This window comes from Anticarsia gemmatalis, chromosome 8 (genome assembly GCF_050436995.1).
Source record: "Anticarsia gemmatalis isolate Benzon Research Colony breed Stoneville strain chromosome 8, ilAntGemm2 primary, whole genome shotgun sequence".
In the NCBI taxonomy this organism is placed as follows: domain Eukaryota; kingdom Metazoa; phylum Arthropoda; class Insecta; order Lepidoptera; family Erebidae; genus Anticarsia; species Anticarsia gemmatalis.
Window position 1 is genome coordinate 6408787 of NC_134752.1, and position 72089 is coordinate 6480875.

Below are 72089 nucleotides of genomic sequence, written 5' to 3' on the forward strand. Positions count from 1 at the left end.
ATTTTTCCTAGGACCGGTATGACTTGGCCTTTCATCCTGTCTCGGATTATCGTTGAGTTTTGGGACACCCTGTATATGTACCACTTACTAACATCTAATTTACTGAAATATTATATTCCGTATAATACTATCCACGTAATGTTCTGTTGTGTTTATTAATGATTGCTGACAAGGTCTCATTACTGTTTATGTACATCGTCCGTACTCGTACAATCAACGTTCAGGTATTGCCATAATCGCTGCGCTTAGTGTGTGGATTTATGATATTTACGATGCTATCAGTACACAAACGTACCAACGTTGAACCAATCCGGCTGCTATAATCCCCTAGCCATCGCTTAACGTGCTCTAGGGCAGAGAGAGCCACATACATCCGCATATAACGCTACATGACTTACATTCATTACTTAAACAAATGGTAATAAAACAATATCTGAGTAACATGTAGTCCTCATCGTTAATTATAAAAATGATTCTACTAATTTTGTACACCAAAGTTTAACAAAATGTAGAGTCGACAATATGCTTGATATTCTTAGAACGATTATAATATCTCAGATAATCTGCCGATGTTAATATTCAACAATATTAAACGATAATATTAAACCAGTCGTACCTAAATCGAACAATGGAGTGCATATCGTAAACGATTCACGTTTCGTATTAATGTAGCTATTATGCAGCGGCGACGTTCCGATATGATGCTGAAACAATATCAATAAACTGGTGACGTTTCGCGAGCAGCGCCAGATGCTCGGCACACGCTGGGATTTTAATATTGATAAATTATCAACGCTCACGCAGAGGTTGAAATCTCATATTTTTTATAATGCTTTAGATTGTCACGTCGTTTAATATTACGAAGACAAAACGGTGACGCGCGTTTATTATGATGGACTGACTGACAGACGGCTCGCCCCAACTTATGAGGGTCCCGACTTTAGTAGCACCCCCGGCAAAAAACTGTTTCTAGTGGTGCGCTTCTCTAAATTAAGACAAACAGCTTTCACATAAAATACTCTTTTCTATTGCAAATGGTCCGCCTCTGGCTACGGGTGTTACACAGCATTTCCATAATTTTATTTGTTTTATAAGATTTTTCGGTCTCATATAAATAAACCGTAAACAAGTTTTTATTTTTTTTTACTTAGTTACGTCTATCAACGATCTTAGTTAGCCCAAATTGTTTGTCAAACATTTTTAGAAAAGGAGATTGTCGGTTGGTTGCCTGTGATTATTTATCGCCTACAAATTAATTATTAAAGTATATAATTACGTAAAAAAATTAAGTGTTCCATTTTATATTAATAGAGTATAAATAATATCGGTTAGATCTCTGAGTTTAATATTTATTTATAACTTAAAGTCCTTTGTTGAAATCGTAGACCGACCAAGTGTAAATTGCCTTTTTACTGCAGAAATGTCTCAGTTGGCTACACACCGGCATTGGAACTGTGCCCGATAAAATACGTATAAAATATCATTCTTAGATTTCATGCTACAGCAGACTGACTAAATTAGCGACTTATATACCCCTATAGACTTTCTTATTAAGTTTTAATTAATTGTAAATTAAATCTCGTTAATAAATCTTACATTAAACGCGAACCACATTACATTTTAAATGCCCACTGACAGCATAAAGTTGGTTCCTTTGTAATTAACGGTAGTACTTATGTACCTAGATGTGTACAAAAGAGGCTTTGGCCAACGGCTCTCTCAACCCGCATCGGACCCTTTTGGTTTAACTCAGAGAAAGTGAGATATGCTTTTAATATATCTTTTTTGTTGAAAACTTCATGTGTTTATGAAATGCGCAAATAGAAATGTGTGTCTTACGTTTCATCGCAACCGATATTGTAAAAATAATACTAATTCTAAAATTATATATGTTTATTAAAATTGTTAGGAATAAAATAAGTGAATAATAATAATTTATTTGTGTCTTGCGCATCGCCATAAATGTAAACAAAGTACAAAACAGATACAACACGGCAATTTAATTATTTTTGAAGAGAGAAATGAGCTCACGTAGGGCGTCCCAAAACGTCATACGTCAATGTCACCTAGTTGTATTTGTTGGTGTTAGTAAATTAATCTGTGTAAGAGGTCGGTGGGACGTTACGTCGCCGTACCACGTACCGGGGTGTCGGGAATATAGTGGGTCAAACAATGGTCCTCATGCAAAATGCAGACGTGAGCCACCACTTCGCCCCGGAGCGAATAGCTCGCCCGTCGAACGGAACTGCGGCTACCTGCCGCTCTACTAAACAAACGCATACATATCACCACCGCATTTTACTTTTACCTATTTAAAATTTTAAATGCGCCACTGGATTTTTTCCTCCACGCAGGTAATATATTCCCACTCGAGCGCAAAGGAATCGGAGCCTTTTAATATTTTATCTCTCCGTGTTAACATAAGGAAACTCCCATTCGAAAACTTTACGAGCAAAAAATGAGAGAGGCTAATGAGAATCGCCATGTCCTATTATACTTTTGGCGTGAGCACAAAAAAGGGAATGTCAATATTGCGTGCGGCGGAGATAATGCGAGTTCGTGTAATGATAGAGGCTCGGAGCGCGGGTCGGCCCTCGGCCACTGTCGACAGCGCCGACCACGTCTGAGCCGCGACCCGACACAAGGATTTGTTTACTAAATCTCTACACTTAATACCCCAAGGTGAATCTGTCCTCATGTCTTCATCCTTCCGCTTTTGCATAATTACATTTTACATGGAACTTGTTCGTGCTCTTGTCAAACTTCGTCATTTATTAGTAACTTTAAAGTAGTGAGCGAACTATCTTATATCACTCTGTCAAAATTCTATTACATTCAATAAATAAATACAGGCCTAAAGGAATTCGTAATGCAAAGAAAGTGAAGAAGACTACCAGTGTATCAAAATTGTAAATCCGTCTCAAACGGCCGCGTCATCTCATGTCTGTTTATTTACTTATTTAAAACTCTCATGCGTGCGTATAAATTCTTACATGTCAGTGTGTACCTACGCTCGTGGAGTAATTGAAACAAGTATTAAAGCATCTCATTAGTCAAAATTGGTTCAGCTGTTTCGTAATTAAAGGTTCACAGGCGGACTGGAGTAATCAAAAGGGTGTGATGTGCCTAGAACGCATTCAAAATCTACATATGTACACATACATGTAGGCGCATACAAATTTATCTAAAGTTAGTTTGAGTTTTATCATTCGCTTACATTTTTGTGGCAGAAAGCAATGTGGAAAGTTGCACGACCATCATACTCGTTTTATAAAAAGCAACACTGTGGAGCCTAACGTCGTAGTTTTTGGTGTTGGGGTGTTTAAAAACTAGCGATAACGTTTGGATGCAGCTGGTTTGTCAGAAGCGTCGACTCGTAAAGGTATAATGTAGCACGAGAACCAAAATTGTGGGCGGCATGCGGCTATCATGAAATTTGCACCGCTCGTGTGTGCACAGCGCACTGCATTCATTATGTATGCATGTCATGTTGTACGTGTTGTCTAAAATTGTAGACCAGTTGCATATTAATCTGCTAGTCTCAATCTTATAATTTCGATGTATTTCGTCGTCACATTTAAACAGCATAGATTTATTAGCAAATATTTTTATGATAATACAATCATTACAACGGAAATAACGAATGAGCGCATGCTTAAGAGTGCAGCGTCATTACGGTCGTAATCATATTTAATGTCTACAAAAGGCAGCCTTCACATCATTTATTTCGATGAAGTTTCATTTCGAGCTCACAATTTTTACTCAGGATATTGAATTCTGAAGCCATGAGCGCTCGCTCGGTGCAGTGCTAATTGCTACACGTCCAATGAGGCGTTTCATTATAATTAAAAGTTGGTATTTGCCATGCAAGTGTTCCTGTGTGATAAGCGGAGGAAATTAGCCACACGCGCTATTATCGCACCAAACGTATTTTGTTTTCTACAATTCCAACTGGTTTTTGTATTCCAACGTTGGAAATGTTCACCTAATTTTCCGAGTCACTTGACATTTAACGCTTGATTACTTCTAAAAACATTTAACAATTTACAGAGAGATCATACTGAGATTGCCTAGCTTGTTTGCAAAGAAATCTATTGTATATTCAACGAGATACAACCAGACGCCAGTAACCGATTGAAATGTGTTCAGTAATGTAGCTAACAAAACCAATACACGCCAAATTGCTCACAGCTCGGCTCGAAAGCAAAAAGAAAACTGAACGGTATTTTACACGAACAAAATCCGACCGCAAAAGTAATAATTTATGTACGTTGTACATTAGCCACTTAAACTTTAGCTGTGAAGTAAGAAAATAAATATTTTCAGCCTCGAAGTTATGAAAGCTGAACATTAGATAAGTTCGGGATACAATGTTTTTCTTATTAGTCGACAAGTATTGTAACTACTCGATAAGTACGTGACTACTTTCCCGCTCGTGAGCTGGCCGACAATGTCAACTTACTTGTATTTGTCTACACATCTTATGGTGCATATTAGGGTAGTAAATAAAACAAAAATTTTGGTTAATTTTGATAATGATTCCGAGAAATTATTAGTTTGTAGCCATTTGTGAAACCTGTTTTACATTATTACACTCATATTTCGCGAGATAGAAGGCACAGAAAGACATGTCAACATAAGATTTTTTTATAAAATTTTGGATTTAAAAGCACTTTGTTTGTCATGTTGTAATGTCACAATCACCGAGCCGGTTTTAACGAAATTTTGCAGCAAGGAACTGCTGAGCGAGAAAACAGAATACGACAGTTTTTATTCCGAACACTGCACTGCTCCCGGGGAAACGAGCTTTCTGTGACAAGCCGAATTCCACCCGCGCCGAGCCGCGGGCAAAACCTCTGTTTCTGATATTCATTATTATTCACAAGTAATCGTTGTTTATCTTCGTACACGTAACAGAGATAAGTACTTTAATTAGTGTAGTAAGTTGTTATTATGAGGTAAACTCATGTTACTAGTTGGATGGTGTATGGATTTTATACCGCCATTCATATATTTATGCGTAGGCCACATAAATCTATTGTCAGTAAATTTATTTTTGCAGCGCTTCGTATCCCTTGTTCTAAATTTATACGGTGTACGTAATATCATTACGTCATACTTAGGGAGGTATTTTTATAATCATCAATCAGGGTGCACCAGCTGACGTTTGACGTAGAAAATAGAAGCCGCTTTCTATGGCAGAAAATTAGTGTGTATTTTATAAACTATGGTAAGAGAGATAGACTTTCTCTTACTTTACGTAAGAGAAAACGGAAGCTTTTATACACGCTAGTTAAGTCGCAGGCTAATAAATCGATAACATATTACAATTTATTAAGAAATACCAGAAATCGGCCCAGGTTTTTTATGTCATTGTTTCCACTACTAGAATTAATAAAAATGTGTTTGATGTTGTCGATTATTTTACGAATTATTTTATTACATTACCGGCGCTTATTTCAGGGAAGGCTTAACCCCTATTTTAATCCAGCTTCTAATACTGGAAGCTCGACTAATGAAAGTGTTTACAAGTTACCCTTTCAGCGATACAGTTACTTGATTAATGTTGATCAGCAATTTCATTGAATATAAAGTACTTCTCACCAATACTTACCAGTTCCCGATTGACGATCGATAACAATGAATTCCGTCGTACATACGACATATTCCTTGTTTGAGAAAACTTAAGCTTTTATTTCTTCTTAATTCTTCCATTACATTAGAATACCCTATTATTCCCTTTTAAAAGACTACAGATATGTAAATGGAAACATTCAAATTCAATTCAAAATTTTCCATAAACGACATTCTACGTGAGCCGAGTTTAAAACATCCATTAACGTAATAATAATTCGTCCAAAGGGAATTAATTACCTATGCAAAACTTTTTCCATTATAGAGGACCTGCAAGTGTCGACAAAGCAGACTATTCAGAACTTCGTTACTGTCTTGAGTTCAAAAACTTCACGTTATTGAGACTTTTAAACAAACTACTTATTTACATAACGTTAAATAGTGAACATTTTCGTGAACGGCAAGTAAAATGCTGTTAACATTTATCTTAGCTTCTTTGTTAACGTCGGTAAAGAGAAAATTAAATAGGTATCTATGCTATAAAAATAGATTAAACAAACCTCTTTGGTTTTATAAAAGCGCGTGTGGCGTGAGTCATGGTGGCCGCTTACGCATGATACTCAAGCTATCTTACGTGCTTCGAAAAATATATCGCTCAGTTACGCCTCGCAATTTTCATCGTACGTCAGATGCCTACAGAGATGCTCTCATTTTACCCCGTCGAACGAGAGTAAACGGCACCGGAAAATGCACTTCCTGCTTTATTATTAAAACTGATTAGTGAGATAGAATGGGCGCCATTAATAGGTCGCTATATCATCATTACTTAGCGCCTTTCTTTATTATTAAATAAACAGTAATATCAGAAATCCTTATTAGCATTATTGCGATCCATTTATCACAATTGATTGCTAGCAGGTTTCATTAAAACATCTTCGAGGACAAACTCTCCAATTGCGGTAGTTCCCGCACAACTTTCCTGAATTATTAGTTGGCACCGCAGCTATATTTATCGTTGCTCGTAACGTGACTGAAATATCTGTGGTTCCGTATTTATATCTGTATATCTACCTGTAGGGTTTTAGTAAAGTCTTTATACTCATTTTGCTTTGGATACGAAAACATATTTCAAGTCATATTTGACACTTTTAGTGCGAAAAATATTTGAGTTATTGCAATTGGTTGTACCTCGGTTGTAAATAAATACGGGTGGAGGTAGGTTTCCTCAAACTCTCCATGAATCAGATCGACGGCAATATAGGTAATAGCAGCGAGGCGCCCGGCTGACCGATGAGTTACACTCGCAATTTTGCTGAATAATGAATTTTACGAGACCGCGAGCTGCCCCGTCTTTAGCAGGGGAGGCGTTCGCGTCATCCTTATACAAATCTACAACATTTAAAATGAAAATCTACTGATTTATTTCAGGCTTTAAATTGCAGAGCTCTGTAGATCCTAAACAAAGAACGAGGAGGGATTTTGTCAGTGTCGTTTGCACACTTTACAACGAGTGCAAATTATGTTTGCTCCGAGTTTTCTACTTGCGAATTTATATGCGTCTCGTTGGTGTATAATAAAACAATTTGGGTATCTTTAAGAATTTCGTACGATATTCATGTATAAAGACCGCATATATTTTTATTAATTATAACTATTGAGTAATTCAGTTGAGATAGGTATCGTTACGTTATATAAATTTATCGCGAGGAGCCTTTTCATAAAATTAATTGTTTAAAGATCAAAGTCGATGATGTAAAATTAACTTGGAACAAACTTTAGGAAATTCCTAAATCTTTGGAATAAAGCTCGTTTAATAAGTTTCGTCACTCGCTTCAAAACAGATTAGACATTCTTTGTACAACAATATGAACGTTTGGCTGTCGAGGAGAATAACTATCGCTTAGTAGCTACGCAAGTAGAGCAATAGTAATGTAAGTTTGTGATTGAATAAAACGTGGAGCAGTAGCAGTGAGAACAGTGTGAGGTATAAATTGTTGAGTGGGGCTATAATCGTAGCGGCGGTTCCGTCGTTGCAGTAAAGCTGCAGACGTCAAACATAGACGTCTCGTTGTCACACAATGCCGTGCCGCCACTCACAGTGTGACTTCGCACAGGCAGACATATTAATTGGGCTGAATAGCAACTCGCTTCACAGTTATTACTTATTGAATGTATCCACAACTACGCTACGCTTCGAATGTCTGGTATTCCGTCCGTGTACGTGATATTTTAGCGGACACAGGAGAATTGATTGGAAGTGCTACTCGAACAATCGCGCAGATTGTTTGTATGCAAATATTCTACTCCCCTTGCTGGGAGACAACTCTATTATCACAGTTATTTATTATGACCAAGGTAACTAAATGTATCCTTGTAAAAATAAACCCACTAATACATAACATACCGTTATCTAATCTTAATTCAATTCTAACTCAGAAGTTTTAGTGCCATCATTAGAATTGTCTTTGTTGCCACTAGCACAATTAACAGTTCCATGATGGAACTGCTGTATAAATCTCGAAGTGTCCCTGCGTAAACCACTACCAAGCAAAAAGCTCACAATATCTATTTACCGATTGAAATTGGAATTTCAGCGCCACATTTGCTAATTAATGAGAACTAAATTATATTCCTTAAATATAAGATTTTTTATATTTCCTCATTATAATGCGTTATGTGGGTTTGTTAAATGACTAATGACGTTGATGCTGAATTAGACGTTGAAGCTAAGTGATGTCGACACAAAAATATCCAGTAACAGTCTCAGTCAATAAAATGTCGGTCGTTTGCGCGGGATATTTGCATAATTTTGATCCCAGAGCCCAATGTGTTAATGCTACATTTGGTTTCCATTTAGAGTTCTACGAACCCCATAAGGGTAATAAAGCGTAAATGTGAAATTTCCGCTCATATTTTTGGATGATTAGTAGGAAAATGTATATAGCATCCTGCATCAATATTATTTGGCTGAGAAGACAATTAAGACGAGCAGTGAGAGATATGACAGCATATCGTCACATTACATACATACATTATTATATTTAAGGGGTTTACATTAAAAGTGATCGTTATTGTACAAGTCCAAGAAACGCATAGCTTTATCAAAGTGGCTTTGTTTTATTTTCATTGAATTCCTCACCACTCAAAGTATTTAAGCCAAGAATTTTCTGGACACTAATTTCATGTGCTTATACGACGGAAAACTGGCATTGTTCATTTAGCGCATACTCTGAGCGCCAAGCCAAACTGCAAACTATTTTGAATAAAAGCGTTAAATAAGAAGATTCCAGTCCATTACGCCGTGCCATTTTTACCATAAAACCTTTCAGGTCTTTTTTGAGCTCATGCTGGTTTGTGATGCATTAAATATATTTGTAAATACATGAATAAATTATACTTATACGTGGTATCAACGTTTGAAAATATATTAAAGTAGTTAATCGGAAAGTGGAACTGGGAAGTTGCCCCATCGCTAGAAAGGGAGGAGAAATAACACATTAAGACGATAACGTAACAGCTAAGCTTGTTTTTATGGTCGCCTTATGTCGTAAATAGTGTTGCTTTTCACCTGACCGCAGATGGTAAAAATAGGGGGTTACGTACGAATTCCCACACTAGAACTGCTACATTGAAATGGACACAGCGTCTACCCAGTGGAATTTAATGTAAAAGCCAATGGACAGACGGATGTTGGCTGTATCAATTGGGCGGATAGATTTTGGTATTAGACTTTACTTTGTATATAGTGATGATTGGATTCTTTTCAAGAAATATCTAAAACAACTAGTCTCAAATCTCGAGTAGATACTAATTATATTACAAGAAAGGTAATTGAAAAAGTTAGTGATATTCTCTCATAATAGAACGTGTCTAATGTGTCCATGTTGCGCTTGGCTATTTGAGAGGAAAATAGGATACGTCAGCTACATTATGAACTACATGAGTGAGCACAAATTTAAACTTGCAAACTAACTAAGAAGAAGCTACACAGTACACAACCTTACAGGTTATATTGTTTCGTTGAAACAAATTACTTTATGCTTTGACTTTGCAAGAATTTGTGCATAATTTGTTAAAAGAAATTAATGCTGTCGATTAAACTAAATCTGCCAGGCATTGTACATAGTTCTTGAAATATTCTAGTGGGCGATTATACTATAAAATTAGCACTTAACCTACCACTTATACGGAAAATGCATAATTCCTCAAGGTATTATCAGTTTAAACGTAACCTCGCCACTCGGGGGCGAAAAAACGTTGGCGTTATTTGATAAAAATATAATGTTAAAGAGCAGTATTAAGCACAAAGGCAATGAATGTAGGTTTGTATATATTTTTGATTACAAACGTGTGTATAAAAATCATTGTTGTAAATTGATCTTATTACGTGGATATGTGGAAGCGAAGTTTGTGGTGGGTCGTGTTTTTGCCGTGTCCCGTCGCATGTTACTTGCGGGTCTATGATGAAATCTACCAAAATCCGATACTGATCCCGCAACAAAGTCACTGTGCGTCTACTTGAAACCTTTATCCTCTTGTTTTTCACCCTAGCCACGTATTGTTTTTGTGTTAGTCCGGTGCCGGAGATCGAAAAATACAATGTGAATTGTCTTAGGTTAGTCACCTACGATGTAATTTTGATTTAACTCTTATTTTACTACACTGTTTAATTAGTACACTATAAATATGATCTTCAAGTAAAATTAGCCACAGTAAAATTATTTTCATTAAAAATATTTCGCAATTTAAAAGCTTACAGTACGTGGTAAATACTACGGTAATTTATGAAACGTAACATATGAGACACAGCTCGACGGTACGCGGCGCGGATGAGAGTAGTTGACATTAAAATTAGGGTGTGTACTTAAATTAATTCGTGACTGCAGCTTCTGTCATGTTAACGTTGATGACGCTTCGCAAATAGAAATCACACCAGTTGTGCTGGCGTTATGAACTAATAAATAAATAAGCTTATTTGACCGGGCGCCCGAAATGTGGTTGCAATTGTACTTAACAACGGGGCCGGATGATTATTATCGCGCGAACATTAAAATGAATAATTCATTGCCATTTAAATAACAAACAGTTATGATATAAGGTAATGGTTTCCACCTTAATGTTTAGGTAGTAGTTTAGTCGACTGTTATTCTGCTTATTCAGCTCCTCGAATGAAAGTTATTCTGAAATGTTAAAGCTTCCAAATGTGGTAAAACAATTTTCGATATAATTTGAACTCTGTAAGTGAGCCTACCTGGGAATGACATATCGGAACATTACGGCCTTCTCCCGCGGACCCTATATTACCTATATTAATGAAACAAACGAATAATTGTAATACGGATTGTTTGTCACAGTTTGTTGTTAAAATCACCCACATATTGTTACCGTTACAACCAGTAAATGTATTCAATACACGTTCGTTCCGCCGATTCAGTTACAATAAATGTACTTTGCGTTTTAAAACGGAATCTGAAATGAGAGTAAAGCTTTGCGAAGGAAAGGGTAAAGTTAAATTGTTTCCAAGTATTACTGACGTCATCGACATTGAGTATCTATCCGTTTATTGGGACACGTTATGAAGCTAGTATTAATTTTATATATTAGTATAATTAATCTCGTTATACGTTCGTACGCACTATTCTTTCAATCACAGCTAGACCTAATTGAGTTTATTAGTATATTTATATTAGCATATAGTTGGATTATGTACTTTAAACAGAAATTCTGATATTATTTTGTCGCCCTGTGTCCATGCAGGACATTAATTTGCTTGAAACCAAATACAACGTAAATTATGTGACTCATTATACGGGCTACATAAATAAATGGCAACAAACTTCCATACATATATATTTATATGGTCTCAGACTCACTCGATTTCTAGGCGGTTATTTTCTACAGCAAAACTGCAACAAAATCTGACCCGACCCAATATTTCAAACGACTTCCTGGTCAGCTGTCACTCATACTTGTACTGAAACAGAGCAGTTTATTTATACATGGAGTATCGATTCGTGTTTGTAAATTTATTTATAAGCTGTGATATGAAAGGCTTAAAGGATGTAAGCATGTGTCGTCGGTATCGGCCATCCCGCGTGATGCGAGACGGATATAGCGCCTCGATATGGTCCATCGCGTTTGTAACCTAGCTTCACTAGAATACTTCGACCTTTATTCACAAAGCACTGGTGCATGCACGACGTTGAACAGATTTAAATGTCTAATAAAATCAACAACCGCTCTGACCTTTATAATGCCTACGCAGTACCATTACCTCCTAATTAATTAAGAATATCATCAGAGAAAGCATTAATACACAGAAACGTATATATTAACTACGTTTTCATTTCGTGTTTGAATACTAAGCAATTTAGATCAACGAGTAATCACTTAAAAACAATGTTTGCCCGCAGCTCTTTAATGTAACCTCTAGAAGCTATAACATTTTTAATAAAAAATATCTGAATTACTTAGTACATTAGTATGACGTGTTATATAATTTATTCGCTATCACATTTCATAACAATTCAACTATATCAAAATGGCAGTAAAAAAGCCACTGGGATACTTTTATAAGCAACTTAAATGCTACGCGCTACGGTTTCTGCTACGTGATTGCTACGCTAAGTCAATTGCTACGGCGCTACGAAGCGGGCGGTACCGTTTACTGTATCAAGTTACGGGAATCAGAAAATAAAATGGCTACAGGTTAAATGTAAAAAAACTTAAAACGGATGTAAAGTCATTGTTAAAATTTATGAATGATCGACGAAGCGCTTTAAATACGATTCGATGAAAATATGTACATAGAGATTGACTGTAAATTCGTATTTAATTAAATTGCTTTCAATATGATATGACTGAATCGGAATTTTTAATTGTTCGACCAATGCTTGATGATAATATTTAAAAAGAAGAAAGGTTGTAAAATCAGTTTCGTAAGTTGATTGGTGTGGCAATATTATTCATCCATAGATATAATATGTAGATAGTTATTAAAACAGGTCAAATATACCGAGAATAGTCTAGGTAGATACTTAACAATACCAACCATGACTGCAAAATGATAAATCACTGGCCGCTTTTGTCGCAATCATCGATCAGTTGAAGAGGTCGTCAGTCGTCAAGTAGTTATTTATTCAGTTATTACTCGTCGGAACATTCTCCTCACTGGTAAATGAAGTAGTGTATTGTATGAAAGTGCAGGAACTACAGCCGGTCGTGATAAGTTCAAATGTCTTCGTAGTCGCCGACACCGTATTACAGTTGTAGGTAACATTTGCACCAGCTGTGCTGGTATTAGTTTCTCAACTGTATTGCACCGCCAACTTTGCCCGCGGCCAATAGTTTTTGTCAACAACTAAAACTTTTTTACTTTGTTATTCAATCTTAGTTTTTCTTTTAAAACCTTATACTTCAGTCTTGCTCTGGTTTGGATTACCTTTCTTCGGCGCGTTCTAGATATAAAAAGCGCGTACAAATATCCAGACCAGAAACAAATACCTATTCGGCAAGCAAATATTTGCTGTGCGACAGAAATCAAATCCCCCAAGCACAGAAGGCGGAGAATTTCACTTCCAGTCGTCAATAGAGAACTGATATTTGCTGAAAAACATTTCCGACTATTTGTGAAAGAATGAAACTGCTCGTTTAGGTGACAGCCGCTCTCTGTTTGTTAACAACCCTCACCCGCTTAGAGCAATCGACTTGAGACTCTTCACAGGAAGCTAAAGGCATAATAAGCCAGTTCGCCGTTAAAATGTTGCTACTAAACGACTATGCCAATGTTCTACCTAAGTTAATTAAATTTGCCAAAGTAATAATGTCTTCATTTACATATTGTATATTTACGTCGGTGTATGTTACATATACAATGTTGTAATGAAGCTGTTGTGTTACGTTATAATTGGGCTTCAAGATTTTTATTTATAACGAACATTCTGCGCTTTAACTGTTTTTATAATTTTTTACAAGTTTCGAGTAAATTATCAGAATAATATGTTAAGTAAACTATTTTTTAGGTTTATTTATTACTAGCTGACCCGCGCAACTTCGCTTGCGTCACATAAAAGATAATTTTCCACTTTTTGAAACATTTTTTACTGCTGCTTTGCTCGTATTGGTCATAGCGTGATGTTATATAGCCTATAGCCTTCCTCGATACATGGGCTATCTAACTCTGAAATAATTTTTCAAATCGGACCAAGTAGTTCCTGAGATTATCCGTCATTTTTGGAGCTAATTCGATTAAAATTAATATTTGGCTAAATAGTTAGAAATTAAGAATGACGCAATAAATATTTTTGGAAATTCTGCCTTAACGGGGGTGAAAAAGTTTCTATGAAACTACGTCGGTTTTGAAGCTAAATCTATAAAAATTTAAGTTGTTTAGCAAGCAAGTGGTCATTATCTCCTGGTAACTGTGAAAAGGTTTATAGAGAGTTTTTATAGTTTATAGAGCCGTTTTTTTGGCCTAGTTCTAATCGGAAAATAGATCACACAGCTACCAGGAGATCATGACTAATTGGTGTTGTTATTTCCATATTCTGTTCTTCTAGCATGTTCGAACACGGTTGAGCGGGATAAAATGTATCCTATGTCCATCTCCTGGCTCTAAGCTACCTCCCTACCAATTTTCAGCCAAATCTGTTCTGCCGTTCTTCAGTTATAAGTGGTGTAACTAACACGACTTTCTTTTATATATATAGATTTGCGAGTTAAATTTTGATCTTAGGACGAGAAGGGTGGCAGCGTGCGGACTATGTATATTAGTAATATACTACCATGTAAGAGTCTATAACGACATTGTTATTAATTGGCAAAAAAGCCAACACGTCTCAAGACAATTGCGATACGTCGTTGAAGTAGGAAGCTATGGAAGTTGTTTAATAACGCAGATGAGTATAGAGTAACTACCCAGCTGTAGTATAGGAGTGTCAAGCGAGAAAGCCTTTCTGTGTCACCCCTCGCTGCGCGGAAAGCGCCATGCCCTATATTTTCTATGAAAACTGTTTGCGTGCTAAAAGTCCCTTTTACGAACGTTTTCTTCTTCGTATCACAGTTTCATAAGCAAACGAGGCTGGCTTGTTTCTCCACCTAAGAGATTGAAATGAAACACGACTGTAATTACGTTATTACATTTATTTTAATTTATTCGTGACAAATAATGACAATACCTACATCAATTATTATTTTTAAATACTAAGTATTATTTTTGAGCTTATGAGTTCTCTCAATTCCTAAATCAGCCAAGCCAAACAGACTCCATCGTGACCGAACGACCGCGTGTGATTCCTCAAATATTTACAATTTCACATAAAACGTGATTTAGTATCAGTTGTAAGTATACAGTAATAACGTAACGTACTTAGTTATAGACAATAATGTTGTTATAAAATACACTGTGTTCCTATAAATTTTGAACTGGTATAGGGTTTACAGTAATTATTTATTGATATTACGCAGATGCATACAGCAGACTGGGCTCGTGGATATCTGATATTTATTACGTCCATATGTTGAAAGTCATCATTTAAATTGTACATAAATTAACCATTAAGCGTTGTTGATTTCAACGCTCACCTGTATGCTTCGGTCAGACTTTCTATCATGGCACATAATTATTTACAATTAATGCATAATAAGTTATTGGCACATATTGCACGAGTTAATAAAACTGATTAACTCTATAATAAGTTAAAAATCAATCGGTGACGTCCCAGTCTACTAGTACGAATACTTGTAAGATGTAATAAAATTGATTTACAATACATACGCACTGGAAATTTTATTATAATTACTAAGTTATTAGGTTTTATTACAAAATGGTATTCCAAATATTTAGGTACTATTATTTAAAATACTGACGTTTCTGCATTTACAGAAAGAAAATGAAATATATCAAAACTGCACTAAGTATGTAATATTGCATAATAACTATTTGTATGTATTTACTAGACTCAACAAAAAATATAAATAAACTAACAACTTTTCTGTAAGATTGAAATAGTATTTAATTAACAAGATCCGATATATAAAAACTATGGTATGTCTGTCTATTTATTATTAAGCAAAATGACACGGACATTTAAGATGGCAATATATTAAATGAAACACTCTGTCAAACATTTCCCTCCTTCAAGAAATATATCAGAAAATCTCAATAATACTTAGAAATAAAATAAAACGGGCATCAAGTTAGATGTTGACGACGAATGATGCAATATTTGCTTGTAACGGACAAATGTCAGATTTGACAGACAGCTCGTTTAAATGTTGCCATTTGTGCGTGAACATGACTTAATGGTAGATAATGTGAACAAAGTGGATAAAACATTACCTCTTTCATGTAAATCTGTTTCTCCCTTCAATTTTTAATTCCTCGGTTCGCAATTATCGAGTAAAATGTTCGTCTATAACCGACTACCGCCTAACTACAATTTACATAATGCTTAAAAATTTTGACTATTCAGTCGGGTTCCTTATTTCTACGACGAATATTTAATTTTAATGGGTATACTAAACACACAACTTATATATTATGTGTCTTAAAAGTACAAGTGTATCGTATTACTACCACAATAAAGCGAAAAAAAACATTTAACTTTACAAGAAGTGTAGCTTTCAATGTACTTTGTTTATTTGTATTAAGTTAGTTATTCATTCATGGAACTAGCCGGCTTTGTATAATCTAGGCAAAGAAAAATAACGAGATTACGCAGTCCCTTTACTTACGAGAGTGATCGACTGGAGCTATTCAGTACTGCTCAATAATCTTGTCATCCTTTGCCAACACTATTTACATAACTTATTATCCCTTATAACCAAAGTCATATACATACACACAACATACAAGTAGTATTTTTTTATTTAGCACTTGAGTTAAATAGAAAATGATAATTTACATTCACTTTTAATGTACAATACATGATAGCTTAATATATACGTATAGCTTCTGTATTTTGAGCGACGGAAACAGTACAATTATACAAAGCATTTAAACGTTTATCACTTCATTTTATTAGAATAAAAATATTGGAAATTCGTTTTAAGTCATTAATTTATTTAACATTTCTCATGTATCGTATTAATACGTTAGTGCTTACATATTTACAGTAACCGAATTGCAGTGATTTAATACGCAAAAGCTTCTAACGTTTTACTACCGGTATTAATTCGACGTTTACTAATCTAAGTGTTCGACCTTACATATACATGCTGTACAAGACATAGTAGGTTATTTGGTATAGAATAGGTAACTACGCAACTCAATAAGAGATGAAACGAATGTAGATGGGTTATGTACCGTCATTTAAAAGTTTGCGCCACGCCCGTACTAAACAAAATTGAGACTACTTGGGGATACGTTCACAAGTACAAAGAATTACAATGTATTCTTTGCACAATAGTCGTGTGTTGTGGATGCGTTTTATTGTGATGCTCCATTCTTTACGAACAACATTACGAAGAACACGCGAACTTTATTCGCAATTTTGTGATGTTATTGTTATTCTCATGCTCGTTTCGGCTTATTATTTCATGTTTCAATTGTGTTGCTTCATTGTTTACGTAATTTTCAATTTCATTGAATGTCTCGCTGTGGGTTGGGTGTTATTAAAACATGCGCAAGAAAGTATGTGGTTAAGATAAAGAAGGATAGCGTTTGGTATATCGTGTGAACTATTCGGGTGTAAACATTATTAACTTTCAACAATAATGCAAAAATTGCCAAAACAAATATCAAAATTCTACTTTAAGTCATATACCCATATCGTTGTCTCTCAAAGTTGTACCTTATCCTATTGCGATGGTAATTCCGAATAGATTATTATTATTCAATTGACGCACGTTTATTAAGACTTCTTGGTCCTAATTCACTTTCCTCTATTACTATTAACTGCGTCTTAATTACCACAAAACAATAAAACAAGCTGGATATTTTACAAAAATACAAAAGTAATCGTTGGTAGGTTGATCCTCCATCAAGGAAAGCGTATTTTTAAAACCTATTGTTAATTACGTCCCTCTCAAAGTCTATAGAACGGTAAAGGCACGGTCATGATGTGTATTGCACTTATGGGATTACTTGTCCGTACAGACAGAGAGAAGAAATTTCTTCTAAATGGTTCAAAACACGCTCTAAACTACGAGTCAAGTCGAGGAAAGCGTTTCAAGGCACATACTTTTAGAAACAATAGTAAGGTGGTACAGATGGAAAACGTAGCTGTACCACCGTCAGGTAAGGTTACGTCAGATGAGTTGAAATCAGAGCGACCGCTAGAAGCGTAGCCTACGATAAGTTCTGTAATACACGATGAACCTTCTAGTTTACTAATCCCGAGCGCTCGGCTACTGATACACGGCACATCGACGTGCACCATCATCCAAATTACCCTATAATGTCTTTACATCGTAATTATGGTACTTTTAATACATAAAATTGAAATCAAAGCTCTTAGAGTTCACTAAAAGATTAACCTGCACTGTATCACCAATTTCACAAATTGTCAAAGAACACTTTCCAACAACACAACCCACATTATATACGAAAAGGACCGACTGTCAAAAATGTTTGAATATCACGAATTAATTATCGCACACTCCGCCATTTGCAATTGTAGGAATATGATTCCCATTAGTTTTTTCGTGAATGCGGCAAGAGTGGTGCGTAGGCTCCGGTCAAAAAACAAGAGGTGGCTGTCTCCTGTCACAGGGCAGAGGGAGGCAGGTCCCGCGGCACAGGTGTCGCGCGGCATGCAGGAAGGCGGGGGCGCGGGCCGGCGGCGGCGCGGGCGGCGGCAGCACCGGCGACAGCGAGCCCGCGCCCGACGGGCTGTCGCGCTCCGCGGCCGCGGATGGCGGGCGCTACACGTGCGTGCACGCGCCCGCCGCTACGGGTCACCCGCCCGCCAACACGTCCTCCGGCTCCGGCGACCAGCAGTTGTCCGATAGCCAGCACCCCACCACCACAGTCACGAAACCGATCAGCAATGCTAATATTATGTACACCTCTGCGTTTCCTATAACAAACGAAACTTACTTTATCTAATTCTTTTACTGTCGGGTGAAACAAAAACTAAAAGCAATATCCAAAAAGTAAATCTAACCAAGCTGCTTGCGGATCCCCAATGGTTGTCGACTGCGCCACAATGAATTGATGAGCATAGGATCCCCGCGAGTGCGCCAGTCGCGGTATCCTCGCCCTCTGGAATATTGACTGAATCTGCGAAACATGCAAATAATATTAAATATTTAAGAGCCATTTAACAATTCGTACTACCTACATACAGCTATAATGTGTTATATGAATGCCTAATAAAACATTACTTAGATATAAAATACTAAGTAAGTCTACGTTAATAAAATAATGTCACACCACTGTTGTAATGAGACAGCAAAGCTGCCGAAGGTGCTTTGATCGCAAAATTGGCGTAAAGCCAAGCCTTCAATGCTCAAGCTTACTGCTCGTACAAATTGTACCTTCATACTGACTGTAGCAAAAAAGCGAAATTGAATTGTTACCATATTCCGTCCATAGGATATTTCGTTGCAGTTCGTGCATATGCCTAGTGTAAATAAGTGGTACATGCGAATGCAGTTGTAACTACCGTGATAAATAGGTATTATGAAACTATAGTTACTAAAGCGAATAAAATTTGTATCATGAGTTCAAAATTAAAGCTGATTATCATGGAGTCGGGTATGGAATTGGACAATGATGCAGTCGAATTTGAGTTGCCTATGAAAAATTTTCTCAATCGGATGATCGTATCAAACAATTCAATTTCGCAGCATTTGGGATCGAGTGTTACCTTATATTAGGTCTAAGAGGAGCAAACAGTATATTCAGGTGTTGACAGGGAATCTTTGTTCGTGTTGGATACTACTGAGTTCTTATCATTCTGTGGGGATTATTAAAATCGGAAGTAATAATATTAGCTAAAATACCTACTTATAAGTAAATAAGTAACGTTTGATGGCTAACATTATCAAAATTCGTAACCAGCTTTGGAGTAATTGACCCTACATCAATCACCCTAGTACTACTAGTGAGTCAAACGTGCAAAATGTCAATCATGTAATGTTATCGTCATGCAGCGGAACTGTTCATCCATCGGACACAATTGATGGCTTACAAAAATGAACTTTGCCTTTGGCTCCTAGTTTATTAAAAAGTAAAAATTTGTCAAAACACTCTAAATAACAAATGACTTACATTATCTCGTCGCACCGGTATTGTAGCGGATAATAAAATATTAGATACATATATTTATGTACGTTGTCTTTATAATCTTATTAATTAAAACACATAAATAAATATCAAGGGACACGAATAGTTCACAAATCTGTGGATCGTTACAGCAATATTTTACGTAGTAGAGATATATGAGAGGCTTTATGATGATGTTATGTCATAAGAACGCGTTCGCGTACGTGATCTGTTCACACCGTGTATCGACAGCCTATCTCTGAGCACATACTTGCCACTAGTGCCATTTAACCCTCCTGCGTCCATGTTATCAACATATTTTTATCTTTCCACTTACTTATATTATAAGGTATTTACAATAAACTTTATGTTAAGACACTCAGTGACACATAGAGAAAAGGGGAATAGACTCATAAAAGCACTTTTATGAGATACCTACCGACCTATCGTAAAGTACAATGTTCCTATATGATAGATACCCTTTCACCGAACATACGTTGACGCGGTTAAGCTTTTAAGGCTCTATATGAAAATATGGAAATCTTTTAAAAAATGCCTTTTCGATTAGCACTTATTCTACTTGAATGAATTCTATAGTGATTCTCCTTCCATAAAACAACTTACATATTTGGAAACTAATATTATATGCGTTTTAAAAGAGAGGGGTGTTAAGTTGTTCATCGTACATATTGGACATTCGCTGCTTTATTTGCTGGAATGAGATACAAACTGGGGTATAAGATAAGTACTGGAAACAATACATGTTGGAGCGCACCTGTGGTACACGTAACCTTCAACCCCACTTACGTTCGTAAACTTGCTTTAATAAAATCTCCAATATCTATGAAGAAATTTTACCCATACTTACTGCAAATGATACAAGGATATATTAGCAAAGTTAGTGACATAAATAGGGCTTAGTATAGGGGCATCATTTGGTAGGCCGGATTCATGTTGCGGTGTAATTTTACTTGTTCCTGTGGGAGCCTTTAAACTATTGATTGCAGACCCTGTCACTACGCGTAAGTTATTGGTGCACCGTTTTACAATAGTCCAACTATGACGTATTTATTGTACGAAACATAGTATCCATACATAACATAGTAACATATGCATCGTAGCATAAAATTACAATTTCCGTGAAACAAAGTGTTTTTATAGATGTTAAAATTCTTTGACTATTTAGTATTCAGACATTGTATTTTATATGTTTCATTACAACGTTCTGAACTGTTTTATGAGCAATAAAATAATAAATCAATGAACTAATTAGCTGCACCGACTAGAATTACAAAATATATTGAAGTGGTTTAATTTATTCTGTCGTATTAATAATAATTAATAATACAAGTAACATTTGCGTAATAAAATGATATCTCGAGAGTATCTGAGTTATTGCAATTTTAATTGTTAATTGTGTATTTAAGTGCTGAAATTGTTTCGCGAGCAATTTGGAATGAATGGTCAGGTAAGATTAACAGTGTCGTTAAGATTTTACGCGCAATAATAACAGGTGCTTCGTGTTCGTCTTCTATTTTATATTATTTAACATTACTTCTACTATGTCGCACTAAACTAATATTTATTACTAGCGCTTTACAATACGTGTATATCTCCAACTAGCTTATATACGGTGTATCATGTTCGTTTCAGTATTATGATTTCCACAAATTACAGACGATGTGCACAATATATTCTAAGTCTAGACGATCTCATATACGTATATCAAGATTATAGTGCTGATTTATGGTAGTAATGATGTGAGACTCATTCGTCTCACGTTCATTAGGTTTTTGCCAGACTATTAGTGTGCTCAAATCAGATGAAACTATTCATGTGCATTACGTGGTTGTGTTTAATTACCTCCAGCCTAAATGGCGTAATCGATTAGAGGATTAGACCGAAGGGGCAGTACAATGGGCTAATAAATAGTTCGATTCGTTTTAGTATCGCAGCCTAATTAGTGAGGATTGAACAGATCTAAACCGTAGCTATTGAAACGGGCGATATTGAACGTCTCATAATCTGGTTGAGATTTAAGCTTTATGACGTGATACTCTGAGCGAAGATGTTCCATAAAGCACCTCATTCATTCGACTCCTTCTTTAAGACATCGTACTGTTAAATGTTCCGACGGTACTCGTACCAACGACAAAGTAATAAAAAGAAACTGAAAATAAAAAGAAACGACACTACATATTTCTTCCATCTCGGATGAGATCTTATTTTAAAATCTTGGACTACTAAGATTTAAGTTGGAACCGAATGAATTATTTTTCATAAGAGCTTGACTAGTTTTATTATATTTTCTGACGCTTTTAACTTAACCTTAATATTCACCTTAATAACATTTAACTTTTAGTATACACTTCCTACTGCGCGGAGTGTAACAATAATACTTTACTACTGGTGTAATTAAATATTCTATATTATCATAGCTTAAACTGATTCCACTTGAAATGCTGTATTCTATAGCCTTCATAACAAATGAAGGTCGTCATTGCTTTCTTAACTATGCTATAAACCACGTTGTGAACTGTTGGGTAATACGTTGACAGTGAGGTGCCCCCAGCGTGGGGTCAGGCGGCCTCACGATGGGGGCACGCGGACTGCGAACGGTTTAAAGTTAGGTTAAATATGAGTTGTAATGTATTGGTACCTTCGGACGCCGCCGACGCCGGCTGGAGGCGCGGTGGAGTGCGGCACCCCGGGAGGCACCTGCGCGCCTCCTTGTACGCCGCCCTGCACGCTACCTTGCGGCGCGCATACACAACACCCTGTGTACACAATGTAAACTTAAACCGATGAAAAGTGAGCCCGACGCTAAAAGCACCGCTATTACACACAATTTTCACCTTTTCAAAGATTATTCAACATTAGAAAGCTGCTTTAAATTTAAATTGCGTGGCGGAAATTGAAAGCTGTAATTTTACAACAGATTTTTGGCTCTGACGACATTTAAACGAAATGTTTAAGTTTAAATATTTAGGAGATTTATAAATTCATTTTATTTATTATTATTTTAACAGTACCTGCAACGGGGCAGGCAAACAAAATATACCTTTATTAAGTGTTCACACACAGTGTTCGATTTTAAAAACCTAACCATATTAATAAAAAAATATTTGTTCTTCTTTACTACTTTATACTTACCTTTTTAGAGTTAAAATTGAATACAGAATTAACTTATTCAGGAGTTAATAAACTACAAGTATCGGAATCGCTGAGGAATTTTCTAACAATCACTACCCTTCGTAGACGAAACCTGTGCGAGAAATTTCATTAATGTACCGGTTAATTTAATGCTGCTGGGTATCCTCCTAATATAATCCCTCAATCGTCTGTACGACGCCCGCGGGATGTGATGGGGTGGTTTGTTCGTATACACCACGGCGTACCCGAGATTGCACACGAAATAGAAAAATATTTTACTAACAAGATCTTTTTTAAATGGAACTTGAACTTTTTTATACCGGCCACGCTGCTGCAAAAACTTTACGTAGAGTAATAAGTCGCTTTAGTTCTCATTAACGCATTTTTTGCCAACGTTTTCTCTAAAGTTCGCTTGAAATTTAAGAACAACATCTGCTCAAAAAAGAGCAAAAACTGAGTATGATTTAACATCAAGAAGTAAATAAACTGTTAAATGTTAGTAGCATTTATTGCACTAATAATGTTGTACGTTGATGAAGTGTAACGTTACCAGTAACTATCGAACCTTAACACCTATTCCGAAATTACTCCCGCTAGGATCTTTGTTTGAGGATAAGTGGTGTTACCCACCGAAATAATGTAATAATACCACAACAGCGTGTCACAATCTTGTCAGAGGGTAAAGTAATTGTGCTGTTGGTGAAACAAACATCAATCACAGATTACACCGCTTCATGACAACGTCGCGATATTGTCCCGGCTCCAGTAAACAACGCGCTTGTTTTAACTTTAAAATTGATGGTTATGAATACCATCGCAAGTTTGAAAACCGACTTTCACCTAAGAATGCTTTGCCTTTAATCTATAGAAATTCGGTAAAAAATAACATGTTTGTTCGTTTGTCTTATCGTTGAAACTAAATAAATAAGTACCTTTGTAACTAAGTGTGGGTTCGGTAGAAACAAATTACTCTTAACGTTAATTCTCTCTACTAGCCGCTGATTTTCGTTTCGGTGAACGCCTCGTATAGAGCAGACTAATTCAGCGCATTATTGTTTACGGTTGTCAATCTAAGTTTGGTAAAATCGAGTGGAACCCATTTGTTCCACACCATTATCTTAAAGGGTGACTTCTACAATTCAATGTAATTGTTCAGTTCAGTAATATATTTACATAGAAATAATATAGCTACTCCAAAACAATCGCATTTTTCGAAGACTTGGTACTTAATTTTTATGGGGTTATTCGCGAAAATCTCAATTTACCCTTGACAATTGACCTGTCTATGTAGCGTTAATGTAATGAATCTCTAAACGGAGTAATACTGGAATAGTCTCAGAACCTTGCTTTTTAATTTAAACTTGTGTTTATTTGTAAAGAGACTGCTAAAGAAATAACGAAGTCTAGAGTAAAGTAGTAAAGCATTTCCAGTTGAAGTGGAGATCAGTCTTCCGTAGGACGGAGTATAGATCGCGGATTCTTATTTACAGCTCGAGTAAAGCTTCGCGGCAGCTCGGGCTGTGTCGTCCATCTTCGTTTGTCCGTTTGAGGTGGAATACAACGAAAATTAATAGACATTAAACTTAGAATATTGTGTTGGGTATTTGATTGGTTGCATCTAAAGTGTTACGTTAGGATAGTACATTGTAATAGAACTAATTAGTTAACCTAGGTTGTGTTTCACAAAGTGATCAATAAGTCAACCCCTTCATGTACTTTACATATACAGAAAATTATTTCAAGTGCATATTTCACTAAGAATCTTTTTTGTTGAAAGACTTGCAATTCTTTTTTTATTCATACGTTAATATCATGTCAAAACTTTCATAAAATAATTTTTAAGTAATGCTTTGATGCTTCTCTTTTACTTACTTTGTGACCTAACTTGACTTGAAGGACAAAATTAATATTTTCAAAATAAACTCAGTGTAAAAAAGATGATTTATCTTTTTTAAACTGAGTTTTATTTTGCAAAAATAAAGCTGGCACGGTGTATTTGATACTCATAATTATCGAGAGATTTTTCAGGTAACTTCTTAATAAATAGCCGGTATCCAGTGACCTGTATTCTAGTAATATGATATTATGAGAACTACATATTGTATTATTATTCTACCTACTTCCAGACGAACATAATACAAGCGTTTAAGCTAATAAGCATACTAGTGGCCAGTATCATTTAAAACAAAGCGCTTAAGAGGTAGAGCCAGTAGAAATATGCAAGCCGTTTTAAAGCGGCGGCTTCTAAAGCTATGCTATTATTAAGGGCGATTTATGTTGATTATTATCTACTCTCAAATATAGGGATATTATACGCGATCTTATACTGTGCGAGATAATTCTATGAGTCACTGGCGGGTATAGCGTACAACATAATTATCGGCTTATCTTAACAATGCTAATATCTTACAATACATGTAAGTACGACGTCTACGTAATATGTACCAATTGCTCATGAATTATCGCGATCTTCTTGGTATTGAATATATTTAGATTTATTCGTTTTCTAATCAAAATAGTGTATCACTAAGTTCTACTATGTATTTTCTGTAATATTTCGATTTTTTTCCGGAGATAAGTGTATTGGCAGTCTTCAAAATAACTGTATGCAAAATATGATTTAAATAAAACAGCCAATCTTTCTTCCGGACAAAATTCTCACGGTGGAGTTCACTTAGGATTACCAGCGAATAAAAATATTAGAATAGTCAGTGGACGATCGATTTGTCAACCGGACCGGTGAGCGGTGTCAACATCCATGTCCGTTGCAGTCTACTCAAAGGTTTATAGCCAGAACCGTAAACCAACTGCCATTAAACCTGCACCGGCTGAAAGTCCGCTAGAAAAATGTTTTGCGCAATATAATTTTTATATTTTAACTAAAAATTTGTATTTTCAAAGCAATAATGTTATACATAACGCATTTATTTAACAAACTGATAAAACAACCCACAATAATATTTACTTTTAATTAAAAGCATTGGCAATAAGAATATTTTATTTATTTTTCCCGTGAATTCATATTTTCAAAGAAATTTTAGTTACTATTTAAGTCTTTGACTGTTCACAGAATAAATAACATGTGCAGTAATATATACAGGATAAAAATCAGTGAAGCTTATTACACGAAAGTAAGTATTCAGTGAAATAAAAAATATTTACTCGTAAACATGAAACACAAATAATGACTGAGCACAAATACCGATAGAGCAGAATCGTTTGCAGATCAAGTTCATATAAATAGTCACATAAAAGGAAATGTGCTTTTATGACACAACATTATATTATTGACGTTTGACTTTATTGACCACCGGTGCGCTAAAATGTTTACGACCCCTGAATAAGTTGTTGGTCAAATGGTAATGTAATTAGTAGGACCCATAATCTTTGATTATGGTATAGTTGTATAAAGGCTAGAGTATTTTCCTTGTTTTCTTACCGTATGTACACTGCATTTCTTTCTGATTTTCTATGCTAATGTAAATTATGTATTTGTTTTATTTAGACCTTGTTTTGTGTATATTTTATCTATTTTAGAAACTTTATATAACAGTAAACAATAACAGATCATGCAAAAACCTTTAAATCAAGTGGATGTACATGTCAAAATTGTATGTATTTTTTTATAATAACATAGCTATAGGTACGACATTTTCTGTACACTAATTCTGCTATCTGATAATAAAAACTTCTCAAGATTGAGTTTTTAATACACAGCAAGCAATAACATTATCAAGTACGATACTTTCAGTACAAAAAGGCAGGACCCATGTTCTTCAAACTTTTCACATTACAAATTTTAACTCGAGATAAACCCGAAAACGTTGGCTCTCATATACTCGTGAGGGTGGAAAGTACAGAGTATCGTAACATTAATTACAGTAACACGATGGTCAATGTTAGCATCACGGCCGAGACACGTGACACGATATTAAATGTAACAGCCAGTTGATATACGGCGTCCATAACATGACTCATTGCGATACAATAGCTACATCACGGAGGATGATGTTATAATACTGACAGCATGTTATAATTACCTCTGACGAGCTTTGTTGAAGGGAATACGACATATTGGCAATATTGAGTTTAGTAAGCGACACGTATAGTGATGACGTTCTACAAACTCTATCTTGCTAAATTCTGTCTCGATAAACTGATTATTTTTGGTTCCTAAACATTATTGTTCCTTATGCACAAAATGATCAATTTGCAACATACTTCCTTAAAGAATTTTGTATTATACTTTGGAAACGCAAAAAGATCTTAACCCACGATCTTGTTTGGGTTTGACTGAGATCAGGATGATTGACAGCTACGGTCCGGAATCAAACCGTTCGAGAACAAGCCCTTATCACTTTAGACACGCCAACTCCCTTATGGGAAAAAAGGACTATCTTCATCAGTGACACTGAATCGTGTCCATGATATTGTTTACTCCTTAAGGATTTCCTTTGAGTTACAGCCGTGACAGTTATTGTTAAGGCGTATACCGTGAATAGGAAAGTAATCGTATGCATAGTAAATAAGGAAAACCGGTGAAGTGCGTGTTGACTCACCGCTCACGTTCCGTACAATATTGTGAGTTAATAGCGTGAGAGGAGGAGATAATGATAATGGAAATGTGACGTTGACTCGAAAAACACTACTTTACGTGATCATATTTTTCCTGTAATATTCTCACTTACAAAGCTATTGTTTCTGATTTAATCGTGAAGTTCGTCAATTAAGTTACTCGTATATCGTATATTTAACATAGAACTACGTACAAAAAACCTTAGATAACCGTAACGGAATAAATTCTCGGAATAATTTTTCCGAACAAAATTGTAATGTTTTCATAGAACAATGCATGACGTAAGACATTCAGCGGCGCCGTCGCACAATGGCCACAGAAGAGCTATGGCAGGAGGAACAAGGAAACTATACAGGAGGCTGGATGACAGCGCTTTTCTAGAAGCGCCATTGCTGAACACTACACTCGCTCCATTGTTTTCGTTCAAAGGCAATTCAATAGACGTCGTTTATCGCTCTGGCACAAATACACCTCTTATGTTTCTATTTGCTCATAGAGACCGGCGCGAGAACAACTCTTGAATTATTCATTTCAGTTAGTCGCAGCGAGAGGTGAGCAACAAATCATAATCCTCATAATCTGCCGCCTGCTCATACTTTGTACGGTTTAGTGACACAAATTATGAGCCCGTACGATGAAACAGATTACCTCTGCTCAATTTTAGAAAGAATTACAAATGTAATTTGAAATGTTCGAGCTTAAATTAGATTTGCAATTTATGTGTATTATTTTAAATAAAAAGAGATGACATGTTACTTTTGGCATTCAAAGTAATATTAAGCTTTTAGAAAACATCGCTCGAGTGGAATTTAGATGTTATTGTAAATGTAAACAAACTAAAATGTGGTTATGAAATTCGGAGAGTCAAAAATTAAGTCGTTTTCATATTCTAGAAAGGCTTTCACAGTGTGGAATAGGTTATCGGTTTTCGATGAGCAGTATACGTCGAGGCACAGTTCTCGTTTGTCATGCGAATATATCCATGACAGCCATTAGTTGTGTCGCTGAAGCGAGATGGCAATCATCATGTGTGTGTAGAACGTGTGTTTGTATTGGCTATCGGCCGTACGGTTCTGAATAGACGGCGATATCCCTCCGGGGAGAATGCCAGGACGGTGATGAAAATTAGTAGTAACGTTTATATTGATGGGGACGTTATTGTTTTGTTTTTGAAATACATTTTAATTTAGAAAATATTTCTGGAAGAAAGTAACTTCAGCCTATCTTAGAGTAAGCTTTCGTGTCTGCATAATTTTATGTACCTATATTGGTCCAGTTGCAGCTAGCGTAACAACAGGATTAGAATAACAAACAGCAATGTTTAGTGAAGCACAACAACAGTAACTGTACTCAGCTAGTTTTGAATTTAGTAAGCCAATTTTAGCAAACCAAACGAGGGGAAATGGTGCATCTAAAACTGATGACATCGCAATAAATTGTTGCAGTGTCGAAACGCACTCTGCTATATCAATGCAATCAGCGCGAGTATCGAGATTGGCTCTGTTATGATCATCAGCGATGAATGCCAGATGTGTACTGCCTCCGATATACTGCGAAGAAATACGAGTATATGATTTCTTTAAACTCTTATTGTATAAGGATCCTTTAGTCTATTAGCGAATACTTAGTAAGCTTATCGTATCTGTAATTAAAAACAGGGTACATATTTTAAGCAATTTTTAAATATCACGTAGAGCATTGTCGGTTAATTTTGTCTCCCATTTATTCTTTAGATTCTTTGCAGTGGTTTAAGCCTATATCGTTGTAGTTGTAGCAGATAACACTTATAGTTTAACTCGCTATTTCATTTAACGTCAAAACAAAACCGTTAAAGTGACATTTAATTTATTTGATTTGCAATGTGTCACTAATTTCATGTTGACTTTTATACTTATCAAAAATGCTGTGCAACATTTTCTAGCGCCGCATACGTTGCATATCATACATAGCATTTGACTGCCTCGATCATCGAAAAATATTCATTCATTTACAAACACATCAAATAATTCCGTATGAACAACGTTTCCCACACACTTTTATAAAAGTGAACGAAACCTAATCCAATAACGGCGAACAATAAAATACAGTGCGTTACACACCATTGCAGTTGCTCGTTGATTCTAAATAGCACAAACACCCCACGTTTTAACTGCACAGCAATGTATCTAGCGGCCATATATTTTTGCGTAACACACTTACATACACATTAAAGTAGATACAGCACGTCCGGATAATTTCTGTTTTCGATAATGTGTTAATGGTATTTTAAAATTATGATTCATCTCCACGTATTCCAGTGATCCACTTAGCTCTTTGTATAATACCTATCAAAATTATTCCCATTCAATCGACATCGAATCTACAAATGTGATGAATAAATTATAGAGATTCCACCAACCCATTATCAACTGAATTGAATTCCTATTATGAGTGTCCACTACTCAAACGGAGTTCGGACAGATTGATATAGAGTACAATTAAGTAAAATAATTTCATCCAATATTATTAGTCGGTATCTATATTATATGCCAGTTAACGCTATAGCTCTTCTTAACGCTATTTAATATCGCTCTTTCATTGCAAATATGGAATATTATTAAAGTTGTCACATTTAGGAATTTTAAGTAGTCTATTTAAAATCTGTTAGTAAATTCAGTTGTGCCAGAGCCAAATTTCGTACTATAATATTTGAAACAACAGCGCTCGGAGTGCGACGTCGGAGAATCCGCTCCAAAATTCCGCTTGAAATTGTTTGCGTATATATGTTTTTGTGAGGCGCGTATAGGGGCACATTACCGGCGAGTGTTGCGATAGCTGCCAGCGTAAGGAGGGCGGAGCGGCTGCGTGCCATGTCAGCAGGGCATGCCGCGCGCTGCGGGCCGCGTCATCGCCGCGACCGCGACATGCCTCCGCCACCAGCACCAATGTCGCGCCCGCCTCTTCCTCTCCGACCACCTTCAACAACACACACACGTGTTACGCCAATAAATCCCACATCACTACGATAACAGGTAGCAAAGTGTCAGTTCCACTTCACCGCTATTTTAAACGACTACATTAACCAATTGGCAAGTTATTTAGTGATTTGCGGGGAAGTCACCAATACGGTTAACGGGTCTCAGAAGATAAAGTTGCCGGCACAACAGGTGGTCCATATTTAATCGTTATTGCTTGGGCTACAATTAATTTGTCAAGGTTGGGCAACGAGTCCATTTCGAGGCTGGTAGTAGAAGAGAAAGTATCGCGGCACGCGGCTGTTATCTGCGTATCGAGGCGCGCCGGCGACCGGCCGCCAGTCGACGCGCCTCTGACAAGGGTCATGCTTGCCAAAACATCCGTACGAATGATATCCGGGGAATTTCTCTATTGGAGATTTATTTGCTTCGCTAACAGAGGTTATTTTGTGGTGATACGGAAATGACCGGCTTTTTATATGCGTGACATAGTATGCTAAATATTTATGCGATTGGTTTTGTTTGTTTTATAAGTTTTGCGTACCGTCTGCTAGAAGAACAACCACAATAAAACATGTTTTCAAACGGATTTTTCCAAATTCAGACAATATTGAAATATATAATTTACACAAATCCTTACTTTTATTTTATTTAAAATCATAGATGTTATTTATTAGCCAAAACGCATAATATTCTTTATGAATATGTATATTTTTTTAAAAATAAAATTTAATTTACTTTCTAATCTGAAATTATGAAGTTTCCTGCAGACATGAAATAATAAATTTCGTACCATAGTTTCCATAATGTATAACTTCATACGTAATTGACAACATGAGACTAGAGCCGCTATGTTACTTTATTCAGATCTGTTTATTGTGAACAAACTGTGAGGCTTGAGAATAAACGTTCAACTGTAAGAGCATCCGCTCTGTATGAAAGTATCCGGCAACCGGAGGTTTCCGAGATAGCCTGCGTATGGGGATGCTTTATATCAATTACCAACGAGCGCACATCGCTACAAGTTTCTGCTACGCCGTTCTACGACACCTACTGCTACGAAACAGTGTAGCACCGTAGCAGTAGTCTTAAATTGTTCACATAGAGGTTTGGTATTATCTCGTTTTTTTTTTAGTCGTCATACATTGCTTCTGTACATGGCTTTAGATGGGACCTTCCGTGATGAATTTCTGAACTTTTCGAAGCATAATTGTCTGTAAAAATCTGTTTTTTTTTTATTGTTTTTCCCATGCAGATTAGGAACAGGATTAGAAATCGACATAACGTTGAAAATTAATTAGCTTACAGATAAGAGCCATAACTTGGTGCGTGACAAGTTTCCAATATAAATTCAATTCACAGGGCATTAATATGTAGAGGCAAGGGTAATATTTTACAAAGTTGGACGTAGTAACGTTTATAAATAAATCAGATATCGTATGCGTCACCCCAGAGGCACTCAACGCTAGGACTTTTATAAATAACTACGATGGTGTGTCGATAACTTCAGCGGAGGCTATTTCAGGCTGGCGACTTGTCAAGTGTCTAGACTTGCACTTTACGTCGTTGCTTCTATTTAACTCGAAGCAAGCTTTACGCCACGTCCGCCTTGTTTGTGACCATATTAACAAGTTTTATTAAATTGGAATATATGGACCAGCGCGCGAATATAAATTATGGAAACTTGTTTATTATCATTTTACGGTCTAGAGTACAGCAACGGATCAATCGAGCTTGGTGGTGATACAAAACTAGGATAACAAAGAAGATCATCTTTTGAAAATTAAATATGCTTTTAGTCATAGTAATGTGCAAATTAAACACAATAAAACAACGTTCTTAATCATGTTTTTATATAACTGTAATTTTCCCAAAGAAAATATGACGATGCAATAAAATCGGCGACAGTGTGATGAATGAGGGCGGAGTGCGTTCGAAACAACAATAGATGTCACGTACTTACGAACTCATAACCATCGATTCCAATTTATGGCAGATATATTATTCCTGCGGGAAAACATACACACGTCACTGACTCCTATTATGTTGTTGAAAATCTCTGATGTGTGAATATGAAAATATCTGTAGTCGACACAAAAGTACGTACATATATAACATCTAACTACACAGACTCGTTAAAGACAAGGTCAAAGATTTTTGTGTAAAAACCGCATAACTCATGAACAAAGTTATACAGACACTCATTTATTCTGACGCAAAATTATGTTTAAGACATCAACCCCGAAAAGGTTCTGTGCCTCCGTGGGTCCTACAACGTCTCAGTATATTAAAAAACAATTAAATAAAAGGAAATGAGTGAATCTCGAAAGATCGCGCTCTAGATACACGTCACTGTTTTGGGCGAAGAAAATCATTTCTGCGGATCTTTGATAAGGGGACACCCTTAAATGAAGAATTGAATTAAATATCTATAAAAAATATGTGCGTTGGTATTATTATTGTAATATTGGAGTACTCATGAGTTCGTTGTATTGAGGAAACATGTATTACCAAGTCAGAGGTCGGGACTCTTTTCATAAGTGTCAGTATTCTACGTCTGAAAATTGTAGGTGGTTTTATCATAACTATTTCCAACCAAAAATATTTTGTATTATGTATACTTATTAATAATATTAAGTACAAAGTAGTTATTAGTGCTTTACAAGTGCAGCATTGTAGCAATAACTTTAATTATTAACTTGAAATTTCTATTCTGTTAAGTAATAGAGACACATTTGAGCGCAGTAAATTTTAATAGACAAGGTAGGGCACTCACAAGTACGAGCATATATTCCATTACGGCGTTGCATACATCCATTACTATTCATAGAGTTTGAAATTGTCTTAACTTCTAACTTGCTACCTATGAATTGAATAGCAAAGTTACTCTAACATATTATATGTTTAAAACGACACTTGCTTCCTACAAGAAAACTGGGACTCTATCGATTCTGATTTACTTTAATTGAACTTCTTTAAATCACTACTTCAGTACATTTTAACTACTACAAAGACTTTGGCTTAGTTTATAAAATAAACATATTATTAGTATCGAGTCTGATATGTTTAGATTTTTTTTCTCTAGACGTAAGAACTGACGTCAGCAGACGCCAAACATGTATAAGTATTCATTAGAAATCATACTACTCATAAATCATATTCAATGCTATGGCCCACATCAAAATTTCGTGTATCGTAGGCCGTGTATATTTCCCATTGTATTTACACATATGTTCGAGGGTCAGAGGCTGGGAAAACAATATACATAACAATGGAATTTTGTTAAAAATGTACCAGAAGCAGTAACAACAGCTCACATTGTTGATAGGTACACATTTAAAAGCTGGATTTGTAGTAAAATAAAGGTGTTTAATCATTGTGCGCGACGCTCAGCTCTTAGCGTTAACCGGTATTCAGAGATGAAGGTACGAGACTACGAGTAGAAATTCAAGAAATATAATTAATCTTTTGACTTGTAATTCTCGGCGGTATGCGACTTTAACTTTACAAGTAAAAGTAATCTAGCTCAATGAACATTTTTGAAGTTTGAAGTAGATTTTCATGTTTCACGTCCCAATTTACGATTGGTGGAACAGACAGGCGACGGCTCGCGCATATTTGCGTAGGAAGATATAAATAGGAGGTTCTCTTATACATGTATAAAGTGGCTCAGCACACAGACCGTGCCACTCACACAATCGCTTTCAAATTGTTCGTACCCCACTTTAACTAATTAATTATTATGTACCGGCCTGCTTCGCTACCTGCTTCACGTGGCCAAATTGTATCAAAGATCGCGGATTCTTTACTGCACTTCTAACTTTACAATTCTTGCTCCACAGCCTAGGATGCACAGTTTATATCTCATAAGAACATATTTATTTATGCTGGAGGGAGGTTTATCGGGCTAAGTCAATTCCATAAAGGAACGAACTGTTTAAAATGAAGAAAGGACCGAAAGCTGCATCTGAATGCGTAACCAGGTCATCAAAGACAATCAAATTAGGTGCTGAATAATGTTACGAAGTTATGACGACAGATACTTTCAAGCAAAAATCTTGAAACCAACATGCAATTAATTATTGTTAGTATGAGTAAACATTTACGTAATTTTACAGAAGAAACAACTTTCGGATCACTAAATCTCATCGAGACAGTTAGTTATTACAATATTTTATGTCAGTAATCGTACTAAAACGAGAGCCATATTAAGACAGTATAACTTTTTATCTTAAAAGATATAATACAATCGAATTCGTAAGTTGTTTCTTTGAAAAGCAAATCTTAACGGTAAAATCTTTGGTTCCATACTTACAATGCTTCACCCGAAACGCTTTTTTCAAAATTCGGCAAACTTTGGTAGCATTTTTAAATATCATCAGCACATAACCACCTAAAAACAATCATTTTCCTTTAAAAACAAATTGGCACTGCACAGTGATTTACCGAAGATGCTTAATATTAAAGTTTCATGTTAAAGCCGGCCGTATAAATTTGATGGTGGCGAGGCGAGCGAGCGGAGATCTGCGGGCGAGCGGCGTTACGCGCAGGCGGCGGGCGTCGGCGCCACCTGTCGCTGTCGGCGCGGCGGGCGCAGCGCTGCCGGGGAGCGGCACGACGGCAGCGGCGACGGCGGCTCACTAGCGACTGAGCGCCGCGCGCCCGGGCACGTGGGGCCGCCGGGCGCCGGCCGCCGCCCAGGTGCACCTGCACCCTCGCGCCCCCGCGCCTCACGCGCGCGCACTCCCACACCCGCCCGGGCCCCGCACACGCACTCCGCGCGACCTCCGTCGCCACCCGCTTGCACTCCGTCTGCACGCGCACCCACTAATACCCTACTAATTACGACATGTTCTGTGACCACGGCACATCGCCGCCGTCGCCGCCGTCGCCGCCGTCGCCGCCGTCACTGCCGTTCACACCCCGGACGGGAAATAAACTCGTCACCGGTACACTCCCACCAGATCTGATAAAATATGCAACACGATGAAGATAGAGGAAACTGGAATGGGGAAGTACATATAAGCGTATCTATGGAACTCACAAGATACACCGCGTGAAATGTAAATGAATTAATTATAACGACGTGTACTTTTCAACAGGGTCTACGGCGTAGCTTACCCGTAGCTACGCCGTAGCCAAATGTTTATCAATTTAAACATTGCTTTCTAAATAAGATTTTTATTTGTATGTAGTATTTATGTGTAGTATTTTATTTGCATAGTCTTGGTTACGACTACTTTACCGGCTGAATGAGGGTGAATGATGCTATTCGATTTAAAAAAGAGGAGACGAGGAAATGAAAACAATTGCCGGTATTTATTGTTCTTTTTGTCGTTCATTGTCAGAATATTGAAAAAAGGAATGTTAAAAACGTGGAATTAGAATAAATGTTGGAATAGGTATTTAAGTAAAAATATATTTCCAACACACGTGTAACAACTGGCCTTTTTATTTTAATTACGCGCAGTTTAATTAGTTTGACATATTTTAAGGGTTTGTGAAACATTTGTTTGTACCTACAGATAATGATATTGAAACTTTTTCTTTGACATGTAACAATCCAGAGAAAGGAGTGTTTTTGCTGAGTGTTCTCAAATCCCTCACGGCCTAGGTATAAACGTGGCAACTAACCGTTAGCTCACAGGGATTACTTGAATGAGAGAACGTGATCGGGAAACACAAAAGTAATTTTAATACTTTTGCGGTGAAAACTGTAAGTGTCGTTCACGTGAACATGACGAAGTTATAAAACCGTTTATCTTTTATGGATATAACATGAATCAACCGAAGATTTGTTTCAGTTCAAACGAAGAGCTTATGTGCTAACAGGCAAAAGCGGACCTATTGATCTAGCTCCAGTGTCGCTCTGTCACAAGTCTCTAACTCGTAAGCCGTTTAATGTTTCAAGTTGGCCATGAACATAGAATAATACGTAAAGTATATTGATCACATCGAAACATAAATCTCTTAAATATAAATAAGTAATATTTTAATTCTACTAAGGCTGTAACTGAGATACCCAACCCATATTGAAGTAGGAATGAACACACTGATAACAAATCTATGCTCATTCGGCTTGGGTCACTTCAAAGCTGATAGTTTTACTTTTCTGTGTCAGACTGTGTAGACAATCGATCTGATTCGGTTTGGAAGGAAAGGTTTATTTTTCCGTTTGGATTTATAGGCTGTGAATCTAGTCCACGATAGTAAATTATTCTTACAATTTGTTTCCGCAGCCGCCTGTCAGTGTATTTCTTTGTGATCTCGAAAATATTTGTCAATTTGTTGTCTCCATAGCTATCTGAAAATGAAACATCAGCCATTAACTAAAAGATATTGCACGTTGAAGAATGAATTACATTATTTGGCAATCTGTTATTGTTTATAACCCATCACAATCTATTAACCTAGCTCGCTTATGTCCCTATTGCCGTCAAACGGCAAACAAGTGGAAGTGTGTGGGGTATAATTTGTTTCTCGTATATAAAAAGAGCGTTACAATTTATCAGGCGTGTAGTTTCGGTAAGAACTTCCTCTTTCCACACATGGGACTGGCAAGCGGTGTAGTGAAAGTATCAGGGACTGTAGTAAAATCACCTATTGTTTTAAATATGGTATAATAACTTTTACAGTAAAAAAATACTAGTTAAAATAATTTATGTGATATAGTTTTTTTATAAGATCATTCTTTTTCACACGCTCGCGGTTATATACGAAAAGAATACATGATTCATAGTATATATTTTATTTTTTTATTTGGTATACAATATGTATATTGTAATAAAACTTCAAATACTGACATATTTTATTCAAATTCTAAAAATACACTAGTAACAAAGGAAGGAGGGATTAGGAACCAACTTACTAAATTCTTTTTTAGTACGTGTATTATAAAATATGCTAACGTTTATAGAACGGTTGATTTTAATTGTAATATCACGATGTCAGTTGGCAATGAGCTAGGCAATCCGTGTACCGTTGAAATATTTACTCCGCAATTTATAATTAAACGGAATTTTGATTGGTGCTGTGTCAACGGTTGCTCAGCTCCATTAATTCCGTTGAGGAAAATGAGTCGGAAAATAATACGCACAATTATTATATCGACAGTTAAATTAATTTCAAGGAAACATTTAATAGATAACAGTTGCTGATTCTTTTTAAGACAACTTTTTTATAATTCTACCTATTATATACAATAACCAAATTGATTTTGGCACGAGTTTTGCTTTCAAACCCAATGAATAGTCTGACATAAAGCTACCAATCGCTAGATTGAAAACCTCCGAATAAAAATGGTGGTAAAGTTTAATGTTTCCACGTGGGTGGAGTCTACCACAAAATGGTTCAGCAAACATGTGTAGGTACTTTTTGTTGTTTTCCGACGTCACAAAATGGAATATATACAAGCGTGATAGCTTGAAAGCCCGAGGTCAATGAATAACATGACATTTTGAACAGCGAACAAACGAATTGAACGTGGGCGATGCCGCGGGCAGGAGCTAATCAAGTCATAGAGGTCTACTGAGTAAAAAGGCACATGGCGCTCTTAACACAACATTGGCCAGGCCACTGTTCCAAGTTTAAGCTAGTAATTTATGCTTAACGCGGTTCCAACGAGCGCTTTGACCAGTCTAAACGTATTACTAATACGCTAACTGAAGTTTGTCCTGTTAACTTTACGACTATCATAAATATTTCCGTTAAACTGAGACCAACGGCTTAATGCGCTGCGTCGGCAGTAAAATATTGCGCCAAAGTAATCACACGTTTGTTATACCTTCGGCTTACCTAATATCAAGTATATCAATACATTACATGTACTACATATAGCTTCATCGCTGAGCATGTATTAACTTCCAGATCGATGAGGATTAAGTCGAAAAAAGTCCTCTATAGTGGTTTCTGGTGTTTGTCGACATCGACGATATTATTTTGAGAGCTCTCGAACGACATTTTCTTTTCCTCAAATCCACGAATGAGCCATTTTGGTATAACGAGGTACTTTTATAAGTTCCACTTTTCTAACGCTCGCGTGATCATTACAAATGCCTACGTGATGTATCTCATTAAGTTAAATGGACAGCGAATAATGAAAGCATTTATGAGAAAGAAGCCGGAGCGTAGCCGAGGAAGTTATTAAAACAAAGTTCAGTCATGGATTCCTTTTTAACGCGAGCGAAACCGTGCACAGAGCGAGTATTACAAAAAGTAAAATTGGGTATTGTACGATAACAATGGGCAATTGTAGTTTTTAATTCTTGCCCACGTTATTCCAGTGTCTATCGGGTTGGAGTTGTAGAGTGAATAAAATTGCTCAAAGACTGCAATGCACGCTCGCCGGAGCGTATGCAAGCGCCCCGAGTGCCCCTTACTTACTGTATTCACTCACGGAAATAAGCCAGGAACACATTCACATTCTTCTACGAGTACTTGCATTGTTTTGCGCAACTCCCCCAGCTATGGTTTTCAATTCAATATAATAATGGTTTTATATGTATTGATACTTAGCTTAGGGCTACATAGCTTTGAAGAGCTTTTATGTGGTTTGTTGAATGAACTTGCAATAAAGCAGTAGAGATATACGAGGTAGTAAAACAACTTGTAGTACTGATTTTGTTGCACATTCACTTTAAATGTAACTGTTTGGTCTTTCGGTGAAACGTCACACTTTGTATTGTGGTTTTCAGCGGCGTTAAATTAATTGTTGAGATTGAACGCGCGAAATATTCTGTTGTTTACTAGTAAATGGGAACATTGCAGCATAGGAGGGTTAATAAATGTACTAATACTCTAATCATCGTTAAAATCACTAACTTAATCGTAAACAGAGTACTGAACTAATCATGCTCCTTTCCTGTGTTATCAAAGAATATTTAAAAATGTGTTAACAGCAATTTTCCTTCATTGCATTAACTCGAAATAGGTAGTAATTAAAACTTTTCCAGCACAATGAGAATTAGTTGAACAGGAATCTCGGTGCGGGTGAGTCTGAATATTCGTGCTGAGCGCTTTATTACCATGGTAACACAAACCGTGTTTCACAGAACGGGCGCGGCGGCGGCGGACAGAGTGCGCGGCTGCCGCCGGAACAAGTTATAAAATAAGCCGCTGGAGGCATGTAGACGAACCGCCAGCGTCCCGATGCCGACAGGGACGTTCGACCCAGTCGAACTGGAGCCCCGCCAAGCCTTTCAACCGCTTGCAATATAAATACGTGCTACGCGTGGTTGGACTATTCAATTGCTTCCTAGCTTTATGTGCGATCATAAGTACAGATTTATTGTTTATTATCGGACTGTTCCAGAACATTTTTATTTTATTTTTTCAATTGGAAAATATTCTGAATAGTCAGTTCAGTCAGCCACATGTGTTGTGGTTGAATGCAATAATGTTTGTTTTGCCTAATCCATTAAGCGAAGTGGAGGAGAAAGACCAGGAAGGCTGACCCCACTACCATATGGGACTCATAGCATGGAAGAGAAAGAGAGAGATTAATATACTGCTCTGCGTTTATTATGGACGTTGTGCATTCAGAAATAAAAATTGCTATTAGTAAAAATAGTATAGAACTAATCTCAGATGTAATAAGTATGCAAAGGTCTGTCGTGAACTGAAGAAAATCTCTTCTTTTTTGTTCTTATCAGATACATCTCGAAAATACACTCAAATGATTTCCTCGGAAATATTTTGAAACTTATATGTATTTGTTGTTGTTCCATACAAATTCACGTTTTAAAAAAAAATGTAAAGCACTGTTAAATTGTAATCTTTTAAGTCAATATTAGACATATATAAATAAAGTACTTTGCAGTGTAACATTTCACATAAAACTATTTTCGTTGAGACACAAACTGAAGCTTTGCAATAAAACGAACAATAGTGAATTAAATTAGCATTAGAATGCTGTATTTGAGGATTTTGAAGCGCGGGAATGAAATAATAAAGACCATGATGTGGTAACAATGAACATGGCGGACTGGGATTAAAGGGTGTTTATTGCCAAAGGGCTAGTTAAATATCCACTATGGGAGCACATTTGCTTGCGCGCTTGGTGTCGGTAAATTGGCCGTAAAACTATCTATGACCTGCGTGTAACGAGTTTAACTCCTGAGTAAAACGAGGAAATATGGACTAAAAATGTATTTAAGATTTAGTTATAAAAAATACAATATAAGTCGTTTATTACCTGCCTGATCTGACGACCGTGATATTTATAAAATAATAGTCTTTTTCTTAAACATAATAGCACATTTCAGTCTTATTTATTAAGAACGTTAAATAAAAAATACTCCTCCAAATTGCTTAAACAACTTTCACGAAAGGTAAACTATTAACTGCACAAAAAACAAGAAGAATGACTTACAAATATTAGTTTGGAAAGTTCGGACACGGGCCAAAGGACAAGCTATCTTGCCCTCTAAATGTGTCTTTTTCTTACCGCCTTTATAGAAACGAATACAGAAAAAATATCAGGTTTCGAATTGAATCACATGTGGCTCTCTCATACAAACAGTAAAATAAACCGAAAGCGGTAAATATACGTAAGAAGAAAAAAGTAATGATCAATATAAAGTACTGGTCGAATTGAACAAGTTCCTCTCTTGTTACATAAAAAATATGATGACACAGTGAATTGAGTAGTCTGTGTATAGAATGTATGTAGTTACTTGAAATACATATATCTTAGTGGAGTATATGAAAGTTTTGTTCAAGTTTAGAGTCTCGCCCGGGAGCGGACGCCGTACATACCTCGAGACACAGATATCTGTTATTGACGGCCGTCTTCATAGTTTACGTACACGAAATGTGTATAGAACGGAGAGTACATTAATATTGGAAATGTATAACGTTTAAAAGCCGCTTCAGACAGCTACTTTCTTATAAGAACTAAATGTCTTAGCGTTCCAAAACGTATGGACTCTTTTCATTCAAAAAATGAGCACTTGGTACGTTCCTATGTGAATTCATAATTATTGTGTTAAAGTTTTGTGTGTTTCGCAATTGTTGAATCACGTTATACAGATAACATTTTTTTTTGTTATTTCTTTTTTCCTTGGTACAGCTGCAAATGTATATTTTACTTATTTTTGCCTCTTTTAAACATTTTATTTGTACTTGAAATTGCGCAGATATTAAAAACAAAAAAAAAAAACTTAAATATAATACGTGCCGTTTTTTATGAATCGACATGTATGGATCTTGACTGTCGGATGCCTGGGTCTTTGTTACTTACTCTTTCACGCAAAAACTAATCAAGCTCTCGGGCTCGGATATAGTATCTATACTACAAGATTATCGGATCCTAGATTAACACTTTTTACCGTGCGAAATCTTTCTACGCGGTATGGAGTCATGAACAGTATGTAACATACAATATATTATTATTTACTGAGTACTTACTATACCAATCAGATGTTACTAACTGTTTATACTTAGAGGCCATTAAATGATGTACGAGAAACATTATGTGGTTCCTCCATTAAACTCAGTCTGTGGAAATAACAGTTAAATGGTTTTGTTTTACAGAAAGTGGGTGCGTCGCTAAAGAAAGTAAACAGCAAACTTGCTACTTAATAGAATCAGACGAACTTCATTAATTAGTGACAGAATAAAACAAAACTAATTGGTGTCCAGCCTTCCGTGGAAATAACGTTGTAGCAAAGTTATCTTTTTCAGGAAATCACATTTAGTGGAGCGAGTGAAAAGTTTTTATTAAAGAAAAATGAACTGGGGTGATGTGTTTTAATCTATTTGAAAATTTCTAATCTTGTATAACGGCGTAAGCTCGTAGATAAAGGTGGGTGAAAGAAGCGCTTAATTAAAAGTATACAATAATCAGCGGGCTCTGAATGGTTCGGACGGCGGCGCTACGGTGTTGTTCGATGTAAATCCGATTACCGATAAACAGCTCCAATTTCCATCTATTGACGGAAGTAGATCGTAAACGTCCAATATTCCGAGTATATTTTGAATTTAAATTCGATAAATATTTTCAAAAACCTCTTAGAATGTCAGAATACAGAAAATATGTTTAGTGGTAACAGTACATCATGTGAACATTACATGCATGTGTTACGCGCACCCCTCCGCGACGCGGCGACGGGAAACTACCGCCAGTTATATATTCAATCCACATACTTAATAATTTTATGTTTATAACTTGTCAGATATGTGAGCGTCGGTTTTGCAATACTTTCACTTAAGTAGCGAATAAACAACAGTATTATGACAAGAATATTAAAGTAACTGTTACGTGACGTATGTACGCTGGTGTACGGACGTATGCTCTGCTTCCGTTTACTGTTTTGAGGAAAGTATCAAGTTGTAGTTTACGCAAACTTTAAGACAGATATGTTCGAAGTTTTCGACTTTGAGGAACAATTTCCGCAAATGCGGTCCTCCGGCATGTGGTAACCGGTTATATCTCATATATTAGCAGAAGAAGCGAATTTTGGGTTCATGTTTTATTTATAAATCAAAATATTTTGTGAAAATTTTTATTTTACTCAAGCGCAACTAATAGTCACGAATTAAAAGATTAATTGTATTATATTAATATCACGTTGTAAGCGTTATTTAAAATTACTCATGATCACAACCAATGATTTTATTCTTACACAATGGCGTAACCGATTTACCAGCAGACCATCTTTCTCAATAATAAGGATAGAACAATATTAAATTCTAATTTGGCTTTTAATAACAATCCCAAATGATTATCAGTTACAAAGTATCCAGTATGATAGCCTGTACCCACATCACCGTTTCATTACGCAAATCGTTTTTCGTTATCAGCTACGAAGCGTAGCGGCTGTATCGCTACGATCGTAGCATGTTCTACGGGAGCACGATCGCTCAATGAAGTGGCAATTATCTTCGGTTCCTGGCCTTGTTATCTATAAAGGGGGATCATTTGTTTCCATTAATGAGTTGCTTTGCTTGATCTATTATTTTTAGTTGTTTACTGTCTGGAGAATAATTATGTACGTAAACTATACCGGTTACCTTGTCCACAATATAAAGACGGGATGGTAATATGCTTCCACAAACGACTTTGATTGTAAGCAATTCAATAAGGAAACCGTTTCAGCGATAACAAGTAACAAGTATGGCAACAAGGAAAAAGAGTAGATTCCTTGGACAATTAGTATTAGCTGTGGCGGTTTTACGATGAGGCCCTTACTCAGCAGTGAGGAATTACGGGCTGTAATTGATTAAGGCTTTTTATTCTATTTCATTTCCTTAACCGTAACAAGGAAATGTTTAAGAATCAATACAGTTTCGATATCTTGAATAGAAGTGATCCCATTATGGGGTTCATTAACCTTTGAACTTATAAAAGAGCGATATCATTATGCGACATAATTGCGCGAGGAGATTAATCGTGCGAAAAATGTTAGCCGCTTGATTTACCTGCGCCATCTGTCTGCATTAGGGCGCGATCACACCGCCCGCCGCACGCCGCGCGCCGCGCACCGCGCCGTGCGACGACCGCGACAACGAGTTATAGCTGTCTGTTTATCTTGCCAACCTCCGCTTTGTATCATTTAAATATGTTAACATTAAGCGCCGAAGAGCACTACCCTCTCTACTAAACGACTGTTTTATTATAATATTCGATCCCGCAGAATAATCACTAGCTATTACAACAAGCAGTTTATTCTGCTTTAATTATGACTATATCATAATCACTTTTGTATCATTCAAAATAAATTTTAATCTCTTATAATAATTACACAGATATCAACAAGATTTACGTAGTACAAAGATACACCGAGTATTACAGCACTTTATTTGCTCTTTTATATTGTACGAAACTCTACCTCTACTGAATCTAAAATATTGTAAATGTCAGTCTAAAATATTACTGTTTCTTTATGATTTTCACGTCGGCTAGTAGCGCCCACTTCACGAGCAAGCTATTGTCACCGCTCGCCCGCGGCTTCACCCACGCCCCACAAGGATTTCCACCGACGTGAACTTCTCTGACCTTAAAGGCTATAGAACTACTGTAAAATATACAACTTCCTTCATTTAGGTTTTTATATTTGACTACTTTGTTGATTTATACAAGACTTCATCGTGTTGTTTCATCTCCGTGTAACGAAAATGAAACAAAATATGTAGGCAGTACTTCCATCGAGAAGGTTCAAAATACAATTTTATGAATAGTCATACTATCACAATATATGTACAATAGGGGCACACTAGAGGTAATCCGATTAAACCCGCAGATATTAATTTGCAGATTGATATACCGAAGGTTTAGATACTCGTACAAAATTTTGCTGTCGGTGTTGACCAATATTCGGCAATGTAATCAAAACGAATTAATATACTGGCAAACATAAAGTGGCTCACGGTCGTACAAGTTTATCCCTGGTCGGTCCGTGTATAATAATATTTATTTTAGTACGATACACAACATTGTGTGAAGCGTGGGATATTTTATCATCGACTGCCAACATACATAGTAGACGCATTACAAGATATCCCGGTTTGGGGACAACAATGTATTGTTCGTGTGTTTAGAGATTACGGAACACTTGGGTACTACTGATTTTAACTGTTGATTAATTCCAACTAACGGTTATATGCTTGTGATTATATTGTTTCAGTTGTGAATTTCTTATTCGCCTTGAGCCGATGATACATTAATGTTTTTTTAGTTAATTCAATCTTTCTTTGTCTCACTTCATCATCATTAAACCCTTAACCCACGCAAGCTTTCTTCCGATTACGACAAGTAACACTTAATATTAGCGATATTTTATTCATTTTGCCAACAACAGAGCTCTTGGATTAAAGAAAAATAAAGTAATGAATAGAGTACGTGCTTATAGTTACAAAAATGCAGCGCCTCAACTTCGGATTTTAATCTCTTAGATAGTTTACTTTGCGAATGGCTGGATTTTCTTCTGTGATGTTTTATTATATAAACGTTGTTATAATATCACCGAGATTATGAACGAAATGAATAAATTAAGATTGAGTATTACGTTAATTTATTGGTACCTACACAAATTATATGGTGCTCTCCAACACTATTGTTCTCAAAAAACAACCTTGTTAAGTCATTGATACTGCGATTTTCGTATATCTGTCATTCTATTCTTATAGTAAATAGTGTCATAAATAATAAAATGTCTAGATTTACTTTTTAGGGTACCGTGTCGAAGAGCTCCAATATAAACGGGATTGGGATAAAATTTACTTGATATCCTCATATTATTAATACACAAGGCTTTCCCTGAGATCAATATTTATTATTCTGTGACATATCGACAGCAAGAAATTAATTAAAGTTCGTTGTTTAGCTGCGTGGCTACGAGATTACGATAAGGAAGTTTATTGCGCGTATATGTAATGCACAAATAAGGTAGTAGCTTAGTAAAGGCTTGAGGTCTTAACTTTTGTACGGGTCCCGACCGAACTCAGCCATTTTATTTGCAAAAGTTACAATCGCGGGAAACTCGAATAAAGCTTTGTAGACATATATATTTAGAAAAAGCTATCAAAGAAATAAATTTCAACAGTTATACTAGTTGGAATCAAATTCACAACTCACATTTAAGGTGAAAAGTTAAAAGGTAACTTGAAAATAAGCTAGTTGTTTATGTATTTGTTTACTCAACAATCTTGCAGACATTCGTTAGCTGTTACGATCTAGACAGCGGCCGCTTCGAGCAGAATTGCAATACACATTTATTATAACGTCCTTCTCTATCCAACAACATAAAGCTGAGCATTCAACCGTCAGTTTTTCCGACGGTTTAGGCCCGTCATTCACCTATCACCTTTGCCTCAAAAGCTTGGATAAGTCAATTTGGCGGTGTCTCCCCATTTACAAAAGCAACACGTGGCAGTCAACATGTAAGTATATACATATGGCGAAGGGACTGCGAGTAGTTAACTCGGAAACGGGAAACGTACGCGTCGAAACGGGGCGGGCGTACACGCGAGGACGACGGAGCGTAAGTCCGGGCGATTTACTTGTCACAAGATAGTCGACAATACGTTAGGTGGCTCTATCGCGTGCGGTAGTTACTTGTTACGTGTACCGGAATTGAAACCACAACATTTGATCCGGTGACAAGGGAGTGCGGTGTTAATAAGTGAGTGATAACCGCAAGGTCGCTACTCCGCTAATGTGTTCACTGAATATGTATTGAGACGTCAGTGCTCCGCGTCGCGGCGAAGTGTTCACCCGCAACGGTGACAACCTACTTGCATCCAATTTTGCATCAAATTGCTTTTACACATTCTATAGACTACCAGCGTACCAAGAATTATTTACCTAAAGATGTGCCGTAAAATATATACGTAGAGTTTTATCAGACTTTTGGCGCTTTCAAATAGCAAGTCTGTTGAATTTTTAAACTGTTGGCTTTATGGGTTGTGTTACTTTGTAGGTACGTGGTGGTATCGTGTAGTCTTTTATAATTTACATATATAGGTATGCAGGGATGGTCGTAGCACTCGCGTAGAATACGAGTACGTCTGTTATTTCAATAGTCTATGTCGCTAATTTTGCTGATAAACCGAGTAACTAATAAAGAATCCACGACATCTGTATTAACAGTTGTGGCATTTTCTTGTTTTTTTTTTTGTTAGAAACTTGGAAAAGCTGAACTAAATTGGGATTGCATTTGTATACGTACACTTTCACGTCTTTTAAATTATCATTCAAAGGTTCTTTGTATGTCATTGTTTAGAAATCATTTCTCTCAAATCCGTTTTCCGCTAAATATAGAGACAGCACTCTGTTCTTACACTAGGCGTAATACACATGTATTCTACTAAACGTGCGACAAGTAGACAAGTTTTGTGAACAAGATTGTAGGCACGGTTATTGCAGCCACAGTCGATTGAAATGATACTAGTAACAACTTTAAGTACATTAAGCACGTTATTTGTATCAAACTGGATAAATAAGTCTCTCCACCGAACTTCGAAAATAAAGTAAGAAAATGAATGCCTCAGCTCCGTCTGCGGGCTTATTTGTAGCTCGCTAGTCGAAGAACAGCTTCGTTACGAACAAATAATGAACTTATTTTGGTCATTCATTTGTTACTGAAACGACGTGGAAGCGAATTTCGGAATATCTTTTTATGGAATCATTATAATCCTTTTGTTTATCTAAACGAGTTGTTAAAGATAATAATCAACTTAACGAAACTCTAAGTGAAGCTCAATTATTTTCTAAATCCACTGTTATATCATAAATTTGCTCTTACATAACACAATTTTCCCGCAGCATCATATGGCAAAATTATTATATGACGACAATACTTGGCCGCTTTCCTCTTTTTCATGCGGCCAAATCTCATATTATTATGGTTTACATGAATATTATGCGGTGCGCGGGGCACGGCGTCGCTAAAGCAAACATCGGCGAACATTCACATTCACGTTTCTCCGTAGATATGAGATGACGTCATCGACGGCAAATATCCTGAGAATATAAGTCCCATGGGAAATTTTTCAGTGTTAACAGTAACCCCTTGTTTTGTTTTGGGCAAAGATTCGGTATTATGTTGTTGAATAACGGACGGAGCCCTTATTGATTCGTAATTTAAAAAAATCTGTAAACAATTTTAAAACAAAACTGAGGTCGCCGCTTCATTAAAAGTGTAAGCTGAGATTCGTTAATTGTCCAATGGCGACGTTATTAACTATAGGTCCTATAATTACATAGCGCTGAGTTTATTGTCAATTTTAATGACACCAAACTACTAATTACCCTTTAATTAGAATTCGATCGCAGGCGTTGGAAGCCTTTAATAATAGTCAGTGTCTCAAGAGTGAAAATACCGTTACTATAGAGATATTAACCATAACTTTTGCGCACAAAATTATTTATATAAATATGTAAGTGTGTCTTAAATATTTGAGACGTGTTTATTTACGTCTAACTTGATATGTGATCACTCACACAAAGTTGTTTTTTATTAAGTTTGACTTTGCGTCCAACTTAATGATGGATCTACTTTGTAAAAGGATGTCGCTTTTGTAAATTCGAACTAACCGTATTGATGCCAATATTTTATCTATTTTTTGAACCGATAATTGCGGACTTACGTTTTTACGGACCTTTCTAAAAGAAAAAAATCCAACTAGGTTCAATTCGGCTCTTTGGAGGTACTCTAAATAAAGTCATATTCTCATAATTGAGCAATAATTTTTGAAGAGCCTAGTCATGAAGATTGTTTTGGATCTGAAAATAACTGTTTATACTCGCAGTGCAGCCGACTAGTACTGTCACCAACAGTTGTTCCAGACATGGAACTTGATGTCTACAATAACATTTAGGTATACAGAAACCTCGATACGTCGATACCAGTTAACCATAAAAGCTTGAGTAGTATGTCTATATTTCTTTATAAATATGTATTATTTGAATCACTCTGAGGACCCCCAAAATTTTATGTCCATAGTAAAGTTTACAGCACCTTGAGTCCTTTTGGAAATATTCTGATATAACGGGGAGAGGACAGACTTACGACCATGCCACGCCACGACATACCGTTTTTGCCTTTCGGCGTGAATATCTAATTAGGCACGTGTCTACAGATGTAGTCGTGTGGCGTCGTAACATGGCGTTCATCCAGAGATTAATGGTAATGAGATACATATGCATCGCCTACGCTTTAGAGTCATGACCTTTCCTTTACAGCATGAACATGACTAAAAGAAAGGTGACGCTTCCAAGAATTTTCATTACTCCGTTAGGTACACATAGGTTAAGAAGGTAATTAAAAAATGCTGGTCTTAAAAAATTATATGTCAAGCTCTTTAACACATTTCTTTGCGATCATATACCAAATCGGATTTTTTTTTGCTCTGTGTGTAAGTGTATGTTTTTATTTCCATCGTAGTTGTAAAATTGCATTTTGTTGCATTTTCTGTTTGAGCAATATTAGATCATTAGGATGCCTTGAAAGCCGACACTAAACCCCTAAGGCAACGTACGATAATATTTCCATAATTGAGCTTCCTAACGTCCTACGCATGTCGCAGAATACTTTTCATGGACTGTAAGACGACTCCTACTCGAATGATTTATAGCATAAAATGCAGATTCCCTAAGCTATTTATAGTTGTGACCTTAATACGAAAATAAATATAGTACCTACCTAGTTATTTTTACCTTCATGTACACTCACTTATTCCTTACATTTTATTTACATCTTATGCGGCTCTTACATCTAAAACATCCTTAACCCATATCAATTACAGAAACATACGTTTATGAAGAACAAAATAATTATTAACTTAAAAACTTTTTTCATAACCATTTGGTAATGAGCGACTGAATTCTGAATGCTCCTATCGAACTGCAATATTACTTATGAATGAGAGACACAGTTAATAATTCAACGTAGACGAAATTAACTCCCAGCAATTCATCAGGATATCATTTATAACAGACAATGAATACTACCGTCTTACAATACGACCCCAATACACACTTATTGAGGAAAATAAACGAAATAATTACAACAATAGACTATTGTGTGCCTACAGATTAATTTTGGAAACATTTTGGGAGTAATAATGTAAAATGATTTATTTTTAACGGCGTATTGTTGATTTTTGGATTACGGAACAAATATTTATCTGCTTTTATAGAATCACACAAAAACTTGATACTATCACGTCGTATACGTGGGTATTAATAGCAGTTATAGTTTTATAACTTTGTGTGACTGTTAACCATACTATTCATATCAAAATGGGTCCTAATATGCAAAATGCGCTAATGCATAGTCGGTATTTATCATTTTGTAATGCCACTAGAGCGCGGCATGAGCCGTTATCGTCGACAGCAGTCATGGCACCGAGCACCGACTGCGCTGAACGGTCGTCAGCTTAGCGTAAGGATTCTATTTGGAAGGCCCGTAAATCCGGTCAGTGCCAAATTTATATCCGACGCTCCATGCACATATTCAATTCTACGATGCGAGGTCCGAACCGATCGACATCTGAATAATCACATGTCAGAGAAAATTGCCGAGCGCCGGACGCTGAAGGGTAATCCCCGGATTTTTGCCATCCATAACACGGGCACAATTAGTATTCATTACAGAATTGTATTTATCGTGAACGTTTCCACTTCTCCAATGATAAAAAACACGTTGTTTTTCCCGGCTGACGAAGGGTAGGAAATATGGGTCGACTAAATTGTTCAGGATTATAATTGTTGAAAGATTTTGGGTTAAAAGAGGGGTTGTTTTGATTTATTTTGCATATTCAATGAAATCGGACTGTAATGAAATATATAAGTATATAAGAATATATATACATATAACTATACAACAATTTTTAATAAATTTACTTTTTTGACATTTGTATGTTACTGTTTTCAGTAAATATACCTATTTTTTTATACATACCTACCTGAAAATAAACTCACACAAAAATACACGTAGTACGTAGTTAAACAATTAAAGATAAAAATGCATGCTATTTGCTCCCATGCAATATACAATATAAATTAGTAATGAATAAATACTACACAAAAATCACCCGTTGCAGCAATACAATGTTATCACAAATTGCATTAGACACGTTTCCTCACCTACGAGAGAAACGAACTAAAAGAATTGCAAAGGCGCAACTCAAACAAAGACAGTGTACAAACACAACAAACACTAACAAAACCTAACAAAGATTGTTAAATTCATAACTGTCTTTTTGGCGCGCCGTCGTTAGGTAATTAACAGCCACGCAGAAGGTCCGTTTTTTGTACAAAAACAAAGAAATGTGCAAACAAAGTTTCGCAGTTCGTTACCTACGTCATTACAGGGTGCAAAACTCTTCATTTGTTGTACTTTTTTGTCACGCTCTCATTTATGTTGCCGGTGGGCAATTAAATATACAGGAGACGGCTGGGAGTTATTTTTTCATCAGTCAAAGGGTCACGGTGCGGCTGCCCGGCAAAGATAAGGCTAGAGGCGAATAATTTGCTACTGTTATAATATTAACAAGGATTACTATAAAATATCTTAATAAACTTAATTTACACCGCGCTGAAATTTTAATAAAGACTTAATTAAGTTTGGACGTTGGTTTGGCGGACGTCAAAGATTCTCGCCGTATACTCGGAAATTGCAGTGCCTCTTAAACTCGGGCTATAAATTATTTTTATATACACACTTTTTTTGTTATTGCCGCTAGGATACCGTGACTTAAAATAATACTCGTCTAGCTTTACGAGCTCTTCGGGCTTTATAGTTTTAATTTTATTTTAACGAGCATACTCTTGCTATTAAATACCTGGTACTTATAATTATCGAGAAATTATTAGTTTTTGTCTGAACTAGGTAGAACATATGCATTTTATAACATAGTAATAATAATAAATTAAAAGTAGTTAGTGGAAGGAATTGCCAAAATAAGGAGCACGTAAATCAATATGCTACTCAGGGCCTTGACTGGGGCAGAGATAAAAATATAGCATTTGTAAAAACAAACGAATAGAAGACACATTTCTTTAGAGTTTGTAAAGAGCGAGAAACACGCGACGTTCACAAGATCTCGGTGCTCACTGGCTGCGAGTGCTGGGACGATGCCAATAACTCACCGAGATAAGCATTTTAAGAAATTTCATAAATTCGAGGATTTGAATTTTTTCTTACTTTATCCTTTCCGTTTCACATCGATCGTGGATTAAGTTTATTTTTCCTGTTCTTCTGGATTTTGTTATAAGAAAATTTATGTAATGACTGTCGATTACCGGCACCTAAGCACAATTCGATAAGATATCAGCGCATTACCTATTCAAACATCCGAGTACCCGAGAAAATTAACATATTAGAAACCTGAGTAATGAGAAAATAATGAGAGACTAAACGAATCTTGTGGTTTCACCGGGCTCGCTTATTAACAGAAAATCCTATTAACTCTTATGGGACCCACAGAACTTAATTGACATGTCTGTGTTGTTGTTATTATCATCCTCATTTATACAAAAGCAATTTTATAAGTACAAGACCAAGAATAGTTCAGATAAAAAAAATCCTTAATAAGTGAAGTATTTGGTAGCTTGATAAAAAAAAGAATGAATAACTTTCGACGAATCCACCAAATCATTATTTCCTTGAACACGTCTAGTACTTCACTGAGCCACAAAAGATAAGTCCTAATAAAAAGGCAATACAATTAAAAACTACACATTTTACTTCTAAATTTCTACATACATTCCCATAATCTGCTTAATATCCTCCAAGAGGTCGAAGCTGCTTTTAAACGTGTTCTTTGTTCTCCGTATCAGTGCTACGTAGTCTACGTACATAGTTCTCGCAGACATTGATTTTACTTAGTGAGTGCCGATAACTAAGTACGTATAGAGATAAGACCCAGGATACGATAAGTGGTCCAATGAGTGGTTCAATTTATCACAGTGTCACCGCAGTTCCAACACAGCCACTTACACAACGTATAGCCGTAATGCAACCGACGACTCTGAATATGTGCTTTGTATATACGTTTAAAGCTCCTCTGAATTATGTTAGGCCGAGGGGAGTAGTTTCTTTGTTTATGTTAGGTTCTACACAAGAATACGCATACAAAAATGTAAAAGCAACGTTGATGCTTCCCCCAAAATTATAAAAGCACCGAAAGAATATACTAGCGCGTTGCTGAAATAGACAAAATCTTTATGCTCTTGTTATTCCTTTCACATTTTGTCCGAAAATCCGCTGGGAAAATCTGTATGTGTGTTATTTATGCGTATTTTGCATTGAACAAAGAATATCAATCATGGAGTGGCACGCTCGGGTCTCCAGCATTGTCCGTCAAAATGAACGATCAGCGAGATATGACATAATCACCACGTTTGACGGCCCGACTGTAGCTCGCAGCTAGATTTATGTGAACGTGTCACGGCTAATGTTGATATACACTTAAGATTAGCTTACTACTCCTAATATTAGCCCGTATCCTATTATACTGTACCTAACTATCTAAATTAGTCGATGTAGTTTAGCAATGATAAAAATCAAAGGCAAATAAACTACTAGGAAATATTTATACGATTCCATTGAGTAGGTGTTAATATTTTGAGCAGCATAAATACTTTACTACTACATCGCGTTTATAAGTTTGTATCTCTTAATACTAATATTTCTGTAGGAATTTTTTGATTAACTACAACTTTCACTTTATAGGTGTACGATCGAAGGTTTATTATCAATATCGATAAACCACCTATTTATTAAAGGTCAGTCAGGAGAACATCTCATCTTGTTTTACTTATATTTTACGATACACACAGTAATAGCCTGCTTTACAAATGGAACGATTCAATAAGTTAACCAATTTATTTATTGCCATTGAAATATAAGTAAATACAGGAGTTTACCGTGTCAGATTGTAATTAACTGTCACAGTTGTTTGGCGATAAATCACATTTCCACAAATGTAAGAAAGCGAAATGAATGAGCTCCTTTCATGTTGTAAGTGTCAACTCAAAGCAATTAGGTATTACGGCGGAGTTTCTGTGGACGAGGCGAGGGACACTACACTCATACAAGATTTTTAATCACGTGTGACGTCACTGTGTGTGTGCTTTTAAGCGCTGTAGTAAACTTAATGCTGAGCCCGTTGGCATTTTTCCATCTAAAAAAAAAAGAGTTTCCTCTTTGAACAACGAACGCACAAATAAGAATAAAAGGCAGAAAAGCTCGTGAACTGATATGAAATTACATTCAAGTTTAACATGTTATGTTTTTGCTAGTGTAGAGCTTGAACAGACCAAACGACGTAGTGTAAACGAATGAGTGGCCTTACTAATTGCTCTCTTGAATGTGATGGAGAAGTCTTATTACTTAGGTACCTACTTACTTAGCAGTCGTGTGCATGTGTGTTTCGACAAATGTACTTAATGTAACGGGTGGGTAACTCGCGTCTCGCTCGTGGTAATTATATCAGCTGTGCACAAAGTGTTAATTTACACCTCTACTTACGACATTTTACACTTGAATAGCTAATGACGTTTATATAACGTGTTATTAATTCAGCTTCAGATGGAACTCGTTCCCTTTGATAATAATGTAATTGCTTCGAAACGTGGTCGCAATGTTATTAATTTGTTGGTATCGTTTGATTTATTCAATTAAAATATGTTACTGTGATTTCGTACTCGTACATTTTTCTTCAAGTATTTTAACTCAATTGTAGTGTATTGTAAATCATATTTCAGTTACCTACTTCCAAGACATACAAGTTAACAAAGTAGCGCCATAAGTATGGAGTTATCTCCGCAATATACCATAAGGTCGGTTGGTAACGGATATTAGGGGCAGGTTATGGTGGCCGGTTTCCGGAGCGCCATGCCCTACATATTCTATGTGTTTTGTTGAAAAGAACCGCAATAACTAGAACAAAATATTGAACACCTATCGAAGTATCGAAAATGTTCTACGAATTTGTTTCAGTCATGAAAATGTGTGGTGAAATAAGTATAATAATAACATCACAAAAATATTGTTGTCATTATTAAAGCTTCCTGTTACTGCTGGCTTAATAATACGTATTTAGTAAACGACCACCCATCTTTAGTTCAACCGAGAACTACGTAGCACAATCTCGTAGACATATCGATCGACGCTGTAGCACATAGCTACGAGCTCTACGAACTCAAGCTTAAGCTCGCTTTTTAATTTAGTTTTTACATTTAGAAATATCATGTTTAGAATGTAGACGTTATAAGATTTTTTATTCAGCTACAAGTTGCAGAGGATGTGAAGGAGTTGCTTGTTAGTTCACGTACCCGGTGACGTCAAATGTCCCACGTAGTTAATTAGTATCAACAAGACGGATAACATAGTCGTTCGTTTACTGACGAGCGTAATAGATATCTATATAAGCCTACATGTTTGTTTTCACAACGCGCTCCTATTTAACGAGGAGAGTTTAAAGTTAAAGTCATTAGAATTAACTTAAGATATCCGCTAAGTTATTCGTAGACTAATTACGTACTTTTAAAAATATAAAGCTCTGTTTCTAAATGAATTGTATGATTTCTTAGTTTTTATCATCATTCATTTCATTTTCATCTTCACCCTTATTATAGCCGTCGCCTGATTTATGTAAATTAGAAGATACTAGCTGACCCGCGCAACTTCGCTTGCGTCACATAAGAGAATCATAATTTTCCCCGTTTTTATAACATTTTTCACTGGTACTCTGCTCCTATTGGTCGTAGCGTGATGATATATAGCCTATAGCCTTCCTCGATAAATGGGCTATCTAACACTGAAAGAATATTTAAAATCGGACCAGTAGTTCCTGAGATGAGCGCGTTCAAACAAACAAACAAACAAACAAACAAACAAACAAACAAACAAACAAACAAACAAACAAACAAACAAACTCTTCAGCTTTATAATATTAGTATAGATTAATATCAAAATAATCAGTGGGGACCAATAACTCTTATGAGTAGATTAACATCGAGAAACATGAACGGATTTATTTCAAAACTTCGTGTACAATTTGTTTGCTATAGAACATAAACCGTCTGTGAACATGTAGCTCATTATTTAATCATGTACGACTGTAATATTAATGTGAGTGCACTAGAGACTTTTGGCAGCTACAGTGTGAAAAAATACCTCATCATTTTTAATTTCGTAGTACAGCTGTTGCGCTCAACTGCGACTATTTAAGTCAATTTCTAGTGCACTCGACGGAAACTTTTGTAATTTCATGAACTAAATGCGGTGGATTATAACGTCCGTCTTTGACCGCAGACAGTATTATGGATCCAGCTGCGTTAATTGAACCATCAATAATCGTGCATATTATCTACAGCTATTTATGGCACTGTTAAATTAATGTGTTTGAAAGACCACTAAGTACTGAATATGGTTTGCCATCGAATAAGAAGGAACAAGCCATACAGTATTCAAACAGAAAAAAGGCATGCGCTTGCCAAAACTTCACATATATCGTTCCCTGACCATTAATTATGGCAGTCTAGGAGAGAGACCGGCACAGTTTTGATTTATTGATTAAAAGAACTACGGAACAGACTCAATAAATAAAATGTTACAAACGAGTGAGTGAACTCGCCAATCCGGATCACGCTTGGTTGGTTTGTTATGATTCTACTAACACATTTACAGCGTTGGTAGAGTGCTTAGTGTTTATTTGTGTGTACTACTAAATACTGCAGAAATTAAAGAGGGTGGTTGCATTCCCTCAAAAGAAATACTCAGCGTGAGAATGTAATTTAACGTGGTCGGAGTTGGCTTACTACTCGTACTTGTTCCACATACATACAAAGTCAACTTCCACTCGGAACACTTGTACTGCGATGTGGGTTTAATTAAATACCAAATACGAGTGAGTTATTCGCTTATGAGATGGAATAAAGGAGGCGATCGTGCAGCAACACTACATTCCCATCGTAGTTTCAGTGTTCAAGCACCATGAACGATAATTTACATACGAATGCAGCAGCAGACATTACACTCAGTCGTCATGTTTGAATTTCAGACGAAACGCTGGCACCACATTTATATCTTTATTTATTCTTGACATTTCTCTGTTCTTGGCATTTCCGGACAGAGAAAAATCGAACAAAGCAAAATTTATACACGCCGCTTGGCTACTAGGGATGTCATACAGAACAATGTACTAAACAAATTCAGGTCGCTGAATATTTTTTGTGTGCGGATAGACTGACACACAAAAGGATTACGCTACATGTTTGTAACCCTTATACTAACGATTTTCATAATACATAGAAACATTTACGTTACAACGGGATTGTACGCTTCGTTGGTTTATTAGTAGGTAGGTAGTTCAAATTGGTCATAGTTTAGCCTTTTCATTAAGTCTATATGGATCAGTCAGTCAGTTCTGAGTTTGTAAGTACAAGGGCTTTAAACATTTTCTTACGTTATACTCCGTTGACCATAGCTCGCACGACATATAAGCCGATTTGCAGACACTTCTCAACTCTTGAAAATAGTAGAAAATATTAGTCAGTCGGATTATAAGGGAAAGTTGGGTATATTGGACCGCTCGTTAAATTGGACCACCTCTAAAAACCCGTTTCGTAGTAATTTTATTTCAAAAGTGTAAACACATAATGAAGTGCAACTTACTTCATTTGACATCGGCTATTTTGATTTCGGCTTAAAACCAAGCGTGTTGTCTCTGTTAACAATAATCTATTTTTCAGATATTTACTGTAATTTTATGTGATCTGTGCTAAGGACGTAACTAAATTAAAGGTAAGTTGAAAAGATTCACATTTTTTTTGTATATCCGTCATGTATCTACAAATAACTGGCTAAAACTATTTGGCGGCTTTGATATGTTATGTCTTTGTTTTGATGTAATTTCCTTAAAATTATACAGTTCGATTAATTGGACCGCATGTAGTTTGATAAAATGGACCGGTCCAAATTACCGAACTATATTTTTACAATTAAGTGAAATAAAATCCTATTAACTTTCTTGCCTCTTTACAGATGACCGAGAAAAGATATTATAAGTGAAAACCAGAAGAAACTGCGAGAAACCAAGGAGTTAAGTGAGGACTCTTCAGACGAAGAAGTCATAGTTTTGGATGATTCAGATAGTAGCCGCTCTGAAAATTCTGATAATGAGTGTGCTACATGTAGATTAAATTACTCGAATAAAAGAGGGCCAAAAGTTGACTGGGTGAAATGCGTGCGATGACATAAATGGAATCATCAGACTTGTATTACCAATCCTGATATTTGCGATGATTGTTTTTCTTAGGTGATTTATATATGAGGCTGATTTCGAGTTCTTTTATAATTATATTAGATTTAATGTATATTTTTTGAAGAAAATGTTTAAGTTTTGTTTATTTTTCGTTAGATCTACTCTTAAGTCCAATTTAGCAACCCCATGGTCCAATTTACCATGCTGGTTTGGTAAATTGGAACAAAGCTCCGATCTCATGTTTTGTTAATTTGAGATAAATATGTAACTATAATGTTGATTATTGTTAAATAAAAATAAAGCCAATTAAATGGAGTTTAATTTGGTGTAAGAATTGTTTTTAAAATAATTAAAAAATTGTGTCAAAAACACATTTGAAAAAAAGTGGTCCAAATAAACCGACTTTCCCCTATAAGGACTATTTTTGTTATCTGTTTGTATACATAAACATTGAATTCTAGATAGTTGTACAATAAGAGGAGATGTGTGAAGTGCAGCGCAGAGTTACGTCAGAACTTCGCTGCGTATTACGTGTGTATGGCTCAGTGTCACGCTTGCCAATGCGTTGAAAAATTCCGCTACACTCATCTCATCTACAGTCTGTTTGTGTCAGCTGCCGTGCCCTCTATGGTAATTTTTACTCGCGAATTTCCTCTTTCACACATTTGAGCAAAATTTTCAATTTTCTGTGGACGACTTACTTCTGAGTATGGAGATATACCATATCTACCCTGGCAGCTCACAGCAAATTTCATTACTCCATTTTTGTATGGTTGTATTGCAAACTTCCATGCTTCCATGCATCAGAATACGTGGTAATAGGTTCATGCAAGCAGCATAGCATAGACATAACTGCATTATCCAGTAACGTGTGGCACTTGGCAGGTGTTAAGAACTGAGTAATCTTCTTATGTGGCGGCGAAACACGCTCCGAGATATAGCCAACCTTTAACACTACGCGGCCGGCTCTTTCAGTGTCTGTGAAATGTGTTGTGTAACATATTGGAATTTTTATTCGAGCTGAATTGCGGCAACGTTAATTCTGTTCACAAATTCCAACATTTCAGGTTAAGTCGCACGTCACTATGGAATAAAGCTTTAATGTCGCCAAAACAAAGGGGTACAAACGTTGAATACCAAAGCCAATTCGCTATACGCTTAATGTGTTTGCTATCCATCCATTACTAATGAACTGCAACGCTGCAGAGCGGTGTACGAATTAGAGCGACCGCACATCGCAATCTTTTTTATTGGCATCGGCGGCTGCATGACTATCGAGTTTATCTAATATTGAGTTGCATGCAGAAGATTTAATTCAATAGATTTTTTGCTTTGTGAATTTTTTGCTTCAAGCTAGAGCATGATTCACGCAATATATTTGCTACCCATGTATAACGTATGAGATACAGACTATTTAGCATAATTTATATATTATATTTCAGGTCTATATTTCATATATACCTATTATACGTAGGTACTGTGAATACTGTCTACCCCAACACTATAGATCTAGCCAACAATCCTTATTACAATTCAATATGCAAACGAATACAATCACAACAAATACTAACGAACGATTGAAACATCGAATCTTAAATATTTAGTCCTTTATAGCACGCCTGACTTGTTAAACCCTCATCATAACTGACTTTTTATGAAATAAATCGATTTCATGGCGGGGAATTGGATCTGTGCCCGATAAATGGCGAGAGGCTCGCTTCTTATCACGTGAAGAACTCTAAAGCGAACCGGTGAACTATGAATGGTTTACGTCAGTAAGCACACACAATCTATATGGGCCTAAAGAAATTTATCTACGTAGTTATTGTTATTGAAATAATGTAGGTGAAATTCCCTGACTGTTGATTATGACGACTGCGTACACAGACGATTGTAGACAGAGGTAGAACCCTACTTGATTCGTTCCCTACAAACCTATTTTATTTCATTCGCATTCATACAAGTTTGATACAGGTACATACAATATGACCGCCACTCAAGACTACTTGTTGTAGGTACTACGTACCTTACCTTTATAAAGAACATAATCGTTGTGTATGTCATTCTAGAGCAGTGGTTCACAACCAGTGGTCCGCCGAAATCAAAATATGGTCCGTAATGATTTTAAATTTTCAGGATGACTATTAGATACACTTAATTTTTAATGTACCTACTTACATAGTGGTCCCTGCTAACTAGAATAAAATAAAAGTGGTCCAGGACTAAGAAAGGGTTGGGTACCCCTAGTCTAGAGCATCCTTTTCCTGCGTTTCTAATGACTTCTGCACAGTGAGCTTGTTTAGTCAACTCATGCTTTTGCTCTATTTGACCAAACCACGTAGGCAAGGATGCATTTTTCAATCTTTGTCACTTCAGTATCTTTTGTTTTTAATTGTTTTTCTTTTAAACTACTCTCCACAATTTTTGTGACTATAAAAATAAAAATCAACTTTATTGCAAAGTTAAGAAATCAGAACAAAGTACGATTATTTTAAATCAGATTTTTCCATTAGACCGCGATATTTGTGGATGTAAATTGACAGTTGCTGCGATGAAGGATGGAGGTCGTCATCAGTTTGTGCTCTGACCTATAAATAATTTAATTTTTTAGGCCGCACAGCTTTAAAAATTCATTTATTATAATAAACCAGAATTTTGTTACGTTATTTATAAAATGTTGTTTTCATGAGGATTTGTTTACATAGGAAATCGCCAAAAAAACTAAATAAAGTTGTATAACATTGAGTGTTATCCTAATACGCGAAATTGTAGTGTGCGCATATTTAGCACAATTATTATTTTCAAACCAATTTGTATTTTATGAGCAGTCCAAATTTGAGTCAATGGGCATTCGTCAACCACTGAGTATTGTAGCCAAATATAAGTTTATCGCGCTCAACACGATTTCAGACGCTTGCTCTCTACAAAATCTGGCAAAGCGTGGCCCTTTTGAAAAAGCTTTTGTTCGGTAGGCAAGAAATCGCAACGACTCTCGAGAACAACTCGTAAATGTGGGTCAGATGTGAGATGTGCCTAAGTTATTTACACAGGTAATACTATACTATTTACCCGGACGAGTTACAACGAAGGACCTTTCATTAGTGAAACACTTATTTAATTCCAAACACACAAAACTAAGTCAATTTAATCTATATGTAATTGTATAACTGTATTCTAGCCCGAGGTTTCAATGATGAATTCATAAAGGTATATAGTTTGTCCACAGCTGAACGTACACTGCTCTCCCTAAGGCCGCTTTAATAACTTCAATTAAATCAAGGGAGGATATTGCTCTGTCGGCAGTTTGGTGATCGTTGCAAGATGTCCCATGTTATATAGCCCCTTATTTTATACCCGTGGGACGTTTTGAGGTGGTCTATTTTTAGCTTACACAGTTCTGAAAACTATTAAGTGACTATGGTTTTAATAACGTGCATTTAAGCCTGAAACTTATTATGAATACGAAACGAAGAAGAATATTGCGATACGCATGTACTTCGTAATTGTTCTACATTAAAATAAAGAAGTTGATCCTATTAAAGGAAATGTCAAAAGTAATTTCGTGCGCCGAAAAAGTAGAAGGCTTAGTATATAGCTTCTTCCCTTCCCTGTCCGACGGCTAGGAGGCATTACTGACAAGTGACAGGATCCTTCTATTAGATAAAGCCATGAAAACGCTTTTAATAATTAATGCAATTCTTGCTTCCTTATTCGCATGTAGTCTGTGAGCATAATATTGATATTATTAATGCCAAAGTAAAATTATCCTTTTCTTTGTTACGCTATCTCGGTTAAATCACCGAACTAGTTTAGATATTGATACCAATTACAATCATCCTATAAACGGCTGAAGTAGATTACGAAACTTTGGGCTCCAACAAGGTAACGCGGATTAGCTAATTATATTGTAAATTTTCGTAAAAACTACTGGATCTGATGTGTATTTTAAGGATATATAATTATGTACCTAAGGCACAAATAAATGAAGAAATCGGCATGACGTATTCTATATATTTCCTGCAAAAACGTAATCAATTTGTAAAATCTTATAAAAAGCCAAAGAGGAAAATATGGCAGTATTTTTAATGAATTATAATAATATTCGTTTCATTTACTTAACTTCATCAAACATATAGCTACATGATACTAACGTAGAGTAAATTAGATATCGTCTGCTCCCTTAAATTTTAAAGAAATAAATAATTACCTATAGATAGACAAAAATAGTCGTAGATATTGATAGCAAATACACAGAGACGAAATTCATTTATCGAGACTGCTACTCGCCCACGGGAGAAAATTGAAAAGTTCCAATATCGTGTAAGTATATAGTTCAGTGGAGCTATCCCCAGACTAGAGGCCAATTTCATTTATTTTGAAAGCTTCATAAGAAATTAAAGGAGAACATCATTAAATATGAGTCGGAAAAACTCACAAACTAAATTTTGCAGACATTAAAAGTCTCTAATTGCTGGCGGGGATCCTTTGGCTTTATTCCAAAGCGTTGCAGCGGTCAATGAAATAATTAAACAAAAAAGTTCTGAAACAACACTTGGCTTGTAGTTTTTGTGTCCGATTAATCTGTATTGAAATCTTTTTGTTGGTGAATTTAATTGTTTTTTTGTAATGTTATTTTTTACCGCTCGAGAGAGTGCAGATATCTCGGATAAATATCACTAATTGGCTCGTCAACAGTGAACCACACAGCTACGTAACGTAGATGCAATTAGTGGCCGCATTGAATACGCACACAAACTCGTAGGTAGATAGTCGGTACTTAAATGGGGTGCAACTGTAGCGTAATTATTGATCTAATTTACGGTTCAGGAAATCAGAAATTAAATGAAACAAGTTAGTATGTAGTAGTATCCATTTTAGTGCAGTTTCTTTGCATAAATACCTTAAATAGGTACTTCAAAGTTTTTCTTAGAATCATAAACGCAAACCATTATCAATCTAGTCACAACATTAAATGGCCATCTCAGTGGCAACACAACACTTTGGGAATAGTAAACAATAAATAAGTATATACCTAGGTATGTACCATACATAATAATATCACAATGACCTAATGATTAAGGGCAATAAACTCTTTAATATCTTCCTTTACTAGATGCAAAGAATCAATCAATTAGTTAGTGAATAAGTGATTATCAGCAAGCCTGTTCCCATTATATCAATCCTTATTTCCTAAGAGTTGATCATTAATAACATTATCGACAATCCCTCCATCCCCTTTAAGAGTTTATAATTAAATAACAACAGTTCCTCTGGGACTAACTTTCGGGATGCTTGCTCGCGCACTTCACGAATAGTGAACATCATGAACTACATAATTAGGTATATAGCAAGCATGTAATGTACACAACCACACAGGTGAGTGTGTTATTTCGTCGATCAATCTTTTGATTAACAAAGGTTTCTTGTTATATCCCAATATAATCCCGAAACTGTAGGAGTCACTTAAAATATGCTCATTCAAAAAAATATTCTATTACCCTTAGGAACACAAAAAATACTCAAAATCAACGGCTGGACGTGAGCAGAGAATAGCAAATTACTATTACTTTGCTCTTACGTACGGCGTACAAATATGTACTTACATAGTAAAAGTGTGCAAGTTAACATAGTCTTTAAAAAATAGATATTCCATTTCTAATATAAATACAAAACAATGTTACCTGCTTTTCACTAATTGATGGAGCTACTTTTCGCAAAAGTTGTTAGTATCAACAAGGGAATTATACCTACTAGCACCTACATATGAATAAATGGCTATCAAATCTTTATATCTTCAGTCTATTATATAATTGAATCCTCTTTTTGTTCGCTTCATAATTTTAAAATCTATCTGTAATATTTTAAAAGCATTTGAAGGACATGATAATTCTAAATAATTTTATCATATTGTATGAAGTTATATTGGAAAAGATAATTTGATCTGCTGACTCCCGGGTCGGCCCTTGTACATATGTCTATTTATTATTTATTAGTCCAACCTGTCCCGCATAAATGAGGATCTTGATCCATCGTAATTTGCAAATATTTTGAAACACGGAATATTATCCACTCACCGTATAAAAAGGCGGTGAGCGCACAATGACATTGCGCTGCGCTACACGTCGGCGTCCACATTTAATTTCTCCTTATTATTAAACCACATGAGTCTGAAAATAACTGCTTTATAATAACGAAGACAATTAATTTTAAACAGATTAACACTAACGGTGATTTATACGATTTCACTAGCTGTTTTGTTTCCAAATCAAACTTTTTATGTAATCACTATCCAAGATTACTAGTAGATAAATCAAAATCGGCAAAAAGCATCAAATTGCCGCAATGCGGTAGACAAGTATCTACTCAAATAGACACAATATAACTCTTTTATACAAAATAGCAATGCCAATCGTATCATCATTTATTTACGCTTCGGGTCACTATGCAGCAACCATGCGACAATAGAATTTTATCTAAATCTTCAATAGTAGAAACCGTTTTGTAAATGAATAAATACTCACTACGGATTTGGTTCTAGACAATATTGGATTATGTGTCAACTTGAGTATCTGTACCTAGTTAATTATTTACTTAAAGTATTTTAGACATCTCCTCACGTTCGTTGGCATATCTACCAAACGCTCATTCATGAATAAAATAAACTACTCCTAAGGGGCATCGCTCCAGAACCATGTCTTTTCTTTGCACCTACGTAAATCCTCGACCAATTTATTATTTACCTGAATTTACCACTTCGAACAAATATATCACTGACTGTAGTTGCAATTACGCTTCATCGCATTTATGGAGGCGATGAGTGTCTGCTTCTATAACAGTATGTCCAATATGCGTTGCGACGCCAACCTGAGTCAAAACGTACTATAATATTCAAACCTCGTGAAAGCAACGCTCTATGAATCCGATAAACTAGTTGATTGTCATCCCACTTTTGCTGATTGTCTTGAAATTTCGATGCGCTTATATAAGCAAAACTTAAAATTATCAACACGTCTTTAAGCTTGGTAATCGCAAAATAATATCCCAAACATAACCCTAAACATTTTTTTCATAACGGTTAACTAATAAATGGCAATGGCCTATTCAACTGAAAAACTTAAGTAACATAAGTCTTATAGATAGAACAGGGTTCCTCTCGGATAGAAAAAGCGACAAAAATCGTAATGCTTACAGATGCTGTTGGTAGGTTGGAGTTCATGCCACGTCTGTGAGTACGTAGGTACCTACTACAATCATTTCGAATCGATGTTTTCTTGAGGAAAACCGTATGACTTCCCTAGACCCTACTCTATCTTCTCGAAACCAGCAGCAATTACTCTCTACTCTACAGCAACTACTCATGGTTTGTAGGTGTAGGTACCAATGCTAAGCGATTAAGAACCCATACATTTCAAGCATGCAATGCAACATCTAGCACTCAGTTCAAAAAACCTTCGCTACGATTTGTAAAATGTTTACTTTTTAACTTATAAAGATACAGCGTCGGTTTACTGTAAATGCAGTAAAATAAAAAAAGGCCCAGATGCGTCTCTGTCTATACTTTGTCTTAGCATCTTGGGACAGGTAGCTAGTTAGCCACTCCCTTCCTAATGTAACCAGGTCGAGCCGTTAAAAGAACCAGAATAAATATCGTATGTTCGCATAAGGATTCAACAATTTTTTTTCCCGTCAAATACAAATGTATCCAAACTCAAATGTTAATTCCGGAGAGGGCACTTTTTATTACGTTTTGGCACTTTCGGCACTTAGGGATGTATATATATTATTATGTAGATCTGTCTGATCATAGAAGAGAGACAATCGGGCACGAGATCCCGACCTACTCGAGTCACTGCAACCTTTGCTCACTCCTTACCTACAACTGCACTAAAGTCTCGCTTTCTGCCTATATCCCAGCTCCTAAACAATTAACCCGCATCCCCACCGCTGAACAAATTTTCCTGCCACTTTCCGGTTAAACGTAATACTATCAAGGAGGGTTGACGTCAGGCAAGCGGCCGGTTGTAAATTTTATACATCAGCCAAATCCCCTTTGCAGCAGTTTCTGATAAAATCTGTTGTGCCGACCCCACGTGCCGAGGTTGGGTAAAGACAATTACTTTGACTAAATAGAGTAGCTAGAAATATTAAAATTTATTTTGTGTCTTGCTGGGCCATATTCTGATTTACTTTTGAACCCCCACGTCGCGTCGTACGCAATGATTATTTACGCGTTTAAGTACGCATCCACTTCTCGTGCCTATTTATCTTTATTTATGTTAAAACTAAAAAAACATTATTTTTGACTTCAGAATAATCTAATTTTAACAATTTAAATTAGATTATCGAAAGTAACCCTGTTTTTTTGAGAATAGTTTATCTAGAGAGGCGCCATTTCCGAATTATTATGACAATGACAAGTGATGTTATCAAGTCAAAAACTCTTTGTCATTCAATCGTTCATTCACTCGTATATTTCGTGGTTATGGCGTAAATTGGTGTATGTGAATAGAAATACCTATATATAAAAAACAGATTGTTCTAGAATTTATAAATAATGGCTGCAAGAGGAGAAAGAGGAATTGGAAGAGTTCTTGACAAGTTAGAAGCATCTGTTAATTCTGGTCAATATTATGAGGCACATCAAATGTATAGAACACTCTATTTCAGGTACTTAGCAGGTATCAGATTATCTTATTTTGACGTGTTTTGTGTTGATTTTTAATCTTATTTTGTGAATTTTCAGATATCTAAGTCAAAAAAAATACGCGGATCTATTAAATTTACTATACAAAGGATCTACATTATTGCTACAGCGCGACCAGCAAGGTAGTGGTGCAGACTTAGCTATATTACTCGTAGACGTATTGAATAAATCCGAAACCAAACCATGTCACGAATGGATTGATAAAATAGCAAAGTTATTCGAGCTGATGCATTCTAGTTTACCTGAAAGAGAATTGTATCTGACGAATTCTGTGAAATGGTCTATGGACAATAATAAAAAAGGACATCCTTTTCTTCACAAGGTAAGAATTGCGAATCGAATTTTATGAGGTGCAAAATACAGTCACACACTTTCCATTGCCATAATGTGAAACATAATAAGCTCATACGCTAATGTACATGCAACATATGCAACAGATAGTAGGTACCTAATCATAATACTGAAGAATATGTACACATTTATGAAATCTAACCACCTAGGTATGAATACAAAGCTTCATATTCATAAAATCCATCCTTACCAACCAGAATATGTGCTTATTTACTATTCTTTATTTATTTTAATCAAATGTCCTACACCCAAACAAATAATTGCTATGTAGCTGTGCCGACCTAATTTGATTTTATTTTCAGAAAATTGCTGAAGTTTATTGGAAAGAGAAGAAATATACAGCTGCTCATAGACATTTCTTGCACTCAAGTGATGGTTCCGCATATGCTAATATGCTTGTTGAACTGCATACATCGAAAGGCCTTAAATCTGAAATAGATTTGTTCATTGCCCAACCAGTGCTGCAGATTCTCTGTTTGCGTAATATAAGAATGGCCACAGAAACATTTACTAAATACACAGGCTCACACCCTACAATAAATAATGACAAAGGACCTCCTTATATATTTCCTTTATTAAATTTTCTGTGGTTCTTATTACGTGCTATTGAACAGTAAGTATGTCAAATATCATATTGAACTGAACCTGCCATATCTCGTTGTTAACTTATAAATTACTTACTCAGTAACATTATTTTGTAATGAAAAGGTATTTCAACAACCTAAATAGTAGTGATTGATCTCTTATATCATAGGATTAGGTATATAGGATCAAATGTAAAGTACATTCAATTAGATTATACTAACTCAAGGCTGAATATTGTGTATTTATTATTGAAGTTTTGTTTTTAAACATTTCAGGAGACACGCAAATCAGTTTAAGATATTAAGAAACTGGTATGCTATAAGTATTAGGAGGGATCCCAATTATTCAGTGTATTTAGACAACATTGGTCGTATTTGGTTTGGTATAGAAATACCTCCTGACAATAAAAATCCTGGCTCAGTATTTGGAGGACTGCTGAAATCTATAATAGGTGAAGCTGACAGTTCAGATGAAGAGGGTGAATATATAGGCAGAAGTGCTGCAGCCCCAGACCTTGATTAAAACAGTGAAGAGAACCAACACAGCATTATTTGTTTTCACTGACATATCATGTATGTCTGGCATCAATCAAACACTACATGCATAATTATATACAAGTTTATTGATATTGTTTTACACAATGAATTGTGACTTACCTCATGTGTACCATTAACTCATGAATATTATTTTTTTCTAATATTAGTAGCAAAGTTCAATATTATGATCTATTCATTTTGATGAATTCTGATGAGTGTGTTTAAGTAGATAAAATATATGAATTATAGTCAAAACTACAATTACATCGATTTACAGCTGATACAATCAACAGTAGATAATTATGGAAAAATATATTGTTCACTTGTTACCTAACTTTTCACAAAGGAATAATCATTCAACTGAAACAATAAATTTGTAAATAATGTTATTTTAACTATGGTGCTAATACTGAACACTGTGTCATCCACAACATAATAATATGATAGGCAGATTTAATACTAACTGTGAAAAATGTGTTAAATGTATTGTCTAAGAACATAAAATGAATTTTCCTGTCATGTTTATGTTTTAAAACATGTCATCACTAAAGTATTTCCCTTTATCAGTCTAGTGTTTTTCCTTAGGTTGAGAGTCATTTCACAGAATTATTCTGCTAACCATAATTACATTTCAATAGTGTTGTTTTTGTTGAAGAGATGCTAAAATGTCATTCTCGTTCTTTTGAATTAATACTGATTCCAATAAGTGGACAATAATCATGCATGGCTTTTTATGAGATTCGTAAAGTGGAAACACTGACGAATAACATATTTATGTTGAATGTACACAGCTGTAACTTGCCTTTAGGACGTAAGGCATGCAATTTTTATAATATTGTTGTGTTACTCATTATATGATGATCAAGTGAAATTTGCTACTAAAAGTATTTTTAACAAACATTTCTACTCACATAGTAGTTAGCAATACAATTTCACGACAGAATGTAGATTATGTAATAGGTCAACCTATTGAACTTGCTATGTAAATAATCATAATATAAAACTTTTGCTTTGTCATTTTAAACTGTTTGTTAGGAGGTTATTTAGGTGGAAAGATAATTGTAAAAATTGTTTAATTTATTTATAACAAATTTATAATAGTCATAAAATAGTTTGGTACATTTTTATTCCAGTATTGAGTAACAAATAAAATAAAATGTTGTAAATAAAATATTTTTGAACTTCCACAACAAAACTGATCATAAAAATGTAAAACTGAATTAAGTTAAAGACAGGTAATCATAAATGGTAAAAAATTTAATTTATTTGGGTTTTATGTTAATAAAATTATTCTATTTTGTACCTACACTGAGATATATTATTCTTGCCTGTTCATGTGTATGTTTGCGGCATGTGTACTATCATTGAGCACTTCATTGTTATCATTTACATTTAAAGATTAGTTTATCACTGTTATAACTTGGCTATCACTTGACCCTGAACATTGTCATTTATACCTAATCACGCATCTTCTAACACTAGAGAGGTTATTTCCCTGGAAAAATTGGGTAATTTCAGTATTCCTTTGTCAAGGCCAAGCTTCAACTTCCTGGTATTCAGATCAAATGCTTGTTTAACTATAAATCTGTTAAAATCATGGACATGTGGGTGATTCAGATATTCATCAACATCCATCCACTGGCATGCTTTGATCTCCGTATCAGATTTGACTATTGTTTCCGATGTAGCTTTTAACATGACAATCACATAAATATCTGAGTTACCAAACATCATCTTGTGGGTATGTCTCAGAGTTATCATAGATTCAAAAGTAGCATCAATTCCTGTTTCTTCTTTTACTTCTCTCACAGCGGCATCCTTAATATCTTCACCTGCAAATTAATCATAGTAAATTAAATGGTTACATACGAGAATCCTATTAGTAAAAAATGGACTGGCATACCTCTCTCCACATATCCACCAGGAAGTTTCCAATGAGGAAAATCTATGTATTTCTCTGCAACTACTAATATTTGGTTTTTACTATTGAATACCATTCCTCCAACTCCAAGATTTGTATGACAAGCTGGTGGTAAGTTAGGAGAACTATCAGTTGGTAACCACTTAAACATCATCACAAAGTCATCTCTGGAATGGTGAAATTGGAATCCTTCCTGAATTTGAGGAAAAAAAATATTAGTGGAATAAATGAGTACTTAACATATAACATAAGTTTTCTCTATAATTAAGTAAACATTGAGGAAACAAGCAATGAACAGCTGTAGGTATTTACATTGGCAAGTACAGGTACCCAACCTGCATCTTTGATATTGACTTTAAACCAAATGCAGCGTTTCTTTTCTTCTGACCATTTTTTCAATGATTCTGAAACAATAGTCTTTAATTGTTAGCTTGTCATGGACCTATAAGATATGATAAATGTGGTTTATAAAATATTTATCTTACCATTCAGTTGATTCAAGAACTGACTAGATTCACAAGGTTCTTCCTGTGAATCTACAGTGATTCCATTATATCTATCTTGAACTCCTGTAAATGTTGTAGAATCCATCGCCTAGTAGTAATTTAATTACTCAATGTTTTTTTGGATACTGACAATTAGTTAGAATTTTATCCTTTTCATAAGATAGTAATTTATAGTTTGACACTTCAAAAATTTTAAATTATCATTCCTATTGTTTTGCTTGATTGATATTGAATTGTGAAAAGTAGGTACCTACACAACCACTACTACGAATTGAATTGAATGAATGAAGTCAATGAAGTGAGAGAGAAGTGTTATTTGCGCATCATTCATGACTCAAGTAGGTAGGTACCTATGTATTAATATTACATACATTGTGTAATCGTAATGATTACGTAATGTTGCCATATGTAATATGTAGACATACTGCGGACAAACATTTTACATGTTCCTTGATTTACTTCAATATTTAGTATTTGTGATGTTGAAGATGTTTCAGTTGAGTGGCTTTTAATCATATTATATTTCGCATTTTTTTAAAGGCTAAATAATTATCAGTATGAATTTGGTCAAAAATACCAGGACTCATAATCTGTAGCTTATTATGAACTATATTTTTCTGTTCTCTATTTAATTAACATAATTTCGATTTAAAGATCATATGAGGAAATAATTTAACCTCTGTGTTTTACAAACAAAGTTTATAATATAGGCTATATTGTGCTGTTGTGTTAAACTGTGCCCGATGTTTCGTGCAGATATTTATATTATTTTATTATACACACATACATATATTTTTTATATTTATTTTGTGAGATGTTAAATGTGTTACCTTCGGTAGACTTAAGTTGTATTATTTAAGCCTTATTATTATTAACATAATGTTTTTTTTCTCATTTTTTGTTACTTAAATATTTTATTTTTGCAATTCTTGTCTATAGCAATAACAATAATTGTGTAGTGCTGGAGATATTACTATGGGATATACACTGTCATGGGACCCCACGATACAGGCTTGCCTAGTGTGGGGACCACGGAACGTCACCAACTATGTAACCTTGCAATACGCAAAATGATCTCAGTAGTTGTAAGATAGAAGTTATAATAATGTTTTAATTTTGTGTATTTTAATAAACGTTTTTTCATTTTCATTTTCATTTATTATTTGGGAAAAGGTTAATTAGGTGTTTTGGTAGGTAACATTATTACCAAGGTTGCCAAATGTGGAGAACAAAAATCAAAATAGATTAAGATTGGTATTATGCTGCGTTTCTACCAGCAGAATGGTTGATCGGTTGATCCAAATTG

General features: G+C 35.7%; 3 protein-coding genes across 4 annotated transcripts; 1 reads left to right on the forward strand and 2 right to left on the reverse strand.

Moving 5' to 3' along the window:
* Window positions 1-14695: 14695 nt before the first annotated feature.
* Window positions 14696-35094, reverse strand: LOC142974965 (uncharacterized). Of its 2 annotated transcripts, XM_076117547.1 has the most exons (6): window positions 34782-35094; window positions 30309-30467; window positions 22443-22560; window positions 18681-18778; window positions 18488-18593; window positions 14696-18277 (listed from the first exon to the last, which is right to left on the reverse strand). In XM_076117547.1, exons 2-6 carry the CDS (start codon window positions 30361-30363, stop codon window positions 18253-18255), a joined length of 402 nt encoding a protein of 133 aa, XP_075973662.1. In that variant the 5' UTR covers window positions 30364-30467; window positions 34782-35094; the 3' UTR covers window positions 14696-18252. The 2 variants fall into 2 exon arrangements, with proteins under 2 accessions (XP_075973662.1, XP_075973661.1); XM_076117546.1 differs by having other exon boundaries at window positions 14696-18593; window positions 18681-18796.
* A 31542-nt stretch (window positions 35095-66636) lies between these two features.
* LOC142974813 (Golgi to ER traffic protein 4 homolog) lies at window positions 66637-68662 on the forward strand. Its single transcript, XM_076117344.1, has 4 exons — window positions 66637-66847; window positions 66924-67206; window positions 67538-67848; window positions 68096-68662. Exons 1-4 carry the CDS (start codon window positions 66735-66737, stop codon window positions 68340-68342), a joined length of 954 nt encoding a protein of 317 aa, XP_075973459.1. The 5' UTR covers window positions 66637-66734; the 3' UTR covers window positions 68343-68662.
* A 936-nt stretch (window positions 68663-69598) lies between these two features.
* Window positions 69599-71115, reverse strand: LOC142974814 (uncharacterized). Its single transcript, XM_076117345.1, has 4 exons — window positions 70763-71115; window positions 70590-70681; window positions 70260-70470; window positions 69599-70188 (listed from the first exon to the last, which is right to left on the reverse strand). The coding sequence occupies exons 1-4, from the start codon at window positions 70866-70868 to the stop codon at window positions 69818-69820; spliced, it is 780 nt and encodes a 259-aa protein (XP_075973460.1). The 5' UTR covers window positions 70869-71115; the 3' UTR covers window positions 69599-69817.
* Window positions 71116-72089: the final 974 nt, after the last annotated feature.

What these genes read in the sequence shown, in the direction of transcription:
- LOC142974814 (XM_076117345.1), bottom strand. Translation starts at nt 70,868, where the DNA reads ATGGATTCTACAACATTTACAGGAGTTCAAGATAGATATAATGGAATC. An exon ending in GTTCTTGAATCAACTGAATG is followed by an intron (nt 70,682 to 70,762) that starts GTAAGATAAATA and finishes CTATTGTTTCAG; the next exon opens with AATCATTGAAAAAATGGTCA. An exon ending in GGGTACCTGTACTTGCCAAT is followed by an intron (nt 70,471 to 70,589) that starts GTAAATACCTAC and finishes CCTCAAATTCAG; the next exon opens with GAAGGATTCCAATTTCACCA.
- LOC142974813 (XM_076117344.1), top strand. Translation starts at nt 66,735, where the DNA reads ATGGCTGCAAGAGGAGAAAGAGGAATTGGAAGAGTTCTTGACAAGTTA. An exon ending in GACATCCTTTTCTTCACAAG is followed by an intron (nt 67,207 to 67,537) that starts GTAAGAATTGCG and finishes TTTTATTTTCAG; the next exon opens with AAAATTGCTGAAGTTTATTG. An exon ending in TTATTACGTGCTATTGAACA is followed by an intron (nt 67,849 to 68,095) that starts GTAAGTATGTCA and finishes TAAACATTTCAG; the next exon opens with GAGACACGCAAATCAGTTTA.
- LOC142974965 (XM_076117546.1), bottom strand. Translation starts at nt 30,363, where the DNA reads ATGGCACGCAGCCGCTCCGCCCTCCTTACGCTGGCAGCTATCGCAACA. An exon ending in GGCGTCGGCGGCGTCCGAAG is followed by an intron (nt 18,797 to 22,442) that starts GTACCAATACAT and finishes CATGTTTCGCAG; the next exon opens with ATTCAGTCAATATTCCAGAG. An exon ending in GGGGATCCGCAAGCAGCTTG is followed by an intron (nt 18,594 to 18,680) that starts GTTAGATTTACT and finishes CGTTTGTTATAG; the next exon opens with GAAACGCAGAGGTGTACATA.